This window comes from Hibiscus syriacus, unplaced genomic scaffold (genome assembly GCF_006381635.1).
Source record: "Hibiscus syriacus cultivar Baekdansim isolate YM2019G1 unplaced genomic scaffold, ASM638163v2 tig00110393_pilon, whole genome shotgun sequence".
NCBI lineage: Eukaryota > Viridiplantae > Streptophyta > Magnoliopsida > Malvales > Malvaceae > Hibiscus > Hibiscus syriacus.
This window is the reverse complement of record NW_024062721.1, coordinates 30,945-103,033: the sequence shown is the minus strand read 5'-3', so window position 1 is coordinate 103,033 and position 72,089 is coordinate 30,945. Positions and strand designations below refer to the sequence as shown.

Below are 72,089 nucleotides of genomic sequence, written 5' to 3'. Positions count from 1 at the left end.
AGGTATACTCGGTCAAAGTCAAAGGTCGTTTAATGCCCGGTCAAAGCCGGTCAAAGTTTTGGTCAATGTCAATCAACGATAAACGATCAACAGTCCACCATTTTACACAAATATCACCCTAACAGAAATTAATTACCAAATTAGCCACATTATGCAAATATTTACCAAACTAACACCTAAATTTTGCACAAATAGCACCCAAACAGAAATTAATTTCAAAATTAACACCCATGTGATGCTCACTCTCGGGGGTGGAGCGTGCAGCGCGTGAAAAGTAACTCGGTGTCAGAAAATTCCTGGAAAATTTCCTAAAAATCATTTTAAGCGATTTTGAGGCACTTAAAACGCTCGATTCACAATTTTGAACGGCGGAGAGCTCGATTCCGAAACGTCGAAAACTTTGACGGTCTTACCCCTCCACGGGCCGGCGACGACAGAGAAACGGATAACACCGGTAGACTCGAAACGATGCAAGGAACACGATGGTGCGGGAGGTGTCGTAAACGAATTGCCAGATCATCGTAAATCGATGAAAAACCAACTGAAATCGAGTTATTATCGACGATACTTCTGACTGAAATTAACAACGAACGATGATGATTCACGATGAAAGGTTTGAGGGGTTTTGTTCCTCAGTCGACAACGAACACGATGGTGGTTTCGGTTCGTCGATCGGAGGTTGAACGACGAGTAAATCGGAGTTGAAAGGAGGGTTGTTGGAGAAGGGAAAACTGGAAAATATGAGAACTTGCGCATGGGAGAATATATAAAAAATTGTTAAATCATGGGTTTAGTCACTGAACTTCCTGCACTTCTTAAAATGGTCTGCCAACTTTACGATTTTACAATTTAATCCTCAATTTTCTTCCAAAATACCAATTAAATCCAATACTTTATAATTCCTGAACTCAAATCTTGTTTACACATTATTATATTCTCAAAATTTTGAGAAATTACTAATCAATAAGATATGATCACTTTTATTTTTATTTAATTAAAATGTGGTCACTTTCGTTTTTATTTAATTAAGTTGTGGGCACGAACCAAGTGGCCTCCATGATTCCTTGAGGACCTGGGTTCGAGTACCATAAATGCTAGGGGTGTGAGCGTTCAATGTCGAAAGGTTTAGTGTTATCTTTGAATAAATATTGTCTTGTACTTACCCTAGATTAATAAAAAAAATTAAGATGTGGTCACCACGGGTTAACTACCATTAAAATTTAACAGATTAAGTGACGTGGTAGTTAATATTTTGGTATAATCACACATTTGATCCTTGTTATTTACAAATTCTTTCAATTTAGTCCTACTTTTAATAAATTAAAATAAATTTAATCCTCCAATTGAATGATGTCACGTGGAATATTTTATATATATTATCTTTAAGAAATATTTTTATATTAACTTATTAAATATATTTTAATTTAAAAATGTTTATTTTTTCTTATCTAAACTTTTCAAAACATATTTTATTATTTTTTAACTTTTCAAAGTATATATTTTATCTTAATTTACTATATATATTATATTATTACTTTAAATTATTATATATATTTTATTCTTATCTTAACTTCAAAATTTTAACATAAAATATGTTAAAAGTATGACTAAATTAAGAGAATATGTAAATAATAAGGATCAAATATGTAATTATACCAAAATATTTAACCGTCAAGTCACCTAATATGTTAACTTTTAATAGCAGTTAACCCGTGTTAACCACATCTTAATTAAATAAAAACGAAAGTGATCATATATTATATTTTCAAAAATCAATAAAAAAGAGTAGATAAAATACAAACATAAACGATCAATCATATAATTAACCCTATAATTTTTTTCTTAAGAGCAATGATAAAAATATTGAAATGACCATTTGTCTTGAATAAATCAACGGGTCCAAGAACCAATTTAGAGACCCTTAACGAACCAATTGAGGCCAACCAACAATCCACGTAGTCCCCCAATTTTCAAATCTTGAATGGACCCAATTTCGAAATAGGAGTTTTGGATAAGATATGTTCACTTACTTTTATCTTTCTCTAAGAAAAAAAGTGAGTGTGTTTAATTATTTTGTTTTATGGGCGAATTATTAGAATGGTCACTTTTGTTTTAATTTTATTCACTTTTAATCATTGATATTAAAAAATATATTTTAATCACATACATTATTGATTATATTCTATTCATTGAATTATTAAAGCTATTATAATAATAACGCGATATATTGATAGAAAATAATTTATAATTTAATCTTGTACTTTTGAGGCGTCCCTAGGATGGTTGATCCACGTTGTCCACCATGCAACCTTGTTCCTAAAACTGTTTCACACCTGTTTTTATTCTGCAGAGTGACTTGGTAACTATGGAATCAATTTCTTCAACATTGGAGGTGTAAACATTAATTTTTTCATTTCGTTTTATTATTATTATTATTATTATTATTATTATTATTAGTATTATTATTATTATTATTAAATAAAAAAATAATAATAATAAATAAATATTACAAGGCCCAAAATTGGGGCCGGTTACAATTACAATTGGCCCAGTAGAACCCAAACCCTTTAGGGTTTGTAACATTCAGCTAGGGTTTTCTAAACCCTAGCTTCCAGACGCCGCCGCCGCTCTAAGAGTTCCAGTGAGTTCCAGCCGCCCCACGCCTCCAACTACTTCCAGAAGCCCAAGCCAGATGTCTCGTCCAGCTGTTGCCGACGCTTCAGTACTGCCACGACGCCTCTGACGAACACTCCAGAAGCTCTACTTCCACGACTCCGATCGTCCACGTCGCAGCTATGGGGTGAGTCACCACCTAGTTCGGTGACTCACCAGAAAAACCCCTTTGAACTGGTCCGATGAGAGCCTCGTCAAGGCTTATAAAAGCCATGAAAAGCCTGCAAAACAGAGAGAGAGGGAGGAGGAAGCCACGAGAGAAGAGATAGACAGAGAACGAGAGACGAACAGAACGGGAAACAAGCAACAGAGACGAGCCACGAACTCACAACCAGCAGTAAACCAAAACAGAAACGAAGAGAAGAAGAGGAACTTACCCTTGAAGCTTCGCTCATTGCCGGAAATACCGAGGGTCACCGGAGTCTTATTTTCGAAGGTAAAAAAATTTAGATCTACATCGATCTAAAGAGATTTAGGGAAAAAGGATACTAGAACTGTCATTAGGGTGTTCAGATCTATCTTCTGGGGGGGGTTTTGTAAATTTCCGGCCACCATTAACGGTGGCCGGCGGCGACGATCGCCACCAGAGAACGGTGGCCCGTGGTCGCCGGGATTCTCTCCGTTGAGAGAGTCAGAGAGAATTTTTAATCTCATTTGTTGAGAGAAGAGAGAAAGAAGAGAGTGAGGAAAATGGCCGGCCATTCGGGGTATTTAAACCCCTCCCTGAACGACGTCGTTTTAGGGGAGGGGTGTGCGTGTAATTTCCATCATGGGTAAACCATTTTCGCAGTCACTATAGTTTGTAATCCTTACGATTTAGTCACTGAAATAAAACTTCAAATGTTTTAAATTAGTTTCTTAATTTTACTTTATTATAATTTAGTCCTTTACATAGAATAATATATATTAGGTAAAATAACAGATTTAGTCCTATAATTATAATTAGTTTTATTTTAATCCCGAATGCATGTTTTAATTTGGCATTCGAATTTAAGATAATTTTATTTTAGTCACTAAATTTATAATAGGCAAAATAACATGCTTAGCCCCTATAATATTACATAATTAATTGTGAATTAAATCATTTAATTTTAATATGCTATAATTTAGTCATTTATTTTAAATGTTTTCATTTATTTTACTGCTTTTAAATATATCGTTCTAAGTTGTATTTTTATTTTTACTTGTTTATATTTTTAAATATTTTTATTATTATGTATTCATAAATATATATAAATAATAATTTTTTTAATAAATTATTTAATATTTATTTTTCAATATCAATGAAAAGGACAGTCTTAATACAACTGGATGTCCTATTCTGGTATTTTAAAATTAATATTATAAAATTATTATTTAATTTTATTTAAATTAATATTTATTAATATCAAAGAAAAGAGCTGTCTTAAGACACCTAGAAGTCCTTTTCCGATATTTTTAAATAAATAAATATTTTATATAATTTTGAAATAATAAGATTATAAATTAAATATTTTGAATTTTTTAAATTTTAATAATAGAGACAATTTATAATTAAAAAGTACCAATTTTGGGCGTTGTAGGGGTGCTAATCCTTCCCTAAACGTAACCGACCATGAATCTCTTTTTATTATTAAAAAGAACGAATTTTTGGTTAAAACACAGATCAGTTTATCTTTTAATTGATGTTTTCTTAAAAACTCTTTTAAAAGATATTTTTTAGGTATTCGACCTACCTGACCCAAAAGGCCGATGGCGACTCCCAAATTATTTTCAAAACCATTTATTCACATCACTTTTCCCGTCAAGTAAATATTTCGTGCCCGGACGAAAACCGGTTACGACAGCTTGGCGACTCTGCTGGGGACCATAGGTCAAACTTTAAAATCAATTATAAATTGTCTCTATTAATTAAAAATTAAAAGTTCATATATTTAATTTTTAATTCTTTCTTTTCAAAATTTTTATATATATACTTATTATTTTCATAATATTTATATGTTATTTAATGCTTTATTTTCAAATATTAAATTTTACGATTTATTTGTTAGAGGTTTGAACATTTCTCCTCACACACAACACTTGCATTGCATAACGTAAAGCTCTATAATTGAGTTTGTCCCTTTTAAGTGGGAGTGAAAGCGATGTCTTCGTGAGAATTTATTCTCCGTGTCAGACCTAGCAAGTAACTTTCGGGGTTCATATGCTCTATGTCTTCGTGAGAATTTATTCTCCGTGACAGGTATAGAGAAATGTATCCCCTCGAATTGAACTTGATCCGCTTAAGTCTGTGATGGACTAGGATTGAGGGTTTGACAGCCCAAGGGGACATCAACAAGGACAGTTCGAGTACCTTTACTCCTAGAACTGAAAACCTGCATATAATAAACCCTAGAAAATCTCCCGATCTAAAACCATGCCGAAATTTTGTTAGTAGGTATGCACAAAGGAGAAATAAACTCTAGCTTTTAATTTATTATTTTTTCTCCCTGAATAAATGCATGCGAACTAGAAATCATGCGGTTAGGTTAATTTTTCCAAACAAAGCATGGAACTAGAAAGCATGAGGTTAGGATTTATTATATACCACATAATAAATTTTTTCTTTCAATTAGTTGGTATTAACCATTTTATTTTTTCTTTATTTTCCCATGTATGTTATTTTTGCTCTAATTTGTTTAAATTATTTTCTTTTGTTTGCATTGCATGATCATGACCAAAAGGTGTTAACTGAAAAGACTGTTTCATCAAATTAGAAAGAAATCATAAATGGACAAAAAGTTCTATGATCAAACAAAATATGATACGGCCAAGAAAAGACATCCTGAGGGAACTCTGAAGATAGAGAAGAGCTATGCACCCAAAGATTGTATGCCCATTGAAGAGCAAAAGGAGATACGAGAAATAAGAGAGCAGGTGTCCAAAATGATGGATAGAATATCTGTTTTGGCCAAAAGAGAAGAGATTCCTGCACAGAAAGAGAGAAAGCTTAATGAACATAATCATGCAATCTCAAATATGCAAGGGACTTCTGATCCTAATCAATTGGAGAAGTTACAGACAATCATCATCCATATTCACAAGTCATCTGGAGATACCAAAGAAATGATGACAATTGTAAAAGCTTCCAGAGAAGAGAAGAAATCATGTAACCTGAAATCATCGAAGTTTAGTAGGCTCCCGATATCTAAAACTCAGGTTCAATTCAAGACAAAAGGTGGTTCTCATCTTGATACTATCCCCATATCATATAAAGAGTTGTATGAGAAGCTACTTGAAGCACGAGAAGTGGATCCATATTATATAAAACCGTTCCAACCTCCGTATCCAAATTGGTATGACATCAACGTTCATTGTGAATATCATGCCGGAGCTCAAGGACATACCATCGAGAATTGTCTTGCCTTCAAATGCCGAGTCCAAAGTCTTTTGGATCATGGAACCTTACAATTTATGGTAAATAATCGACCTAGTTTGGTAACCGAGGGTCCTGATAGATTAATACCAAAAGTCTTCAAAGGTAAGAATATCAGTAGGGGCGCCCAGAGAGAAGAAGATTTGCTGAGGTTTGAAGCTCAAATACGTCATTTGAAGATTGAAAACGATAAATTGAGCACCAAAATGGAAACCATACATGAAGACTTCCAGAAGGTCAGTCAAGCCTTTCAAAATGCTGGTATAGGAAACACCCCAGAAGAGTGGATAGCAGGGGTCACCAAACTAAAAAAGAGTTGCAACATACATGAAGATCTTGTCCAAAAACTTTTTGAACACAAATGTTCTATCACAAAGGAAAAATGATCAACTCCAAGAATTGACATAGGAGATGAAAGAACACCAGAATGTAATGGAAGAAGCTGCAGTCCAGACAAGCAATATGGCCCATAAGCTGATAAACTAACTTGGTTTTAGAGAAGAAAATGGGAAAGTTATTCCCTATATGTAAAGTTTTGTTGAAGTTAGGACTGAAAGTTGTCCCCTATATGTAAAAGTTTTGTTTGATTTACTGAAGCTTTTGTGTTCAATGAAATCTGTTCTAAGATGATCACTCTTAAGTAACACCTTTTCATACAGGCATTCACATTTTGTATATGTGTATTTTCATTTTGTATTTTTACTTTTTATATCTTTGAATTGCACATTTTGCATTCTTATTTTTCCATTTATGCATTTTTCACATTTTTATTTAAGTATTGTTATGTACTTTAATTATAAAAACAGGTTAATAATTAATGAAAGGTTTTGTAACAGTAAAACCAAGGTCATTCATTCATTTTACTTTACCATCATCATTGAAAACAATGGAGCAATCTTATGAGGGACTACAAGACCAGTGGCCAAAACAATTAACAGGGTTACCTCGGGATACAAGGAAAGAAGCGTCAGATTCAGTACCAGATGAATCAGATCAAATTATTCAGGGAATGGAATCTGATAAAGAAAAGATAACTGCTAAAGAGAAATCGTGCTATCAGATTGAAGAGTCGAGACAGATAATATACCCTGGGGTATTCCACTTGAACCCAAAGAATAGCCTCATTAATTATTCACAATATGAGGAGAAAGTCAAGAGGACAGAGAAAGCAATCAGAAACATGAAAGATGTTAGTGCCTACCACAAAGAATTAGAAGCAAGAGAGCTTAGCTTGGTTCCAGATTTGATTATTCCCCATGAATTCAAAATGCATGATTTTGAGAAATATGATGGCACAAGTTGTCCCCTAATCCACTTAAGAATGTTTTGCAGAAAAATGGGAGGATATTTAAATTCTGATGACCTGTTAATTCACTCTTTCCATGATAGCCTTGTTAACCCAGCAGTAGTATGGTACAATCAGTTAACCCAAGAACAGATCAAGAAATGGGTAGATTTAGCTGATGCATTTTTGGGACAATATCGGTATGTTAAAGGCTTAGCTCCAACACGTATGGATCTTCGAAGAGTAAAAAGGAAAACCAATGAAAGATTTCAAGAATATGCCTTAAGATGGAGAGGAGTGGTAGCACAAGTTCAACCTCCCATGTTAGAAGAAGAGATATCACGTATGTTTTGTGATTCCCTTCCAGCGCCTTTCTTCGAGTTAATGCAGGCAAATCCAACAACTGAATTCGAGAATCTTGTGATAAGTGGAGATTTAATTGAGAATGTAATCAATAAAGAAAACTCAAAAGTCACATCCAGGAGCCCGACGGATCAAAAAGTAAAAGCTGATCATGTGAATGAATGTTGCATCCAGAGTCCTCGCAATTACAAAAGAAAAAGAGCAAGTAACTGTTCGGATCAATCAAAGAAAGTCATGCGATCAAGACAAACTTTGGAAGTATTCCAAACTTCCATTTCAGACTTGTATCCTCATTTGGTTAAAGGTCAATACATCACACCAAGAACAACTAAAGTGACATCAAACCCTTCTGCTCATAGCTATAATCAAGATAGTGTTTGTAATTTCCACTTGGGGGTAAAAGGGCATTCTACAGGCAATTGTAGGCCACTGTTGAAAGAAATAGAGATGCTTGTTGACAAAAGAGTCCTGACACAGGAAATGATCAAAAAATGGGGGGCAAATAAAGACAATGACCCTGGTCCAAGTATACACCCAACATTAGAGGAGGCATGATGTATAAACAAGTGGAAGTGTTATCTACCACTGTAGTACTTTCTATTTTCAGCATCTTGTTTGAACTTGTTTTTTGTTCCTTTCTCCGCTTTTTGTGCAATAAATAAATGTGTGTTGCTTATTAAGGTTATGAGCAAGGAATCAAATTTTAATCTTGAGATTATTGAGTATCAAGTAGATTAAATGTTCTTTTAATTTTTCAAGAGTTATAGATCTATTGGCAAGTGGTAAAATTATATCTTTAATATCCCATCCAATGCCAATTACTCAACCAAATCCTGACACTACAAATTCTGAAGAAATGTCTCCACCTGTTTTTACACCTACTCCAGATGTTTACCTTTTCGGGTATAGTTGATTGATGATACTACATTCCACCATATACATGACTTCAAAAGTCACACATTTGTCTTTTCGAACACAAAACCATCATAAACCAAAAGACCTCAAAAGAACCAAACTTTCAATTACCTATGAATCTTACTATAAGAAGAGACGAGATGAGGCATCATGGACCAACTCATTGATGATAATTTCGAGTGATTAGGGCATACTCAAAGAAGAAGGGGAAAGTGATTGATTGAAATAAATATATCATGCATTATTACATTTTTTCATGTAAATAAAGTTAATCTTGAATATTCATCCCCCTGTGGATACCTCTTTTTACAAAGGTTTCTGTGTATAAGATGATGAACGACATTGTTTTATTTATCCTTTAATATATATATATATATATATATCCTTTGTTGTCCCCATTTGAGCCTGAATAATTTTTCTTCTAATTCAACCCTAACCAAGGATCACCCTCTACATTGGGGGGCAAGGTAAAGGATATTGGCTCACAAGAATAAAGATTGTCAATACAGTTTTATTATGAAGACAAGTTTCCATGAAGTCATGAAAGTTTTGAACTACAAAGTATGTCAAATACAGAGTGCTTGAAGATCAATCCAATCAAGAATAATGGAAAACCTCTAAAATGCAAAAGGAAAAGGAGGTGCTCAAAGCAATTGAAGTATTATACTCATCCAGCAAAGAAAGAAGAAAAGAAAAAAAAGAAGAAAAAAAAGGAAAATTGAATCAAGATGGGTGATTTATTGAGCCTCAAGTTACAAGGTTGATCAAGTACAAACAAGAAGAGCAAGAAATGCTGGAGATATGAGAAAATGGAAATGAATCCAAAATTTGGCAGTCTTGAGGGATCCAGTTGATGGAAAATTCCCCAGCAAGGCAGATCCAAGTCAAACAAAACAAGATTGATGGCATCAGAATGAATTGATCCTTGGTTTGATGACCCTTAAACACTTATTTGGGCCTTACTATCCTTTTTTTTCATAACCATAAGCCATGGCCTACGTTACGTATCTGAAAAGTCCATTCTAATCATACATGGATTTCTAAGTAAAAGATGATATCTTTAGAATTCATTCCGCCTTCCAAGATTGATTTTTATTTGCAAAAATTGGTTTTTAAAATCTTTAATGCATGATATGAAAAATGATAAAGGTGGGTTCAAGATATAAATTTTTAAATAACATCTTAGAACCAAAGGAGGATTCGAGTTGAAAACCTGAAAAGGCGGCTCGAATAATGAATGATGCAACAATGACATAAGAGACGATCTTAATGAAACACCGCACATCCCAAAGACGTTTCTGACATTTTGGAAACGGGAAGCATCTCTACAAGATAAGCATAACAACCATTTCTTCAAGTTAGTGGAAGCCCGAAGTGACATACTGAACCAACTTGAAAGAACCTACTTTACCAAAATCAACCTACACCTCAAATCAGTCAATAATTTTGACACTTGCCATAGGGCTATCATTTTTGAATGATTTAAAATTGTAGTTGATTTATTTGATATTCATTAAATTCATTGTTTATGATTATATTGTGAACCTGAAAGGGATAATACTTTACAAAATTCTTTCATTCTTCAATAAAGAAAGGAGAAAAACATTTTCAAACAGGACAGTCTCAAATGAGGAAGGTCCTTGAAACAACTGTTGCTTATTCTACCTATGTTATAGAAAAAGAATGAACGAGGCCAGAATAATGAAGCACTTCACATTTTTAAAGGCAAGTGGTCCAAGAAGCCAGAAAGTATGGAGAATTGAACTTGTGACATTCTCCTATGACATTAGCAATTCATCAAGAAAGATTATCGTTTATCTCATGCTGAGGGCGATAAGCATCACCAGACAGATTATTTTCCCCAACCATCAATTTATGTTCTCTAGAAGATTACATCATAAAGCCATGAACAAGTCACTACCTGCACTCTGGTTATACTGTGATGCTGGCTCAAATCTTGATACGTTATTGCTACTTCTTCTATGCTGATCATTTTCTTTGTCAAGATGATATTCATTATGTCCTTCAGAAGATTGCTAAATTTGAATTTGAGGACTTATGGCACAGAATAAGACATTGGAACAGAATCTACCCTTATAGGCCTTTTATATAGGGTAACATTGGTTACAGGATTCCAAAAGTTGAAGATGACAAATTTTACTGTCCACTAAACCGTTCCATAATTCGAAAAGAGTGGGATATATTGAAGCAGCAGAAGAGAGTTTGTTGTAGCAATCATTGCAAGTAAATGCACCAATAAAAATCTTCAAGCCCCTCACAATGATGTTTATTTCTTCCAGTAAGGTTGTTACGCTGGATGCCACTTACAACAAGGTCGAATTCGACAAATCTACTCATCAATTGCTCCAACCGAACATCATTCAGTTCTTGCACATCTATTTTCAAAGGTATGCCAAGACAGTAGAAAGCAATCTCTGCATCACTGATTCCAGAGAAAAGAGACAGGACATTGATATCATTGGGGAACTTGTCTCTAGTAGATCCTCATGTATGGTTTTTAGGGAAACCTAGAAGCATTTCCACCTCATCAGGTTTAAGTGGAGTAACTTTATTCCTTCCAACCCATACCAGATTCCATTTTCAGCACTCATCAAGAACATACTTCTGGACACTCGAAGGTGGCTCATTGTCATAAGCTTCAAGAGCCTTATAGATCATTTCTGTCAATTTGGCACTTCCTGTACATGTTTATAAACAGTTCAACTTTGTTCTTGGATCAAAAGAAGGCCATCATTTCTTTGTCAATAGAAAGACATCAGCACATGGAGGAAGCAGAATAAGAGAAAATCTATTCTCAATTGGCAGAATTATGAATATAGCCCTTTTCAGTGTAATAGCATGAAAATGCTTCGAATCTACAAATTCTGGCTCTACATCGAATAAGTACTATGATATTCCAGTCCAAACATTAACTGGAACAAGTGCCATGTGCTCATAGTAGAAATAAGGAGACCCAATAGCATCTTCTGGAAGTGTTCTTTGAGTTATCTGATCTGGTTCGGTAGGAACCCCAGAACCAATCATTGGAATTGAAAGATGAACTGCATGATCATCTTCATTAAGAAGCTTCTTTTCAAGCTTCCTCTGCTTCTTCCTTTTACACAAATCATAGCCCAAGTTTCGCCTTTGCTTGTAATTGGGATCATTGCATAATGGCTTCCTATCTTCTACCATAAGAAGTGCGTCAGCAGCCTTAGCCATTTGATCAGCACATATAAAATCTGTCAATTCTGCAATTGATGAATCTGGACCACATCTCTCCATGGCTATTGAAGCCTCAGCCTCTTAGAATCCCATTTTTGTCAAGTATAACAGTTTATTCTCCTCATCAAAATCAGAATTCAGGATTTCCTCGATATCAGAAGAACTATCAATATCTGTGAAATCATCCTGAAAGATCACTTCATAATCAGATGAGTTGTTATCAGGATCAACATGTTGCATGGGTGCGGATTTTTGATGAGCTTATACCATTGTATATGTAGTCTTGCCATTGCATCAGATTTCTTTTTGCATAAATTGGTTTCTCTCCCACAGAAAAGTATATTTCAGAGATGGCCTTCACTGAAAGATGATAAGCCACTGTGTCAGCCTGGAACGGATTACCAAGCTATTTTTACTACTATGTCCGACTAAATCCCTCCAGATACAGAAAATGGTCACCCCATTCAGAAGACACATATCTCAGACGTTTCTATCAGAATGATTGAGTACTTCTTAAGTTTGTGACAATATCAACAGAGAATTTCTCCAGTTACTTGACAATATTATTGTTTAGTGACACCAGAATGAGAGTATTCAGGATAAACATATTTGGAGCACGAATAAAGCCACAAGTATCCACCACAGTGTATTGTCAAAATTGAACCTTGTAGGGATCATGATATTCAAGTCAAACAGACGTTGAGAGTAAACCAGAAATAGAAAATTGAGGCATCTAGAAAACCCAATTTAGACAGATCTAGAGGGACATATTGAAGGCCAATTTCAACCAGAAATAGAATATTGGGGCATTTTGAAGGCTCACAGCAATATGAATATTTGGGTATTTTTGGAGGCTCATCTCAACAAGAAGTAATGTTGAGCACACTTTTAACATCTGTATCAGCAAATGTTGGGGCATTTTAAAGGTTCCTTCAGACAGATCCATGTGGGCATTTTGAAGGCTCAGATTAACAAGAAGCAAATATCGGGGCATGCTGAAAGCCCATTTCAATCAGAATGAAGAATGTTGATGTATTTTGAACGTTCGTATCAACAATTGTTAGGGCATGCTGAAGGCCCACATCATCATGTGTCAAGATCATTGACTTGAACAAATATTTCCAATGAGATATAAAAATATGAAGAATGAAAATGGTGAAACAATAACAGTCAATCTGACTACACATAATTGCTTCGTTCATCAGGCAGTTGCATCAGAATCTTGTTGTTGAACAAATATATACTCATCAAGTATGGTTTCAAATACCCAATCTTCTTAAACCATATATCACATGACAGTGTGTTAAACTACATCATGAATAAAGATGGTCCCTTTGTAGACCATTCGATCCAAGGATCAGTTCCTCGAGACCTCGAAATCTGAATTTGGCCTTTTGTGTGTCGGTAATAATTGAAAACATTTCTTTGAGATTCCTGTCAGTTAGTTTCAACTATACTGTTGAGGTTACGAAGCTGTTTTTCACATCAGTTTTGTTTAATTGATAACGTTGAAGAGAGAAGCTCAAGTATATTGCTCTTTCCCGATTGTTACTGGGGTTATCATTGCCAGCTAGACTAAACTGAGTTTTCATCTATTTTGTTTATCATGTGCGTTTCATCCCCAGCATCAAGAATTCTACGGATATCGTTCTGTACATGGATCCTATAGCTGAAGTGTTTCTATTTTCTACCATGCTCATGACGGAAGAAAACGTGATCTGTATCACACTTTGCCTTTGCCCGAGATGATATCAAAATAAGTTGGTGTCTCTTATTTAATTCAGCACTAGCATATCTTGTGGATTTGACCAATTTTTTTGGTCATACCAACATTACACTTGAATCCCCATGGAGTTTTGTTCTCAAATGGTCTAGTGACATCATACAAAAGCTTTGAACACTAGACAATGAGTTTCAATGATTGAGAAAACCTTGGCAGAAGCCACATGAAATGATAAATGTGTTTTCAAATGTTTTACATCTGAGCAGAAACTACATGAGATGAAGAATGTGTTGTCAAATGTTTTACGAACCAGTAATTATGATGTTGAACCAATACTGTAGATCATATGGTTTTCCTTTATTGATACAAGATGAAGTTTGTCTTCTTCAACGTCAAGATCAGAAATGAGATATAATGAAAATTTCTTTCCACAGAAAGAGAGCTGAAAAATTTTGACAACAATAAACTAGTGGAGCCAACTAAGGTTGAACGACATGTTGTTGTTAAGCATCTCGACATGATATAGTCCAAGTTGCCTTATTCGAGATCTGATTATATGTGGAGACATGAAAGGAATTGGAATAAATATTCCTTATGATATGTTTCAAGAGTTAAATTGGAACAGACTCTATTCTCCTGATTAATCCCTGCTGAGTCAGGCATATCTACATCTGCACTTTTTAAAGATAATAGATTCTCACTTCAGAAATGATAAATTTTCTTTTGATAGATTCTCTTTTTAAAGATGAAAGCTTTATGGAATTTTTACACAAGTCCAAGCAAAGAAAATTGGTTTTATCCAAGACAAAATGGGACATCAAGGTCATAGTTCTGACTACAGCAAGAGTTCCACAAATGAAACATTTCTTCTGAGACCTTCATGAAGCAAAGAAGACAGCAAAGATACAAGTTGATCAGATGATTCTACAGAAATGCAAGCTTGATAGCATAAGTTGCTACATTGATATCCAGAGGTAACCCTGGCAATAAATGATGAACTAGAGGAAGACCAAGTTCACCACTTTGAAGTCAAATGAAGATTGCATCAACATTCATGCATTCATAAGAATATCATTTACACAATAGACAATGCATTACATTGATACATCTGAGTGCATTCAAACATGAAGTTTTACAGATCTTCGGAAGAACAAGAAGATTCATGGTAAAAAATACCTTACAAGAAGAAGGTATTCAAAACCAAAAATACAGGAAATCACGCAAACATCTGAAGAAGAGATGGACGTAATCCACAAGAATGAGCATTATCTTGAGATTGGGGCATGTTACCAAATCAACATGTTATTTCAAAAACATAATGAGAAAACGATTTCCATAATTTCTCATTTTATCTTTTCTAAAATGAAATTGTTGAAAAGTAAGAAAACGATTTCCTTAGTCTTTTTACTTAGTAAACTATTTCCCACATCTGTAAGTCCTTCAGTGCATGATGTTTCCAAAAAGCCTTCGGGAGCTTTTTGATGTTTTCAAAGCCTTCGGGTCATCTGTAAGTCCTTCAGTGCATGATGTTTCCAAAAAGCCTTCGGGAGCTTTTTGATGTTTTCAAAGCCTTAGGGTCATCTGTAAGTCCTTCAGTGCATGATGTTTCCAAAAAGCCTTCGGGAGCTTTTTGATGTTTCAAAGCCTTAGGGTCATCTGTAAGTCCTTCAGTGCATGATGTTTTCCAAAAAACCTTCGGGAGCTTTTTGATGTTTTCAAGCCTTAGGGTCATCTGTAAGTCCTTCAGTGCATGATGTTTTCCAAAAAGCCTTCGGGAGCTTTTGATGTTTTCAAAGCCTTAGGGTCATCTGTAAGTCCTTCAGTGCATGATGTTTCCAAAAAGCCTTCGGGAGCTTTTGATGTTTTCAAAGCCTTATGGTCATCTGTAAGTCCTTCAGTGCATGATGTTCCAAAAAGCCTTCGGGAGCTTTTTGATGTTTTCAAAGCCTTAGGGTCATCTGTAAGTCCTTCAGTGCATGATGTTTTCCAAAAAGCCTTCGGGAGCTTTTTGATGTTTTCAAAGCCTTAGGGTCATCTGTAAGTCCTTCAGTGCATGATGTTTTCCAAAAAGCCTTCGGGAGCTTTTTGATGTTTTCAAAGCCTTAGGGTCATCTGTAAGTCCTTCAGTGCATGATGTTTCCAAAAAGCCTTCGGGAGCTTTTTGATGTTTTCAAAGCCTTAGGGTCATCTGTAAGTCCTTCAGTGCATGATGTTTCCAAAAAGCCTTCGGGAGCTTTTTGATGTTTTCAAAGCCTTCGGGTCATATGTAAGCCCTTCAGTGCATGATGTTTTCAAACATTTCCATCCTGCTCAAAAGAAGCCAAATGAAAAAATTATTGTCTTTTTCGTCTTTGCTCTATTCTTGTTAACACAAGGATGAGCAAAGAGGGGCAGCTGTAAACATTAATTTTTTCATTTCGTTTTATTATTATTATTATTATTATTATTATTATTATTATTATTAAATAAAAAAATAATAATAATAAATAAATATTACAAGGCCCAAAATTGGGGGCCGGTTACAATTACAATTGGCCCAGTAGAACCCAAACCCTTTAGGGTTTGTAACATTCAGCTAGGGTTTTCTAAACCCTAGCTTCCAGACGCCGCCGCCGCTCTAAGAGTTCCAGTGAGTTCCAGCCGCCCCACGCCTCCAACTACTTCCAGAAGCCCAAGCCAGATGTCTCGTCCAACCGTTGCCGATGCTTCAGTACTGCCACGACGCCTCTGACGAACACTCCAGAAGCTCTACTTCCACGACTCCGATCGTCCACGTCGCAGCTATGGGGTGAGTCACCACCTAGTTCGGTGACTCACCAGAAAAACCCCTTTGAACTGGTCCGATGAGAGCCTCGTCAAGGCTTATAAAAGCCATGAAAAGCCTGCAAAACAGAGAGAGAGGGAGGAGGAAGCCACGAGAGAAGAGATAGACAGAGAACGAGAGACGAACAGAACGGGAAACAAGCAACAGAGACGAGCCACGAACTCACAACCAGCAGTAAACCAAAACAGAAACGAAGAGAAGAAGAGGAACTTACCCTTGAAGCTTCGCTCATTGCCAGAAATACCGAGGGTCACCGGAGTCTTATTTTTCGAAGGTAAAAAAATTTAGATCTACATCGATCTAAAGAGATTTAGGGAAAAAGGATACTAGAACTGTCATTAGGGTGTTCAGATCTATCTTCTGGGGGGGGTTTTGTAAATTTCCGGCCACCATTAACGGTGGCCGGCGGCGGCGATCGCCACCAGAGAACGGTGGCCCGTAGTCGCCGGGATTCTCTCCGTTGAGAGAGTCAGAGAGAATTTTTAATTCTCTCATTTGTTGAGAGAAGAGAGAAAGAAGAGAGTGAGGAAAATGGCCGGCCATTCGGGGTATTTAAACCCCTCCCCGAACGACGTCGTTTTAGGGGAGGGGTGTGCGTGTAATTTCTATCATGGGTAAACCATTTCCGCAGTCACTATAGTTTGTAATCCTTACGATTTAGTCACTGAAATAAAACTTCAAATATTTTAAATTAGTTTCTTAATTTTACTTTATTATAATTTAGTCCTTTACATAGAATAATATATTAGGTAAAATAACAGATTTAGTCCTATAATTATAATTAGTTTTATTTAATCCGAATGCATGTTTTAATTTGGCATTCGAATTTAAGATAATTTTATTTTAGTCACTAAATTTATAATAGGCAAAATAACATGCTTAGCCCCTATAATATTACATAATTAATTGTGAATTAAATCATTTAATTTTAATATGCTATAATTTAGTCATTTATTTTAAATGTTTTCATTTATTTTACTGCTTTTAAATATATCGTTCTAAGTTGTATTTTTATTTTTACTTGTTTATATTTTTAAATATTTTTATTATTATGTATTCATAAATATATATAATAAATAATAATTTTTTTTAATAAATTATTTTAATATTTATTTTTCAATATCAATGAAAAGGACAGTCTTAATACAACTGGATGTCCTATTCTGGTATTTTAAAATTAAATATTATAAAAATTATTATTTAATTTTATTTAAATTAATATTTATTAATATCAAAGAAAAGAGCTGTCTTAAGACACCTAGAAGTCATTTTCCGATATTTTTAAATAAATAAATATTTTTATATAATTTTGAAATAATAAGATTATAAATTAAATATATTTTGAATTTTTTAAATTTTAATAATAGAGACAATTTATAATTAAAAAGTATCAATTTTGGGCGTTGTAGGGGTGCTAATCCTTCCCTAAACGTAACCGACCACGAATCCCTTTTTATTATTAAAAAGAACGAATTTTTGGTTAAAACGCAGATCAGTTTATCTTTTAATTGATGTTTTCTTAAAAACTCTTTTAAAAGATATTTTTTAGGTATTCGACCTACCTGACCCAAAAGGCCGATGGCGACTCCCAAATTATTTTCAAAACCATTTATTCACATCACTTTTCCCGTCAAGTAAATATTTCGTGCCCGGACGAAAACCGGTTACGACAGGAGGATTTCCACTGCACTCTCTTCTGACATAACAACCCTTCTAGTAGTTTGAGAGGATTTTGTACCTTATATTCTTTTTGGATGTTTATCCTTGGTGTTGTACTACTGCCAATCTGAAAGTTTAAGAATTATATTGTCTTCGAAAATAGAACTGTAGACACCACACTTTTATTCTTTATAAATAGGTTCAGACAAGCAACGTGGTACTCCGTACTCGATTAAGAACCCTCACTTTTCGATGTCTTTAGACCTCCTTATTGGAGACCCCTCCCTAGCAGACCCTTGTAATACCATCAGAAAGAAAAAGTCTCCTCCTGCGAGTCGGAACCCTTCTCCCGAGGGATTTTTTAAGTTAAATGTTGATGGAGCGATGAATAGGGATTAGAAAACATGTGGTATATATGGCTTACTAAGGGACTCTTCTAGTAGTATATTTAGGTTCTTTTTTGGAACCTACTGGACTGGGTCCTCATGCCTTGGCTGAATTGAAGGCAATCCGAGTTGGGATGTGTTTCTTTTTATTGTCAAAATGGGGATCAAAGGATCGTTTGATTCTGAAAAGCGATTGCAAGAATGCTTTGGAGTGAATTAAGAACCCTGCTTCGTGTTCATCTTATTTTGAGTCGATTATTAAGTAAATCGAGTTTGTTGTAAGCAGGGTTTTAAAAAATGGTCTGCGACCACGATTTCGGCCGCGATATAGCGGTTTCGCCGCCGTCTGAGTTATCCGCGACGGCCGCAACAGCGTCCGCGACAGCTACAATAGCACCCGCGACAACCGCAATCACGGTAAATCCGAAATAACCGAAAACGCGACCGCGATTTGAAACCCTGATTATAAGGTTTCATGAGGTGTTAATTTGTCTTATCCAGAGAAGTGTTAATTGGAAGGCAAATGAGTTAGCAAATGAAGTGATTAGCTAATGTTAGGAATATTGTGGTCTAGTCTAGATGGTTTGATTCTTGTAATGGTGTGTCTTGTTTGTATCTTTGAGGTTGATTTAAACCCTTTTTTCTAATAATACTTGAGATATTCTTTTTTTCCTTTCGCTTTTTGTCGGTCTACCTTTATGGTATATCGATAATTATGAAGAGTTTTTTTATGAGATATTCAAATTTTATCAAAAATAAATAAATCATTAACCAAAATGATGAAAATATACTTTTTTATATAATTAATGATCAAAAGTGAATAAAATCAAAATATAAATGACCGATCTTATAGTTTACCCTTATTCAATTCAATTTTTAGAGTCATTTGTATTGTCCGTAGCGCAATCCTAGGTGTCTGAAAATAAGTAGTAAACACTGTGCTGCCAGGCTCCGCGGAATGTCGTAGTTGGGTTTATCTGTTCATTGCGGTGGTTAAAACGATCCTAAACCGCTTTTCTAGGGCATCTCTCAACTTTCTGGGTTCACCCTGCTTTTGTTTCGCTTCAATCCAGGTTCGTTCTTTCCTCCTCTCTTCTAACCCATAATTTCTTTTTTATGTTTAGGCTTTTGATTGCAGTTTGAATATTGAAAATTTGACTTATTTTTTGGGTTGATTTTGCCTTTTGATTTACTTTCTTACTGTGAATATCTGTTTCCGATTGTTTTGATGGTGGATCTTCTTTATTTAAGCTGAGATATATCCTTGTTTTTTAATTACAACTTCTAAGAATAATCAAAGTAACTTGAATCCATGATTTTCAGGACCGGTATCGGACCGGTCAACGAACCGGCCGTGTTACTGGTTCACTGGTTCAACCGGTCGTAAGAATCGAACAACGTCATAATTAATTAATTATTTAAAAAATTAAATAAAAATATAAAAAATATTTAATAAAAAACAGTTTTTATATCATAAGTCATATTTAAAGCAAGTTATAACATATATATAAGTTAAAAATCATAAAATCAAGTGAAACAAAATGATTCAAATTAATTACAACAATAATATTTAAGGTAAAACATATGAAATAATAAATATAATTATATAACTATAATCAAAAAATAATTTTGGGTTAAAAAAATCATAACAAACGATGTCGTTTAGTTTAATTTTTTTTAAAAAAAAATCTCACATTGCTAAGAAACATAGAAAAGTATCACAAAAGTCTAAAGAATAAAAATATGAAAACAAAACAATCCACATGACTAAGAAACATAGGAAAGCATCACAACTGCCTTCTATAAATAATAGAGGTAATTTGACATTCAAAATCATGGAGCCTTTTGGTGAGCACAGAGCGAACTATTCTTTCGCTTCAATCGAGCTCGAATTTCAGGCTTCAATCGAGCTTTTAAAATATTTTGAGTTCGAACCTTTTTGAGTTCAAGTTTCAATATTATATTTCAAGTTCGAGTTGAACTTGATAATTTTTAGCTCGTGAGTTTTTGAGTCGAGTTGAGCTTACGTTTAAAGTTTTCGAGTTCGACTCGGCTCGTTTAACAAACGACGTTGTTTGATTTAATTTTTTTTAGAAAAAAAAACAGAACCGGTTTTCAATCAGTTCACGGTCCGGTCTGATTCAACGGTTCACAGCCGGTTCAACGGTTCCTTCCGGTTCACTAGTAGCGGTTTAACCGGTGTAGAATGAACCGGACCAAGCAGCGGTTCCCAGTTGAACCGGTCGGTCCGGTCCGGTTTTCAAAACACTGCTTGAATCTCCTTAACTCTTTGGGCTGAAATTCAAGGAATCTTATTGCTAGAATAGTAGAATGGATGTTTTTTCTTTTCTTTTCTTTTTGCAACTTTCTAGCATGCAAGATGTTGTATCAAGTTATGTGCTGTCGTTTGAATTGTTTCCATTGATGAGGCGATTTGAATGATGATTGTTATGTGACATCTGCAACTGCAACAATTTCTCTTCTTGATTTTTAACTGATCAGTTGTAATAGGTAGAATGCAACGGGCAGTTCAAGCTTTTACGGTTCATGGAAATACTGTGAAAAATGCGGTCTTGCATCGCATTCGGGTTGCCAATCCAGTTATGCGTCCTGTTACGGTTTCCAGATCATTTTCGTCTGCTACTATGGAAGAACATGGCTTTGAGAGCACGACTATTTCTGACGTTTTGAAAGCCAAAGGTAAAGGTGCAGATGGCTCCTGGCTTTGGTGCACTACAGATGACACTGTGTATGATGCTGTGAAGTCGGTACGTGTCTTTATGATTTTCGTAGATTGTCAGCTTTTTCATAGAATACTTGATTTGCATGCTTATTGAGCTCAATCTTTCTCAGATGACCCAACACAATGTCGGTGCCTTGGTGGTTGTAAAACCTGGAGAGCAGAAATCAATTGCCGGTATCATCACAGAGAGAGGTAGTTAGCAACTACACCTTGATAAAATCAATTGGCACCAATATTTTATATTTTGAATGAATGATGTATTAGTATTTTCCATGATCTACAGGCATTCGCTAGTATACTTATTTATGTCGTACCAACTTAATATTTTTTTTGAAACACTTGTGTCTAGAAGACATGTTCAACAGATATTCAAATATGGGTATGGAGATATAATCCTCCAAATCATGAACAAAACTTCAGACAAATTGAATGTATGCCTATGTGAGTTTGAGTAACATAACTACCTATGCTAGGAGTTTTGTGTTATTTGTTGCGAATTAGATGGTCTGAATCAGACAAATTAAGGTCTGTATGATTAAAGTGGATTTTATAATGTACGAGCTAAATCACGTTGATAGTTGGCTAGTCCCATCCCAATGTCACCCTTCATCTTTGCCATTAAATTCCTTCTGCACTAAATCACGTTTATAGTTTGCTTCATTTTGCATTTCTCAACTATTGAGAATAGATTTTGAAGGATTCTATGGTCTGGTACAGTTTTGATTCTTAGTATATTTCTGCTATTTGGTGTTATACTTGCAGATTATCTTAGGAAGATAATAGTACATGGAAGATCATCCAAGTCAACTAAAGTTGGGGATATCATGACTGAAGAGGTATTGTTTTTCCTTTAGCTTTTATTCGAGTAAATTTATAGCTTTACTTCCATCACATATGTTTGATCATCAGATGTACAGATATTCCATTGCCCGTTTTTGCAATTCTAAGATCGTATTATATGGTGGTTGTAGAACAAGCTCATCACAGTCACACCTGAGACCAAAGTTCTGCAAGCAATGCAACTGATGACAGGTACTATTATCTGCACCCATCTACGATATCTGCTCTTGGTGTCCATTGGGATGTTCCTTGTCGAGCTAGGACTAACCCTGGGTATTTTTGCAGATAACCGTATTAGACACATTCCGGTGATCAATGAGAAGGAAATGATCGGCATGGTTTCCATCGGAGATGTTGTTCGTGCTGTGGTGAGTGAGCATCGTGCAGAGCTGGACCGCTTGAACGCTTTCATACAGGGAGGATATTAGATGATGATGATGAAATATTTTATGTTTAACCCGTTGGACTTAAGCAAGCAAGCGGAGAGCTTGCGAATGTGCTGTGTTTTTGAGATTTTTCTCTTAAGTTCTGTGAATATGCAAGTGATGTTGGAATAATTCCCGTGTGGACCAAGTGTTCAATAATAAACATTCTCATGTTGCTTCTTCCTATTTGTCTAGGCAAATGGCAAAGGCAAAATAAATAGAATATTCGACAAAATAAATTAAATTATCCCCTTTTATAATAATCGTGAAAAATAATTAATTATTTTTACAGAATCCTTTTAGCCGCCCCCAGCATATTACCAAAAAAAGCATTACCAACGAAAGCGTTCTGTTGCGAAAGATGATTCCCCACAAGTTTAAACCTTTTCCGACAAAAAATGAAAAATCGTCGGAAATAATCATAAACAATAAAAAGGTTTCTGAAGAAGATAACTGCCGATCGGATGATAATCATATCCATCACGTCACATGACGGTGCACCTCCCTCCGTTCCTGAAGAGGAAAACATGAATGGCTATGACAATAGCAAAGTAAATTGTTAAAGCATATAATAAATTGTACATATACCTTTCTCACATTATACATTGTCAAAGCTTGCTCGAATTTATCCCATTGTGGACTTTTCGCTTCAAGATTTACATTTTCCGGTCCGGAAACATAAGCCTGAACGGTAAATTGCAGATTCCTTTCTCTGTTTTGCAATCCCAGGAAAATGCCACAACTTTTTAAGGCCATGGAATAAAGCATACAGGCTACATTAAGATTCATTACAGGAGAACAAACCTACCTCCCTTCATACATCGATAACCAAGCGAAATACGCCGCACCGAAATAAATGGACACAAATGGTTTGGTCAGATCTTCTACGTAATCAACAGGATAATCCCTGAACCCCAACTCTCTTCACATGAAAATTACAAGTTTCAGACATTTGATCATTGCTATAAATTGATGGTTAGAAGTTTCATTTAGGTTCTCACTTACGTATAAAGCCGAAAAGCTGTGGAGTAGTCAATTCCCATTAGTCCAGTTCGTCCTTCAATCCCGTCTACACAGCGCATGCTAACAATCTCGGCCAGAGCGCAAAGTACTGACTGTACAAAATGCAAGTGTCAGAACAAAAGTTGAACAAAGCAAAAATACAAAATATAGATGAAGTTAAGTGCATAAAACATAAAAGTTCAGTTGCTGTATATGTATTCAAGATAAGTAAACGTCAACCCCAAACTCCTCAAGAGTCAACGACACAACCAATTCCATCATTCAATCTGATCTAAAATCTACCTATATTGCTCAAATAGTACACCGATCAGCGATCGATGCCAGTTCTTTTCACTACATCAGTTCATGTAAACTTTAGTCGTCTCTGATTTGTTTTTTCCTATTTGTTTTCATGCTCTTGTATGTGAAGGTGTATGTTGTTCATGTTCAAACATCATAGGAGAATACAGCTTGATTAAACAGCTTCATATTCCGTATCATTTCTTTCTCTCCTACTGGGAGCAATATACTAAATAACAGTTTTCAGACAAAAAGCAAATTGTGGACATCAGACTTTTTGCTGGTAAAAACATACCCGATCGCCCATATTATAGCACTATGAACTTATATAGCAAGTTGTTCTTACTTTCATTTAAATTTTTGGAGGCATCAAGAGCATGTGTAGACAGGCTAATCAGAAATTCTAGTGCTAAATTGTCTATGAACTACTCGTCTTTGTCTCTAATTTAATAGGCTGGTAGAACAGATGAGCTATGGCAAACAACGTCAAAAACTTTCAGTACAACAGTCGTTATAAAATGGGGGGGGGGGGAAGAACATGAAACAAATATTAGGAGCTGGGTAAAATTCAATTTTTTTAATTATGAAAGCCTTCAGTAACCAACTCCATACTTACTGGTTTTATTCCCTTTGTACTGAAGTACCGGGAAACAATCGTTTCTGCAACTGTCTGCAACAGGACATCCATGTCAATGGTTCCAAAAAAAAGAACGTTTATGATAAAGATGAAATGCAAAATGAAAGAACACTCCTGGAAAAATTAAAAGGCAACAATATCTATTTACATGCATATGACCAGTTAATGAATAATCATAAACTACTTAACGTAATAATATAGTTGCATGTCAAGTCATTTTTTCCATTTTTATATTTATTTACGTTCAAATTATTAGATCATCATATGCATTTTCTAAAAAGGGAAATTTTAGGAACAGATAGCATTGGCAAAACCCTACAATCCTTTCCCTAAACAAAGCCTTGAAGCCAAGTAATATTAGCAGTATACTCAGTTTCAGTTCCCAAATTATTGTCATATTTTTACTCAGTTTTGAACCTTATCCTACAACATTTGCATTTTGGCACAAGAAAATAATAACTTACGCGTTGTAACAATTGAAAAAGTAATGATAATTATTTGCACTATTGATAAAATGTCAAAAATGAGGGAAAATGCACTTATTCTGAAACGGTGATGAAAGTGTTATATTGACAGCACGGTTATCTTTTTTCGGATTCATACCTTCAGTTCGAGTCGAGTAAGATATGGTTTCTTCTCATTGTCAAGGGTAAAGAGCACTTTTCCCCTTTTTGATCAGCTTTATTCCACTCGTTGCAGATTTCAGGACAATTCCACATCTGTTTCATATCTTCAGGGGAAACTCTGGAGTCCCAATATAGGCAGCCATCCTCTGCAACTCCCCAAAACGAAAAACAGGCATATAATATAGAGATCCAAAACAAAAATGTAGAAGGCAGTGTTCCTAAAGGATAGAGATAAATTCCCCTGGATTTATGTGCTCCATTTTCAACAAATCAAATGTTGAATTTAAAAGATTATGTATAGATTTTGTTCTTGCAAAATTTTAAAGTTTTCCAGATCTTTACTATTTCACTGCTTGATTTCTTTAGGATCAACTTTTACTTCATGAAACTCAAAACGGTAATATTTCTTTCTTAACAAGAGTAGCACAACTAAATTGGTAAAGCCTTTGATACGTTACCACTAATATTTTTCCTGCTACTCTAGTTGATGAAAGTAAATTTTCTTTTCTGAGATAAAATGATAATATATGCAACTAAAATTATATTAAATAGCCTTGGTAAATGAGAGGGGTAACCACCTGAGTCTAATGAAACTGGTGCAGCAGTTGAATTTAGTGCTTGAGTAATTGGAGGAGCATCAGAATGTTTTCTGTACCTAATGAAAAATGAAAACCAATCCCAATAATGATGCATTAGTTCTATTAACATAGCCTTTCGCTTTTCAATTTTCACTGGTTGAAATCTGCTTCACAAGCTAGCAAAGATCCAAGGGAAAGTTTTTGTGCTCTTCAGAAGCTAAACAAGATATGCTAAATTGAAGTGGAAACTCAAATTTCAGGCAAAAAAATACTTGTCTAGATATTAACCTTACTGAAAGAGAAAATATATATGATCTAAACTTGCCACCAACAGTTCAAGTTCAGTTTAGACAATGATGCTCGGCTATCTTATTTTAAGCACAATTTTCATAAGCAAAACATGGGAAAGATATAATGGATGACAATGATTATCTAGTAAACAGTATCTTCAACTAATGCAGTACAAGACATTTTAATTCAAGAAGTAATTGGTAAATTTTGATATTGGAACAAAATATTTCATGAGGGAGTAAAACCTGGGTGTAAAAGTTTCTTTCACAGAAAGATAACGCTTCCAATACGGTAGGGTTGATTTATGAGTTGCTTTCTTTGTACCACCCTTATAAGCCCGGATGATAAACTCTTCGGTTCGAACTCTGCAAACTCAGAACCAACAAGAGAAATTATACAAAATCATTTACCTCATAAAATATTCAGATGGATCCAAGTTCTTCCCTGCAAACTCACTTGTTTTCAAAGTTTGATAACCATTTAAGGTACATTGCTCCAAAATATACATTTACAAAAGGCCTATATAGAATATCCAGATCCTCTTCAACTTTGTATAATGAAACATGACATTCCCTGCAAGAATTTTCAAACTATAACTTCATAAATCCAAAGCAGGGTTAGCTTAGTTCCAGTGAAGCCACGCTAGAAAATATAGAACTGTACCTGACCAACCACTCTGCAGTTGTTGGGCAAATCTGCATGATTCCTACTGTAGTGACCTTGGCTTTTTTATCGTATTGCATGGCAAGAGGTTGTCTGTTACTTTCAAGTTCTGCAATAGCAGAAATCATCTCCTGAAGAACAGAGAGAACCCCAAACTTCAATAATTGGAAATAATAATAACTTCAATTCATCTGTCAAGTGTCATGTTCTTGTATTTTGTGGTGTCATGATCGTGTTCAAGGTATTTTATATAATTGTTGATACGTTAATTTGTATTATGTAAATTCCGAGACTTCGTATGTTCATGTCATCAGAAAAGTCATACCCTGTGGATTGGTAATTCGAAACTAAAATCAAGAACTTTGGATAGTTCTATCTTAAAAACAGCATCAGAAATTAGAATGAGGCAAGAAATACTTCATCATAAGTACAGTTTAGATGTTTCGGTGATAGGTGACATACCGGTTCTATATGCGTATCAAAATGTCTGCTAGTTACAATTTCCGCAACAGCCTGAAACAGCAGCATAAGCTACATTAAAAGTAAAACTTTGTACTGAATCGTCCTAATGTTTTGTAACAAAGAACATGATCAAATCTGACCACCAAAACAAAATTGCTTATGGAAGATAAAATGTTATAAAAGAAATTCTAACTTCTTATCCACTAGAACTTTATCAAAAACTACTTACTAAGGTTAAACTTGTCAAAATTTCAAATGCAGCAAAGTATTGATGGTATGTTAATCAAGTTGCCTACCCTCATCTCTGTTTGTGTCAAATAAGGCTGCCCGTCAGGATCCCTTGATAGGTGAACTTTTTGTCCTTGAGTCTCCCCGACATCAGTCCACTCTTTTCTCACTGCAGGTCGATTCCACATTGCTTCCAAATCCTCAGGATCAACACACTCATCCCAATATTTGAAGCTGACCATCGTGGCAGGGCTGCTCGACAGCATTGGGTTTGATTAAAACTCCGGTATCAATATAAACATCACACAGTATGCCAGGAAATGGAACTATGAAAAATTTATTTCCTTTAAAGACCGGCCTTTGAGACCACGATGGATTACAATGTCATAAATTTATAGCTTATGATCCATATGTAGCCCTACCACAAGACAAAAGGATCAAAGTTATCCGGTCAAAAGCAGGAAAACCCATTGTTTTTTTTTTCTCCAAACAAATTCAAGATGCCCAAGATTCTAAACAAAATATCTAAATCCAACAGCAAAAACAGAAACATTGATATCAACAAATTACAATGAAACAAAATAATATAGAAGAAGGGAAAGGAAACAAAAACATACATGATAAAATTCAAAAGTTGATGTTAAAATGCAGAAAAACAAAAGGGTGAAATGACAAAAAAAAATAATAAATAAAACACATACGTTTAAATACATGCAAGGAAATATAGAGAAAGAAGCAATACCAGCTTAGTATAAGGAAATATGAAATAATAATAATAATAGTACCATAAACCGAAGAGAAGAAAATGAAAGAAGAATTAAAATGGAGAAATGGGTAAGTAGAGATATTAGAGAAGAAGCAAAGATGGAGGAAATGCCATTATTTTCGAGACTGGTTAAATTTTTTTGTTTTGGTTTATGAGGGTATTGAAATAGAAGAAAGTTGTGTTATACAAATGGATTCATTTGCAAAACACGACACTTGGCATTTGCAAAGCTCTCTTCACAGATCAGCTTCTTTTCTTCCTTTAACAGATACACAATGTTGAAGGCGTCAGGTTATCCGTTTATTTCGTTGCCTTCTGTTTTTTTGGATCCTATTTGAATAAGCATTCTTTTTCTTTTTTAACTGGTTTTCTCATTTGTTTTTTTATTAATTAAAACTAATTTATATTTAATTATTAATTATGTAAATAATAATTTATATTCATGTTTTTTAAAGTCTGGGACTGAGATTTTTTTACTTTATTTTATAGCTTTTTACATTATTTAGTAAAATTCATTATTTATAAACATTTAAAAAACATTTTCAAACAAATAAAACTAAATCAACAATTATTATACAATATTTTAAGATTATTTTTAATTATAAAAATAAAAATAATTATAAATTAAATTAAAAAAATATAATTCATTTTGACCAAAGAAATCACAATTTATAGTTGTGACTTTAAAATTTTTTTTAATGACATGGATGGCTACAAGATAATATTTATTTAAAAAAATTAATTAATTGACAATGTATACACGTCATAAAGGTGCAATTATTTAAACTTAAATTCTCTAAAGAGAGTAAAATTTTCTTTTCTACATTAAGATTACTCAATACGTTCAAGAGTTATGTTTTCCTTTAATATATATTTAATAAACTTTTATTATTTATCATTTAGAGTGAGTGTCCAAATTTCTATTAAAATATTAATTATTTAGGGTTAGATTTGTTTATAATTAGATGTTTGTTTATCTAATTTGGTTGTAGATAAATATTTTTAATTCTTTAGTTATTTATAAAATTGTCACTAAGATAATTATGAATCAACTAGAACTGTTTCTTTTGAGATGAGTTTCTAAGTTCTAGACTAGTTTTGTCCCCAGTCGATCAATTACGACTTTCTCAAAGAATTCAAATTGAAGTTAATAATCATCGATGACAACTTTTTCGGGTCTCGAAGCAGAGCCTGGCAATCTCTCACTTGTTTTTTTTGCAGATGATATGATCTTGTTTGCAGAAGCTTCTATTGATCAACTAAAGGTGGTTCAGGAAATTCTTGATATTTTTGTAAGGTGTCAGGACTAAAAGTGAGTATGGCGAAGACAATAAAGTACTTTTCTATGAAAGTTTCTGTGTATGTTCGCACTCACATTAGCTCATCCTTTGGCTTCTCCGACATTTCAGATCTTGGGAAATACTTGGGTGTCCCTATTCTTCATTCACGGGTAACAAATGAGTCCTATGAGAATTTATTGCAAATGGTGCAAAAACGATTGAGTGGTTGGAATATGAAAATTTTATCGTTTGCTAGAAAAATTACCCTTGCAAAAACTGTCTTATCAGCAATCCTGTCTTATATGATGCAAACAGTTGTTTTGCCTAAAAAATTGTATTGAGCTGGAGCACCTAATTCGACGTTTCATTTGGGGAATAACACAGGATAATAAAGGTGTCCATTTGGTTTGTTGGGAGGTTGTTTGTAATCCAACCTTGCAATGAAGGCTTGGATTTCGCTCGATGAGTACCCAAAATGAAGTTTTTTTTAATGAAGTTGGCGTTCAATTTGTTGCGGAAGACGGCTATCGGATAGAGCAAAATCGCAACTGTTAATTTGAGAAAATAAAAAAATGAAGATAAAAGAGACACAAAATTTACGTGAAAACCACGGGCAACGGTAGAAGAATTTCACTATAAGAAAATAGGAATTACAACTTCTCTCGATCTACCAATGAGAAAATAATGAAAATTCTCTCTTGATAAAAAGGAGAAAATAACTCTCAAGAAACTCTCTAAATTCTCTAGTATTAGAAGAAAGCTAGAATGCTTTGGGATAATTTTGAAGCTAAATGGGTTAGGGTATTTATAGTTAAAGCTTAATGACTAATCTTGAAAATACCCTAAAGTACAATGACTAAATGTGAGATTGTACCATTTCCAAAATTCAACTAAAATTTATGTGCATTAATTATAGGCACTTTCGGTGCTTATGTTGCTGACTTTTCAACAATAATCTCCCACTTGAAGATTTGATTGGAACAATCATATCTTCACACCATTCTTTCTACCTTGTACCATCATGTTCCTTATATATCTTATAGGCCACAAGAGGATCGACACCGAGTAAATGTATCAGCATCTACTACATTTGTCATGAAATCTGTTATGTTGTCTTTGGTATGGATCTTCTGTATATCTACCGCCTCTTCTTCCACCTTTTCACGAATGAAATGGTATTGAACTCGTATGTGCTTTGTCCTTGAATGAAATGTTGGATTCCTTGCTAGATGCAAGGCGCTTTGACTGTCACAAAACAAAGAGACATACTCTTAATTGTGCCCAAGCTCCTCTAATAGCATCTTTAACCAAATTGCTTCTTTACTGGCTTGTGTAGCTGCTACATATTCTGCCTCTATTTTGGATGTAACCACAACTGACTGCAATTTTGAAACCCAACTTACAGCTCCACCAGCAACTTTGAACACATATCCTGTAGTAGATTTGCTTTTATCCAAATCCCTTGCATAGTCAGAATTGACATACCCATTGATAAGTAAGTTTGATCCTCCATAACATAATGCAACATTTGAGGTCCCTTTGATGTATCTCAGGATCCTCTTTACTTTATTTCAATGCTCTTTTCCTGGATTTTCCATGTACCGACTAACCACTCACACTGCTTGTGCAATGTATGGTCTTATGCATATCATAGCGAGCATTAAACTCCCCACTGTCAATGCATACGGTACTCGAGACATCTTCATCCTCTCTTCTTCATTGCTAGGACTCATACTAGAGGATAATTTAAAGTTAATAGGAAGAGGGGTAGAAATTGGCTTACAATCTTGCATGCTAAATTGTGATAAGATCTTCTTCAAGTAATTCTTTTGTGAAAGTCAAATCTTCATATTACTTTTATCTCGGTGAATTTGCATCCCTAGAATCTTGTTTACTGATCCCAAGTCCTTCATCTCAAGTTCCCTAACCAGTTGTGCCTTCAATTCTTCAATGTGATCTTTGTTGGGTCCTGCAACCAACATGTCATCCACATACAACAATAATATAACAAAATCGTTATTACCAGACCTCTTGAAATAAGCACAAGGGTCTGCATTAAGTATGTTGTATCCAAGGCATATAATGAAGGAATCAAATATCTTATACCAACACCTCGACGCCTGCTTTAGACCGTACAGAGATTTGTTCAACTTGCAAACCAAGTTCTTCTTTTCTTTTTCTTCAAAACCATCAGGCTGGAGCATGTAAATCTCTTCTTCAAGATTTCCATGAAGAAAAGATGTTTTAACATCTAGCTGCTCTAGATGTAAATTCAATGTAGAACACATTTCCAAGACTACTCGAACTGTTATTAGTCGAACCACAGGAGAAAATATTTCATTGAAATCAATACATTCTTTTTGGGCATAACCTTTGACCACCAATCTTGCACGATACCTCTAAACTTGATCATCACTATTCGCTTGATTTTGAAGACCCATTTGTTACCAATTGACTTCATTTCTTGTGGCAGTGGCATAAGGTCCCATATATTATTTTTATGAAGGGCTTCAATTTCTTCTTGCATCGCCATCATCCACAGTGAAACATCTGAGCAGTTTATTGCCTCCTGGTATGTTGATGGCTCTCCATCCTCTGTTGAAAGGCAATATGCAATATTTCATTCTATAACATAATCTGAGTGCTAATTGGGACATCTTCTCACACGATCTAATTGATGAGTTGTTGGAGCTTCAAAACTCTCTGGTTCTTGTTCATCATGTGCTGGTTCTGCTTCAGAAGAATCTCCTTGTTCAAGCTCATTTTTCACATGTATCTGTGTAGTCTCTGACTTTTCAGCGCTATCATCGTCTTGTTTTCTTTGTAGTTTATCTTCTACAAATATAACATCCCAGCTAATGATCACTTTTCGGGCAGTGGGATCCCACAAGAGATACCCCTTTAAACCATCAGCATACCCCAAGAATTGTATTTCCTGGATTTGGATTGAGCTTTGAAATTTCTTGGGAGTTGTACACGTACAATACTTCCAAATATATGTAGGTTTGAATAATCACTGGTTTACCAGTCCACATCTCCATTGATGTCTTCAGCTCTATTGCAGTTGATGGAGCTCGATTCACCGAATAACAGGTGATATTGACTGCTTCTGCCCAGAATGATTTTTCTAGGCCTGCATCCCTTAATATTGCTCTTGTTCTTTCTAACAAGGTTATGTTCATCCACTCTGCTACTCCATTTTGTTGAGGAGTGTTCGCCAATATGAACTGTCTTTTGATGCCTTCTTTCCTGTAAAAGTCATCAAATTATTCACTTGTGTATTCTCCTCCATTATATGTTCTGAAACACTTGATCTTATTTCCAGAATCAAGTTTCACCCGCACTTTGAAGTTTTTGAAAGTTGAAAACATATATGACTTCTTCTTAATAAGGTATACCCAACATCTCCTGGATTAGTCATTAATAAATGAGATAAAATATTTTACTCTGCCTAGGGATGTAACTGGTTCTTGCCATACATCAGAGTGAACCAATTCTAGAACACTTTTGCCTCTAGAATTTGATGTGTTGAATTTCAAACCGGTTCTGCTTACTTGTTATGCAATGCTCACACAAAGGAAATGATACATTTCTTAAGTCTGGAAGTAGCTTTTTCTCTATAAGTACTTTCATTCCTTGTTCTGACATGTGTCCAAGTTTCTGATGCCATAGCATTGTAGAATTTGAACTACACGAGGCAACAGATGCTTCTGCTTCTAGCAAAGTCTCTCCCTTCAGTATGTACAAGTTTGCTGCTATCTTTTCACCTTTCAGCACCACAAGCGCTCCACGGAACACCTTCATAATTCCTTTCTGCGTTTCAATCTTGCTTGCATTATTATCCAACAATCCGTAGGATAATAAATTTTTCTTCAGGCCTTTCACGTGCCGCACATCTCGAACAACTTAATTATTCATCATACATCTTCAATTTGATGGTTCTCACGCCAATGATCTCTAAGGCATGATCATTGCAACTATACACAGATTCTCCTGAGACAGGTTCATAATGATGAAACCATTCTCTTCTTGAGGTCATGTGATATGTTGCTCCCGAATCAATGAGCCATATATTTGCTCTTTCTACCTTCCACGGTGGTTGACGCTTCACAGCATAGAGCATCATCATCATCTGAAGTGTTTACGGTATTGCCTTATGGATTGGAGTTTTTATTTAGACTCAACAATCCTTCTTCAAGTAACCCTTCTTTCCACAGTTGTAGCACTTTAAATTCTTGCTTCTCGACTTTGATCTACCATGTTTTTTACTGCTACTTTGGTCACGTTCTGTTGGTCTCCCTCTCATCGTTGTCAATGCTTCTGCTTGTTGCAGATTTACTTATATGTCTTCCTTGTTCTTGCACCAATTTTCTTCTTGTAGAACAGCAGCTGCAACGTCATCAGAGACTAGACTGGTGACATTACTGTTTGTCAAGTTGATGATGAGTTGATCATACGAATCAAATAGACTTTGAAGTAGAAGTTCAACACGTTCTTGTTCTCCTATTGTATATCTTAAGGATGTAAGCTGAGAAAATAAAGTGTTCAATGTGTTTAAGTGCACTGTCACTGAAGTAGATTCTGGCATACGGAGAGTGTAGAATTTCCTCTTAAGGAAAATTTTATTGTGCAACGATGTGGCCTCGTACAATTTGGTGAGATGATCTCATATCTCCTTAGTTATCTTCTTCTCCTTGATGCTTGAAAATACTTCATCTGCTAATGCTAGATGAAAGTTTGCCATAACATTCTCGTCCATTTTGATACATTTGTTGTCATCTGTGAAATCTACCGGTCTTTCACTGATAGCTGCTAGACAACCGTCTTTCCTCAAGATAACCTTCATCTTCAATTTCTACAATGAGAAATTTATCCCATTGAATTTTTCAATATCAAATTTCGTTGCCAGAGCTTCTATTATGGATAGCTCCAACTATTTCACTATCGTGAATAGTTCTCTAGAACCTTCAAAGAATGGGTAATACATTCTTACTTTCTTATATTAGAGGATCCACCTTTTGGTGGCAACCACAAAGACAATAAGTAGATATTACACACTTTAATCTGGCTCTGATACCAATTGTTGCGGAAGACGGCTATCGGATAGAGTAAAATCGCAACTGATAATTTGATAAAATAAAAAAATGAAAATAAAAGAGGCACAAAATTTACGTGAAAAACCCCTAAATAATATATGGTAAAAACCACGGGCAACGGTAGAAGAATTTCACTATGAGAAAATAGGAATTACAACTTCTCTCGATCTACCAAGGAGAAAATAATGATAATTATGTCTTGATAAAAATGAGAAAATAACTCTCAAGAAACTCTTTAAATTCTCTAGTATTGAAAGAAAGCTAGAATGCTTTGGGATAATTTTGAAGCTAAATGGATTAGGGTATTTATAGTTAAATATTAAGATCTAATCTTGAAAATACCTTAAAGTACAATGACTAAATGTGAGATTGTACCATTTCCAAAATTCAACTAAAACTTCGGTGCATTAATTATAGGCACTTTCGGTGCCTATTTTGTTGACTTTTCAACACAATTTAGTAGCTAAGAAAGATGCACTTTGGGTTCGTTTATTACGCACTAAATATAAATGTCAGGATGGTATTTTGATTGCTTCACGTAGCGGTAGTTGTTCGAGACTATGGAGAGGCCTAAGCGTCGTTTGATGTTCATAATAACATATACTGGAGTATTGGCAATGGAAAGAATGTAGATTTTTAGCACGATAATTGGGTCCCAATAATTGGTCCTCTTTTTATCATTTAATGCCTCGCAATGTGATTAATATGGGTAATGTTCGTATAGTAGACATGCTGGACCAACACGGTGACTGTCGTTGGGAGCTTTTCCAAAACATGTTTTCACATACTCATTTCTTCTTCGAATAACTGCTATCAAAGTGCCAAAGTCTAATCTTGTAGGTGACTCAGTAGGGTGTTGGGACGTGAAGATCGTAATTTCTCAGTGAAATTTGCTTATGAGATCCGAAGAGGAGTATTGGCGACAGTAAATCAACCTTGGAAACATATTAATCAATATTGGGGATTGGAACAAATAATTTTTTTTATGTGGTTGGTGTTTTGTGGCAAACTGATGACCAATGATGAGAAATGTGGCATCATTTTACTACGGATAGCTTTTGCCCGGTCTTTAATGCTAAGGTAGAGGATATTAACCATGTTGTTCGTTACGCCATGGTACAAAATCCATTTAGTCATTGCTAATTAAAGAAGACAAACTAGCATAATTCTTAGCATTGATTTCGAGAATGAATCAGTATTACATCAAACAATGAATTACTTTACAATCGAGTCAAAGGAGTGGACTTATTCTTGAGTTGTTTTATGGATTCTTTGGCTTTACAAGAATGCTTTGGTGTTTAGTTCACAGGTTGTATGTGGTTAATCAATTCTTGAACGAAGTAGGAAGCTGGTTGCTACAATGCAGAGGGATATTTCGGATGTTGGGGAAAACGGGTTATTTCCCACACGAACGTAGTTTTAAAATTGACCTAAAATGTCAAGATTAAAACCAAAGGTTGCACAACGGTTCGACGAGAATATCTTCTACTCCTCGGGCACTACACCGGATGATAACTTCACTATATCGCCAATATTACAACAAATGGAATTCTTTGGAATTCCCAAAGTGGGAGAATGAAGAATACAAGAGAAGAGAACTTGTTTTTGGGATGATTCTAATGGAAATACTTAGGCCTATTTATAGTTGAGTTTCAAGAACAATATGTTCAAAGTTTGGCCACCTACCAAAGAATTTTCCAATGTGTATAAGTTAGCCACCAAATATGAAATTCACATGTTCAAGTTTGGCCACCAACCAAGATGAAATTTCCAATAAGTTGGCCACCACCCAGATGAAATTTCCAACTTGTCAACTTAATTTCTAGACAAATCTAACAAATCTCCACCTTGGCTTGAAATTACCAAGCCTACTCAACTTCTTCAACTCCCCAAATTTGTAGTGCCTCTAATTGCGCTCACAAGTGCCACATACCCGAAGGTGTTCATACTTTCAGGATGTTAATCAAGTTCAAACAATGATTGAACTTGATTACTGTTACCACCTTGGTCATCATATCTGCAGGATTTTCTGATGTCGCAATTTTCTGAAGTAGAATCTTTCCTTCTTCAAAGATCTCCCGCACAAAGTGACCTCACGTCGATATGCTTAGTCCTTGAATGGTAGACTTGATTTTTCGCTAAGAATAGCGCTCTGACTGTCACAATAGAGAATAATGTGACTTTGAACAACTCCCAAGTCTTCCATCAACCCGTTAAGCCAAATTGCTTCCTTTACAGCCTCTGAAACTGCCATGTATTCTGCCTCTGTAGTAGACAAGGCCACCGTAGATTGCAATGTAGACTTCCAACTTACTGGGGCTTTAGCAAGAGTAAACAAATACCAGTAGTTGATCGACGCTTATCCAATCACCAGCATAATCGGAATCAACATATCCAACCATACACTGACCAAGTGCTTCATCCTGTTCAAAAACTAAACCAACATCCACGGTTTGTTGGAGATACCGTAGAATCCATTTCACAACTTGCCAATGTCCTTCTCCAGGATCATGCATGTACCTGCTCACAACTCCAACTGCTTGTGAAATGTCAGGACGCGTACACACATTGCATACATCAAGCTCCCAACTGCATTAGCATATGGAACTTTTACCATATACACTCGTTGTTCGTTAGTTTTAGGAGATAATTGAGAACTAAGTTTCAAATGAGAAGCCAATGGGATACTTACATGTTTGGTATTTTCATTCATGCTAAAACATTGTAATACCTTTCTCATACTGCTTCTGTGTTAAACAAAACTTCCCTCTCTGTCTATCTCTGCTTATCTCCATACCAAGAATCTTCTTGGCCTCACCTATCTTTCATCTCAAACTCTTGATTCAACTGAGCCTTTAATTTGTCTTTCTCCTTAAACTCTTGATTCAACTGAGCCTTTAATTTGTCTATCTCCTTTTGACTCTTTGAAGCGATCAACATATCGTCAACGTACATGAGATAAAATGAAAGATCCATCTTTGAGCTTTTGCAAATACACACAATGATCATTTGCTTCAAGTATCTTTTGCCTCCTCATAAAGCTATCAAATATACCACTGCCAGATATAGCGATTTGTTCAGCTTACAAACCCATTTGTCACAACCACCATCTTTGTATCCTTCTGTGTCATATAGATCTCCTCTCTAAATCACCGTGCAAGAAAGTCGTCTTTACATCAAGTTGAGCTAGCTCCAAATTCAACTGTGCTACCAAGGCCAACAATATTCTAATGGAGGAATGCTTCACAACAGGGGAAAATACTTCATTGTAGTCGATTCCCTTCTTTTGAGCGTAGCCTTTAGCTACTAACTGTGCCTTGTAGCGAACATCTTTCTTGTATAGATCCATCTTTCTTTACAAATACCCACTTGCATCCAAGGCTCTTTTACCTTTCGGTAATTGTGCCAGTTTCCAAGTGTCGTTCTTTTGGAGAGATTGCATTTCTTCATCCATGGCACTTTTCCACTTATCACTTTCCAAGCTTTGTATTGCTTCTTGGTAAGTGATAGGGATATCATCTAAGCCACCATATCAACAAATCGAGCAGGTCTACGAATTTCTCTCCTCTTGGCCTTGTAACTGCAAGTGTTTTGGTGTCTCCAATGGTTTTTTGGGTTTGAACCTCTTCATCTTCTGATTCTTCTATTGAGTTGAAGAATCAGCTGCATCAACTTCTGGGATCATCTGCTGAAACTCCACTATTTTGGAGTATGCTCCACCTGCGAAGTACTACTGTTTTGGACAGCTTCACTTGTCCCTTTTTTACTAGGGTAGATTCATCAAAGGTAACATCTCTGCTACAAATTACCTTTTTGGTGTCTAAACACCAAAGGCGGAATCCCTTCACTCCATGGGTGATTCCTATAAAGAGAGCCTCTTTGCTCTCGGATCAAGCTTGGATCCTTCACAATGATAATAAGCAGTGTATCCAAATACTGTAAGGAATCATAATCAGTAGCAGGTTTTCCAGACCATACCTCCAATGGTGTTTTTCCTCCATCGCTGATGACGGTAGATGATTAATGAGATGGCCAGCATATGTCCAAGCCTCAGCCCAAAATGCCTTGCCAAACCCAGCATTAGACATTACATCAACTTTCTCCAATAGTGTTCGATTCATACGCTCTGCCACCCCATTCTGTTATGTGTATGTCAACATGAAGTGTCGAACAATACCATACTCATGGGAACGTCAAAGAATGGGTCACTTTTATATTCCTATCCATTGTCCGTCCTAAGACGTTTGATCTTTCTACCAGTCTGGTTTTCGATATATTTTTCATTTCAGGAAATTTGAAGCACTTCATCTTTAGACTTCATCGGATACACCCAACTCTTCTGGAAAAGTCATCTACAAAAGTTACAAAATAATGGTTTCCTCCCAAAGACGATGTCATTGAAGGACCCCATACATCTGAGTGAATATAATCTACAATACCTTGTATTATGTATAGTGGTGCCAAACTTCACTCTCTTCTGCTTTCCTAGAACACAATGCTCGCAAAAGTTCAATTTGCAAGCCTTTGCACCTTTCAACAATCCTTTCTTTGCCAGAATTTGCATGATTTCTCTCTAGTATGTCCCAACCCGCATATGCCAAACTGGGTTGCGTCCAAATCATCACCTCCGAAGTTTACTGCAACTACTCAATAATTGTATACCTTGGTAGTAATACAAATTATTTTTCCTGATGCCCTTCATCATCACAAGTGCGCCATGTGACTTTTAAAACTCCATCTCTCATAGTGACTACTGAGCCTTTGGATTCTAGGGCTCCCAACGATGAGATTTTTCTTCAAACTGGGCACGTATCGGACATCCGTCAGAACTCTGGTTGATCCATCTTGATTATTCAATCGAATTGAACCTATCCCAACAGTTTTACAGGCATTTTCATTGCCCATATAAACAACTCCTGCATTTAGTTCCACTAAATCGGAGAACCACTCCCGATTAGGGGACATATGATAGGTGCAACCCGAATCTAATATCCACTCATCGGAATAGAATGTTGTTGATGAAGCAACCAATGATATGTCAGAGTCATGTGCATCATGCTCTGCAACACATGCATCTGGAGCAGCTTTTCCTTTCTTCTTCAGCTTCAGACAATCTTTCTTCCAATGGCCTTTCTCATGACAAAGGCACATTCATTTTCCCAGTCTGGACTTCGACTTTGATCTCCCTCTCCACTTTGGCTTTTGACTTTTCGAGCGACCTCTTGCCACCATGGCCTCTACTGCTTCGTACTTGCTCTCCTTCTTGGTTTTCTTCCTGAGTTCATAACTATACAGCAGTTACATCTTTAAGGGTAACATTATCCTTACCATGAAGTAACGTTGTCTCAAGGTGCTCAAATTCATCTGGAAGAGATGACAACAACATTAAAGCCAAATCTTCATCTTTGAAGGTTTCATCCATGCCCAATAAGTCTTCCATTATTGAATGCTCATGTGTTCATTCATTGGTGCCTGGTTGATAATCAAATCTGAACAATCTTTTCTTCATGTGGAGACGATTCTGAGAGCTTTTCTTCTGGAATTTTTCCTCCAAAGCTTTCCACATCTTACTTGCAGAAGTCTTATTCTTGTAGCCATACTTCTGCTCCCTGGAAAGACAAGATCGAATAGTGTTGCACGGCAAATGATTGATTGTTCCCCATTCTTTCTCCTCCATATTCGGGTTTTTCTTCCTCAATGGCGATGAGACCTTGTGGAATAAAGCGTCTACCTCCCTTGCCACATGCCAAAATGATCGGATCCATCGAACAACTCCACCGAAATTTGCATTTGACATCACCCTCCTCACCGGTCCAGATGAAGAGCTTGATGTCTCAACTGATCCGTATTTTGGCATTTTAATTCTAACGAACAATATTCAATATCACGAACTGTATCTTTTCAGCAACGGAACCACGCACGGCAAACGATTGATTGTTCCCCATTCTTTCTCCTCCTATTTGGGTTTTTCTTCCTCAATGGTGATGTCTAGACCTTGTGGAATAAAGCGTCCCTCTCCTTGCCACATGCCAAAATGATCGGATCCATCGAACAACTCCACCGAGAAATTTGCATTTGACATCACCCTCCATCACCGGTCCAGATGAAGAGCTTGATGTCTCAACTGATCCGTATTTTGGCATTTTAATTCTAACGAACAATATTCAATATCACGAACTGTATCTTTTCAGCAACGGAACCACCATGATAACCTCAACCGAAGCTGATGCCAATTGTTGGGGAAAACGGGTTATTTCCCACACGAACGTAGTTTAAAATTGACCTAAAATATCAAAATTAAACCACCAAAGGTTGCACAGCGGATAAACCTGTCAAACTATTGAATATTGAAACACAATGGAAAAGAACCGAATAAAAAACAATAAAGGAGAGAACACACCAAATTTACGAGGTTCGACGAGAATATCGTCTACTCCTCGGGCACCACACCGGATGATAACTTCACTATATCGCCAATATTACAACAAATGGAATTCTTTGGAATTCCCAAAGTGGGAGAATGAAGAATACAAGAGGAAGGGAGAACTTGTTTTTGGGATGATTTCTAATGGAAATACTTAGGCCTATTTATAGTTGAGTTTCAAGAACAATAGTTCAAAGTTTGGCCACCTACCAAAGAATTTTCCAATGTGTACAAGTTAGCCTCCAAATATAATTCACATGTTCAAAGTTTGGCCACCCCAAGATGAAATTCCAACTTGTCAACTTAATTTCTAGACAAATCTAACATCGGAAACTAGTCCCTTATTGTGCAGGTTCTTCGAGAGGTAACAACCCCGATTTTTGGTCTCCCACCGGGATGGATAAAAGTCAATATCGATGGCGCTAGATCTGATACGAATGGTCGAGCATCATGTAGAAGAGTGATCCGTTATGGTACATGCAGTTGGCAAGTTTGTTTTCCAAAATTCATGGGACTATGTTTGATTATGGAAGTAGAGTTATGGGGATCTATCTTGGTATTCAACAGTCACGGGAGCTTGGTTTTAGATGAGTCCTATTGAGTCCAACTTACCACGAAGGGGAAGTTTGGCAAGGTTTCCATACCATTCTTCTTTACATTCGTGTGCAAGAAGAATTGGTCCATTAAGTTTCATCATGGATGATAATAAGGTTACAGAACAAATGGCTTAGTTTACACGTGTCTTTTCATGTAATCCAATGCACGTCACCGGATGTTGCAGAGTTGTTGAGGAGTGATAATTGTAATTCTCATCCTTTTACTAACAAAAAATTAAAAGAATTTATTTCAATTTAAAATAAATTATAAAACATATAATATATATCAAATTATTGTTTTTACTATTTTATTTTATTTTTTATAATGAATAATTTGGATGGGTTGAAACAGTCCGAACTTAGAATTTAGAATCAGATTTGGATCTAGCCCGACCATAACACCTCAAGAATGAAATAAAGGAGAAAAGAAAAAAAGGGAAGGTTATATAGGTAATTTAGTGAACAAAGACGGAAGGGAAACATCAAACCCTAATTCGCTATCTATATAAAGTGGTTTTCCTTTTACTGGTCTGCCGGAAACACGTATCGCAAGCTGCAAAAGGAGTGATCGTTGCAGCGGTAGATATCATAAAAAAGAGTGAAAATGGAGGTAGCCAGAACTGTTAAGGACGTTTCCCCCCCGAATTTGTCAAAGCTTACGCCGCCCATCTCAAGCGCTCCGGCAAGGTACTTATTTTTCCTGCAAATCCTTTCTATTTTTGGTTAGTAGACATGGAATTTAGGGCATTCCTTAATTTCTTAATTTATGTTGGAATCTGTATACTTAACACTGTCTACAAATACATTAAATTTAAATGTTCTTTTAACGTGGTTCGTTCTCTCTTCAAAACGAGAAAAACCCCAGATTGAACTTCCCCCATGGACTGATATTGTGAAGACTGGTAAACTAAAGGAGCTTCCTCCTTATGACCCTGATTGGTACTATGTCAGGGCTGGTATGTGCATTCATTTTCCATATTAATTAAGACTAATTAATGATTGTATACTTTTATTGTGAGCGATAAATTTTGTTATTTTGTAGCTTCCATGGCTAGGAAAATATACTTGAGGGGAGGTCTTGGTGTTGGTGCCTTTAGGAGGATTTATGGAGGGGCTAAGAGAAATGGAAGTCGTCCACGCCATTTCTGCAAGAGCAGTGGTTCTGTTGCTCGACACATTCTCCAGCAGTTGGAGAATGTCAACATCATTAACATTGATCCTAAAGGGTGAGTTTTCTATTCTGTTATTTGTTTTAAATTTTATGACTCCTGGGGTGTAATGGCAATTGTGAAGATGGTTGTTTCCACTAGGCGAAAGAACATTGCTAACAGATATTTATTTGCAAGTAATAATTCTTCAATTTAATTACTGTTCTTTTTAAGAATTCAGCTGTTTTTTGTACCCTAATCTATCAATTTTTAAGGATCTGATCAAGATGTTAGAATATGATTTGAATGTTAGATTTCAGGTATAATATCATGCTCTAGAAAATTAGATAACAAAACCAAAACGAAATAGTGTTAAGAAAGTTGACTTTGAGACTGGTGTAAACCATTTAAGGTTTTAATATGCCTGCAAGATACAATTGAGCTGACAACATAATAAGTAGAACCAGTGATTATATATAGATAACGAACTGACATTTTTAATAAGATATACTGTTGCAAGAGTTATGTTGTTTTATTGGAAATGACTTTTTGCAATACTTTGCGTCTTTACTAGTGAATTACAACTCGGTTGCTTTATGTGCATTTCAAGCTTGATTTTCTAGACAATGTCAGGTAGATAGTTTTCCTACACTATAAACTACCAACATTGTTACATATATTTAGACATGAGTACAAGGGTATTTGGTACCCTTGGAATATGAGTAATGGATTAAATAAGTAGACTTATGTCATGGTCGGGGGAGAAGGACGAGAAGACGATCGGGGAAACGAAGAAGGAATTGGGGAAAATGCAATTCAAGGGTTAGGGATTGCTGATGGAATTGGGGATTATTACCTGAGGAAGTAAATACCACGTGAGGAGCACGGGTTCATTAACCCATCAGCCATTTGAAGATCCAGCAGAGAAGCCCAATGGAGAAGCCCAATGGACAAGCTCAATTTAATATGCAGTAACAGAAAACAATTAGAATATATGCCAGCTGGCTTGTTAGATTTCATAGTACAATTGTAAAAAAAATAAATGTACCTGAAAATGATGATTATGCATGATTTACTGAATGAATTTCTGAATTTCTTCATCAAGAAATCTACTTACTCCTTGGAATCCAGGATGGCCACTAATCAAGGGTATGTGAGGAATTATTGAAGATTCTAACTGGTAGAAATGGGGAGCAGAACCAATCTGATAATGATCAGGTACAGTCCCTTAACGCTTCTAAAACAGATGGAAAACAACCTGTAAAGGTCACAGTGCTTAATGATAAGACCAGGTTTACTTATAAACCTGATGAACCTGGAATTCTAAGATCCAAACCAGGGGATTTACCTAGTTTTAAAAATGATATCCAAGTAGAAGAGAACAATGCAGTTAGAAACAATATAGTCAGTTTGGAAGAGGATATAAGAGGCATTGGAGGTTCTTCTAATACTACAGGGTTAATCTGGCATAGACCCAAGATTGAGCTACCCTTTTTTGAAAGGAATAATCCTAGAGGGTGGATACAAAAATGCCTTAAGTAGTTTTCTTTATGTAATATTGCAGAGGAGCAAAGGGTGGAGATGGCTACAATGTATTTAGTGGGGAAGGAAGAAATCTGGTTCGACGGTTATATCATGTAGAAGCATCATGTGACATGGCATGAGTTTGAGGCAGATCTTTGCCATAGATTCTGTGATAGGTCCTTTGCTGACATAGTTGAGGAATTTACAAAGTGCAGAAAGGATCAGTGGAGGAGTACCAGGACAGGTTTGAGGAATTACAGCCTCATATGCTGTTACAAAATCCTACTATGGGTGAAGAGTTTTTTGTCTCTCTTTTTATTAGTGGGCTAAGAGAAGATATCAAGCATAGAGTTGAGGCTTTAGAGCAAAAGCACTCTCTGAAGCTGCAAACAAGCTAAATTGTATGAGCTTTCTGTGGAATATGAGAACAAAAGAGGGAGAGCATTTTTTAGAAACCCACTCTACCCAAACCCATTACCTACTTCTAAACCTAATTTTCCACCCCCACAACAAAAAGGTTCAGCTAGTATGCCTCCAAAACAGAATCTTCTGGACTACAGGAGACATAACAACCAATGTTTTAAGTGGTGAGAAATTCTCTCCAGGACATCAATGTAAGACAAAGCAATTGAATATGATGATTAAAGAGGAACTTGTTCTATCCTCAGAGACTTTACCAAATGAGACAGATCAACAAGTGTTACAAGAGGATGAGAGCCTAGAAATTTCTATGAATGCTATCACTGGGTGTATTGGTCATAATACATTAAGAAGTCAAGGCACTATTATAGGCAGACCACTGAACATATTAATTGATAGTGGTAGCACCCACGGTTTCTTAACACCTCAGTGGGCTGATGCAGGATTCAAGTGACTACACCATAGCCTTTAGCTATTACATTGGCTATAATGGACAACATCTTTATAGTGCAGTCAGGTGTAATAAGGTGGAATGGCAAATACAGGGATATTCTTTTATTCATGATTTTAGACTTCTTCAATTGGGGGGAATTGATATGGTCCTAGGTGTTGATTGAATAAAGTTATTCAGTCCTATCTTGATGGACTTTAACAAACTGACACTCAGTTTTGTACATCAAGATGAACAGATTGTTATACATGGCCAACAACCCTCAAATTTTTTGCAACAGATTTAGGAGCTACACTATTGAAGATGACAGTTTCAAATTCTGCTATACTGGGGCATGTTGTTTTGATGACTATGGCAGAAAGTTCGAGGCCTATTCTACAACTATTCAACCATTATTGGAGAAATACAATTCTATTTTTGCTGAGCCTACATATCTTTCACCTACAAGAACCCATGATCATGTTATTCCCTTAAAGCCTGATTCTATGCCTGTTAATTTAAGGCCTTACGAATTTCCTCATAACCAAAAAGCTGAAGTGGAAAAACATATTGCTATTATGTTATCCTCTTCTATTATTCAACCTAGCAAAAGTCTATTTGCTTCTCCATTCCTTCTCATTAAAAAGAAGGATGGTAAATGGAGGTTCTGTGTTGATTATGGACAGTTGAACAGTATGACAATTAAGGATAAATTTCCTATTCTTGTTGTTGAGGATTTATTAGATGAGCTACATGGGGCTGTCTACTTTTCAAAGATTGATCTAAGGTCAGGTTACTGGCAGATCAGAATAAAAAATGAAGACATTTATAAAACAACATTCAGAACTCATCATGGCCATTATGAATTTAAGGTAATGCCCTTTGGTCTAACTAATGCTCCTGCAATATTTCAGGCTTTGATGAATGAATTATTTAGTTCATTCCTTAGGAAGTTTGTTTTGGTGTTTTTTGATGACATATTAGTTTACAGCAGCTCTATGACATACCATATTCTGCATTTACAATTGGTTTTGGATATTTGCAAAATTGTCTAAGTGTTTCTTTGGCCAGACCCAAGTAGAGTACTTGGGACATATTATTTCAGCTGTTGGTGTTGCCACTGATCCTAGTAAGGTAGAAGCAATGAGAAATTGGCCTTTGCCTAAATCCTTAAAATCATTGAGAGGATTTTTTGGGTTTGACAGACTATTATAGAAGATTTATCAAAGATTATGGTACTATTAGTAAACCCTTGACTCAGATGCTGAAAAGGGATTGTTTTAAGTGGAGCAGTGCAGCTTTTACTGCTTTTGAAGAGCTTAAGAGAACTATGTGTCTTGCACCTGTTTTAGCTCTACCAGACTTTACTAAAAAAATTTAATTGGAAACTGATGCCAGCTCTGAAGGCATAGGGGTTGTTTTATCTCAAGATGGCAGACCTATAGCATTTTTAAGTAAAGCTCTCAGTCCTAGACATGCTGCTTTATCTATTTATGAGAGAGAATACATTGTTATTCTATTAGCAGTCTCTAAGAAAAAATTTAATTGGAAATTGATGCACTCTGAAGGCATAGGGGTTGTTTTATCTCAAGATGGCAGACCTATAGCATTTTTAAGTAAAGCTCTCAGTCCTAAACATGTTGCTTTATCTATTTATGAGAGAGAATACATTGCTATTCTATTAGCAGCCTCTAAGTGGAGACATTATTTAGAGAGCAAGCCTTTTATCATTAAAACAGATCATGAACCTCTAAAATACCTATTGGAGCAGGAATTAACTACTGCTATTCAGAAAAGGGGACTGACAAAATTATTGGGATTGGATTATACTATCCAATACAAAAAAGACAAATCAAATATTGTGGCAGATGCCTTATTTAGATAATGGGAAGATCATGGTCAGTGTCTTGCTATGGGAACTACCCTAATCATTCCTACTTGGGTTCAAAGTGGATGAGAGTTACAAGGAGAATTTATTGGCTACTGAATGGATTTCCATTTTAACTGTGAATCCTACTGTTGATTCTAAATGGAAATATTCCAAAGGAATTCTCAGATTTCAAGACAAGGTTTACATTAGTACTAAGGGCTCTCTTAGACTATAGGTTCTTTAAACCCTATATGACTCACCTCATGGGGGTCATTCAGGAACTCAAGCCATTATCAAAGAATTAGAGCTTATTTTTATTGGCCTAAACTTAAGGTTATGGTGGCCACTTATGTAAGGCTTGTGCAGTATGTCAGCAAATTAAAGTGGAGCATATTGTTAAACCTGGTTTACTTCAGCCACTACCTATTCCTCAACAGGCCTGGGAGGTTATTACTATGGATTTATAGAGGGTTTACTTCTTTGAAGAAGCACTGTATCTTGGTGGTGGTTGACAAGTTCACCTAGTACAGTCATTTTGTGGCACTATCCCATCCTTACACTGTTGCTGAAGTAGCTAAACTATATTTGGACAACATTTATAAGCTTCATGGCCAGCCTAAAATGGCCATTTCAACAGAGATAAAACCTTCACTAGTCTTTTTTGGAGAGAACTAATGAAGCAGCTGGGTACTAAGACTTATTTAGTACTGCTTATCACCCAGAGACTGATGGACAAACTGAAAGGGTGAATCAATGTCTTGAGCAATATCTGAGGGGTTTGTGTTTCTTTCAACCAAAGTAGTGGGCTAAATGGTTGTCTCATGAAGAGTGGTGGTATAATACCACCTATCATATAACCCTAAAACTAACACCATTTCAAGCCCTATATGGCTATGCACCCCCTACAATGGTGTGGCAAACAAACTCACCAGTGCAATCTGTCAGTGACCTATTGCAGACTAGAGAGGACATTCGAAGGCTAGTAAAATTACAACTAGAAAATGCAGCCAATCGCATGAAACAGAAAGCTGATAAGAAAAGATCTGAGAGAACCTTTGTAGTGGGAGAAGAAGTGTACTTGAAATTACAGTCCTATCGCCAAACTTCTTTGGCTCTACGAAAAATCTAAAATTAGCAGCTCGCTACTATGGCCCTTGCAAAAATTACAGAAAAGATTGGTGAGGTTGCTTACAATTTGGATTTACCTGAGACATCGCGGTTACATCCGGTATTTCACGTGAGTCTTTTGAAGAAGCACATTGGAGAATCAACAGCTTCTTCTACGGATCCTCCTGAAATGAATGAGGAAGGCCAAATTAAAATTGAGCCTTCTCAAATCATGGGAAGACGAATCGTAAACAAAACTACAAACTTGTTACTCAATTGCTAGTGCGATGGACGAATCGTGTGATACTTGGGAAGACTATACTATTCTTCAGGGACAGTTTCCCAACTTTGATCCTTGGGGACAAGGATCTGCTCCAGTCGCGGGTATTGTCATGGTCGGGGGAGAAGGACAAGAAGACGATCGGGGAAACAAATAAGGAATTGGGGAAAATGCAAGTCAAGGGTTAGGGATTGCTGAAGGAATTGGGGATTATTACCTGAGGAAGTAAATACCATGAGAGGAGCACGGGTTCATTAACCCATCAACCATTTGAAGATCCAGCAGTAGAGAAGCCCAATGGAGAAGCCCAATGTTAATATGCAGTAACAGAAAACAATTAGAATATATGTCAGCTGGCTTGTTAGATTTCATAGTACAATTGTATAAAAATAAATGTACCTGAAAAGGATGATTATGCATGATTTACTGAATGAATTTCTGAATTTCTTCAATCCTTTATGCTTCTCTTCTGAAATCTCCCTTTTCTCTACTTCATCATCTCGCATTCATCACAACTTATGAGTAGAATTGCACATTACTAACCTCTGTCATTGCTAATATCAACTAAATTTTATCCTTTATGTTTCAGTGGTAGGAGAATCACATCAAATGGCCAGCGGGATCTGGACCAAGTAGCAGGAAGGATTGCGGTTTCCATCTGAGATTGTATGCAACGTTTTTCATATTGCTGAAATGTAGTCGTTTGAAAAGAGGGCTTTCCTAGGAGACTGTTTTAATTATTTATCTTTTTGGTATATTGAGATTTGAATTTTTATTTTATAAATTTAAAGAACAATCTGTTGAAAATGACCATTAGTTTTCATTTAAATTGGGAACTGCTATTTCCTACCTGCTGGATGTTTGGCCTTCATTCTCACCTCGTTGCCCCAGCACTTCTTTCTTTCCTTTTTGATGTTTTTCATTGCCCCCAACGAACATAGGTTTGGGGTAGCTATTTTTCCAATTCTAATGCATTTTCGCTGTAGAAAATTGGATACTTTTTTGTACTCTTCATCATAGGCTTTAGGGTTACTAGTTTCTTTTGTGTTGGATCTCAATTGTTGGGCCTTTTATTGCCAGGATTAAGCCTATGTTGTTATGCAAGCCTTTATCCATTTATGTTTGGGGTAGCTATTTTTCCAATTCTAATGCATTTTCGCTGTAGAAAATTGGATACTTTTTTGTACTCTTCATCATAGGCTTTAGGGTTACTAGTTTCTTTTGTGTTGGATCTCAATTGTTGGGCCTTTTATTGCCAGGATTAAGCCTATGTTGTTATGCAAGCCTTTATCCATTTATGTAAGCCTTTTAGATGGTTTCTTGGGAGAAATGAAATCAACATTAATTACCATCAAACTTGACCGTTAACATTTAAAAAATAATAAAACCAGTGCCATATAGACAACTAGTATCTTATACTTGCACATATCTCAGTAATACCAATGTTTTTAAAATCGGACCGGATATTGAATCGGTGAAGGTACTGGTTCAATCGAGTTTAATTGCGGTTGAATCGGATTTTATATAAAATAATTTTTTTTTTAATTTTACATAATATTCAAATCAATATTAATATATATGTAACACTTTTTTTAAGTTTATAATATTAAAAGATATAAAAATATCGCAAGTCATAACATATATAAATTTAAAACCATAAAATCAAGTGAAACACAATGATTCAAATTAACTACAACATAATATTTAAGGTAAAACATATTAAATAATAAATATAATTATATAACTATAATCAAAAAAATAAAATTGGGACTTAAAAAATCATAACAAATGATGTCATTTGGTTTAATTTTTTTTTAAAACAATATCACATGGCTAAGAAACATAAAAGAGCATCCCAAAAGTTTAAAAAGAAAATATGATAACAAAACAATCCCACATGGCTAAAAAACATAGAAGAGCATCCCAACTTACTTCTATAAATAATAGAGATAATTTGACATTTAAAATCATGGAATCCTTTGGTGAGCACAGAGCGAACTATTCTTTTGCTTCAATTGAGCTCAAATTTTAGGTTTCAATCGAACTTCTAAGTTTTTTTTTGAGTTCGAGCCTTTTCGAGTTCAAGTTTTAATATTATATTTCGAGTTCGAGTTGAATTTGATAATTTTTAGCTCGTGTGTTTTTTAGTAGAGTTAAGCTTACTTTTAAAGTTTTCGAGTTCGAGTCGAGCTCAGCAATACTCGAATTTGACTTGGCTCGTTGAACAAACAACATCGTTTGGTTTAATCTTTTTTAAAGAAAAAAAGTGAACCGGCGATTCAAATCGGTTTTGCTGGTTTTCAGCCGGTTCACCCCGAATTTATCGATTCTATCGATTTTCAGCAGGTTCATTGCCAGACCGGTTTTGTGATGTAACTCGACCAGATAGGCCACCGGTTCACGGTTCAACCGGTTGAACCGACCGATCCGATCCGATTTTGATAACCATGAGTAATACACATGGATAGTACCTACAGGTCCATAAAAGAAACCATATTCCAGAACATGGATTCTTTTCATACTTGAAATTTCCAATTTGCCACAAGGTGATGATACTTGGCGACGTCGTCAACTTTATACACAATTTAATATCATTAAAGAAAATAAAAATAAGAATATGACTAAGCAACGTGTTAGAAAAAGGATCAAAACAACATTCTTCATGCTCTCCTCGATTGATTTATATATTAAGCTCTTTGTGCTTTACGGTAAGTGGGGGAAGTTGAATTTGCAATTAGCTTTGATATCCCTACAACCGTCTGCAAATTTTGTCCTTATAAGAGTGATACTTGTTCCTTTCCTTCCAAGAAATCAGTTGTTGGAGTAAAATTCATGAACAACCTTCGAACAGATTCATCGGACTACCGAGCAGAACTTCTGTCACCAACTCCGGTCGGGGAGAATCATGTAATAATCAGGGTTTCAAATCGCGGTCGCAGTCGCGTTTTTGGTTATTTCGGATTTACCGTGATTGCGGGGCGCTATTGCGGCCATCGCGGACACTATTGCGGCCATCGCGGGTAACTCGGACGGCGGCGAAACTGCTATATCGCGGCCGAAATCGTGGTCGCGGACCGTTTTTTAAAACCCGGGTAACAATGGTAAGCGAACAATCATGGCGACTCAACATGGATAAGTTCAATCTTCCAGAGAGACGTACGGAGTCTTCGTGTTTTAGCCTTGGATATTATATCAAGGCCTTCAGTAAGCAAATCCAGTCTCGTCTATTCCAGATTCCCAGACTGCAGTTTCCATGCTTTTGCTTAGTACTCAATATTTTGCAATAAACTTACATTTTTTTCAGGGAGACAGCGGAGACTTTCGAAGTATTACAAGAGACAGGAAGTGCTTCTCAAAGGATTCAATGAAATGGACACATTTAATGAATTGGGGGTTTTGCCGGGGAGTTTGTCTGAGGTTTGTATTCCTTGAAGTTTGATTAAGGTGAATGAGGTTCTCAAATGCATAAGCTTATAGATGTGTTTGTTCCTGCAGGAAGAAGAGAAGCAGCTGGCAAGGAATGAGAGAGTGGTGATAATAGGCATCGAATGTGGCGAATTTGGTGCTTTTCCTGGCAAAAGTTTATGCTTCTGTTATGAGTAGATCACTGGCAGTGATAACATCAACCTTGGATTCTTAACTGGATCTCTTATCAGGCTTCATTTTGTGGTTTACTACTTATGCTATGAGACAACCCAACCACTATCGCTATCCTATTGGCAAAAACAGGATGCAACCAGTTGTAAGTCTTTGTTTTCCTAAAAAAAAACCTTCAATTAGGTTTTTTTTACCCATATGTCACTGAAACAAAAAATTAATTATGAAAATGATATTTACCTCTTGTACTTATACTAGTGCTTGTGCTCATGCAATTACATGCATTGTGTATATATTTTTTATGGACCAAATTGTCGTTATGTAAGTAAAAGACGATGGCACACTTTCAATTTCACGTAATGTGGTTGTCTTACATATATGTTAATTTTATCTTTAGTCATTCAATAAATATGTTTAAAAAGCTAATTTAAACACTTGAAAAAACTTGTACATTAAAAATGTGAGATTTGCTTTGGTCTTGAACTTCTCAAATATGAGGTTTTTCAAGTGTTTAAATATAACATTTAAAATTATATTTATTAAGTAATTGAAGATAAGATTGATATATGTGCGATATCATTATTTGGTGTGTGTGCGTATTTTTTTTGGGGAAAATTCGTATAATGTAATGTATAATCTTTTGAATATAATGTAATGTATTACCAATAATCTTTTGAATGAATGACAATTAAAAAACATGTGGCTGCGATGAGGGTGATATGAGTTCAAATAAAAGATTCCATTCCAACAGAATTTGGCAAGAGATTGAATAGAGGTTGAAGTGGCATTCTCTGGAGAGTGGATATTTGGTATTTTGTGAGTTACTTTCTCCAAATTTCCTGAGACAACATGTACCTAATCAAACCCTTATTCTCCGGGTTAACTATTAGGGTTTTTAGCTGATTATGCCTTTGCATTTGGTAATTTGTGGATCTGCCATCTAAAAATAAAAAGGTATATCTGTACACACGTCTAGGAAAATGAGTTGTGTTGAATCTTAACTTGATTAATATGGTTACATTATAACATCTAAACGAATATAAATAGAAATACGTTTTAATGTGCATGATGCTTCCATTTATTAAGGTATATTCGAAGACAATATATGTCTGTAATGGGACAGTGGCCTTCATTCTCTTCACACGGGATGATTGTACATCTACTCAGACTGGACCATCGCCCATTCGACTTATTCCGGATTGGTCCTCATTAAGCCCCCACCAAGATCTCCTCTTTTCTAAGGTAATGTCGTTTTCATATCATACGCTACTCTTATGATAATATGGTTGCTTTATATAAAAAAATCCAACCTCGAACTGTTGTGGTTGTAGATCAATTAATTAATTTTACCAGAAGCAAAATGTGGTTCTAGCTATAGCAAAAATGATGCCCCAAATCCAAATGCCGCAAAATAATCGGCTGCCGCGTTACCCTCTCCATAAACATGTTGTACCCGAACCTCTCAAGTAAAGATTTAAATAGTTCAAAGAGATTGTCTTCTGTGCTAAAATGAGAGCTTTGGTATGATGTAAGGTGTTAAAGGATTTCAATTTTCTTGATAAGAAACAGTGGTGGAATAGCCCGGGAGTTTGCGTCGATTCGTGCGAATCACATTGTAAATTGGATGTAGTTTGGCAGCCGCCTAACTCGGGTGGCTTGAAATTTAATGTGGACAGAACAGCTTCAAGAGGGGCAGCGGGGTGCGGAGGCATGTTGAGAACATAAGCTGGGCACGTGGTAGTGATGATCGTTGGCCCTGTATTGTGTGTAGATTCCGATTTTGCTGAACTGACAGCTATTAAAACGACCATAGAAATTTTTTGTGATTGCTTCTGAAAAGGGAAGTTGATTTGGTTGTCGAATCGAATTCAAAAGTAGCGCTGTACTAGATCCATACTCCACTCGCTCGCCCATGGAGGTGGGGGGGGGGGAGTTGTTTGAAGATATCAATAGAATGTTACTGTCAGTAGGAAAGTTTCAATTTGCTAGGTCTCAAGAGACTGTAATAACATGGCCGATTATCTCGCGAAGGTCCGTATAAGTAGACAAGGAATGCTTAAAGCTTGCTGGCAAGATGAATTAATGGTCAATTCGCCTTTCCTTGGTAAGTTATCAGCAGCAGGTCTTTAACATTTGCATCATAAAGGTTCAGCTGGCTTCTTTAGATTGTATTGCTGGGTCCCGTATGTTTCGCTACATGGAATAGCTGGTTGGCAGCTCTGTCAAGAGAGTTGCAGGGTCTTTGCTTCTTCCAGAGTGATTGCACATGTTACTTCTTGGTGTTTCATTGTTCGCCTTTGGGTGGTATTCTAATTTTCTTTTACGTAGAATTGTGTTGTGGGATGCCTTTATAATCTGCATTTTGTAGGGCTTATTGCTTATGTAAGAATGAGTTAGCGGTTTGGATGTAGAGTGTTTCGGCTTTTGTGAAGTTCTTAAGATGCGAATTTGATATAAGAGTTTCTGCTGGGTGTGGTTGTGCGGATGTAATGTCGTTTTTCAGCGGTAGTTGGGACAATAGTTTGTGACGGTGTTGTTTGCTTCCCTAGTTAAGTGTATCTTTTCTTTTGTATAGATATAGAGAGATTTTTAACGCGACTTTTAACCTTAAGTTTTAATAAATAAATTCTTGTTATCGAATAAAAAATAGAGATTTACGATCGTAAAAATACCTGTTATATAATATAACGGTTTTAGAATTATAATTATATGAACACAATATTTACAATCACTACTTTCACAATATTCGCAATCATAATAAACACATATAGAATGAAAACATTGCTTTCCCTAGTTTGAGGTGACATTGGTGCTGATTCCACACCTTCACCTTATCTTTGCCGGATATACCTTGCTTAAGCCGCCGTTGCCAGCAAGAGAGAAGAATGAGGGGTAGTCAGCCAATAACCCTGTTTGTCCAAAACTTACCGCCTAAATTTCATTGGAGTGGCCTGAGGCAGCTGTTCGGAAGATATGGAGATGTGATTGACTCATACATAGCTAGGAAGAAGGATATGGCTGGGAAACGTTTTGGCTTTGTTAGGTTATCTAACAAAGAGGACGCCAATAGGGCAATGCAAAGACTGAACGGATTCTTCACTTATGGCTTTCGCATAGTAGTTAAGGAGGCTAAATATACAGAAAGGTCTCAATCGTGGAAGGCGAATACAACCTTTTATTCTCAGGCGACGATGAGGAATGAAGAGCATAAAGGTTTTCAGGCCATGAATCTTAGTGAAGGAAGGTCGAAGGATAAGGGAGCGGTAACTGGAAACAACAATGGAAGGGTGTTCGGTAGTGAAGGCTTCGAAGAACAAGATACGAGGAGACCGAAAACTGTGCAGGGCCATGTTGATGAAGAAACATTACGTAAGTTAGAAAATCGTTTGGTAGGTACGATGGCGACGGTGTGCAATTCAGAACATGTAGGGGAAAGGCTTCGAGCAGGAGGACTTGGCGAGATAAAAACAAAGTATCTGAGAGTGCGTGACTTTCTGCTGGAAATCGAAGACCCGGAGTTATATAGTCTCATGAAAGAACATAAATGGTCATATCTCAAGGAGGTTTTTCTGGAGGTTCAACCTTGGATAGAAGTTTATCGTTCGACGGAGAGAGTCATCTGGATTCAATTGACAGATGCCCCACTTCATTGTTGGAATCACCAGACTTTCAAAAAAATTACAAAAACGTGGGGGGAGTTCTTAGCAATGGGGGAGAATGCTCTTCAATCTAGAGATGGAGAAAAAGTTACAATCCTTTTAGCAATGAATCAGGTTGAGATAATTGAAGAAATAATCGAATTGGAGGTAGGAAGAGACCTCTTTCTGGTTCAAGTTAAAGAATTGAACACAAATATTAATGTCCCCAAGCTTCAAAATCAAAAGGAGATTAAGTTTTCAAAAAGGGAGGATTTGATCAGTTCCGCATCACCCTTGTCATAATCCAACTGGAGCAAAGGTTCATCGTCCAAAGCAGAACCGAATCGTTCCTTAGACGAAGGTGAATTAACTCTTCGTTGCATGGGGAATTTACTTAGTGGCGGCTCCTTGTCGGTTGGTATAGATGAGAAGAGACAAATAGGAGAGATAGCTATCACGGGGCTCAAAAGAAATGATGTGGGGTTCAAAAGTAATGATGTGATGCCCATGCGTGTTTCCAAGCAGTACGAGTCTTGTGTAGAATCTGTCGCTGATCAGAACTTGGGTCAAATATTGAATTTAGAATATGTTGTTGTAGATTCTGATCCGTTGAGTAAGCCCAATTGATTAGTGGTCATTCAAAGCCCGGTCCTATGTGTAGGGATCTTGAAGATATACAGCATTTGGCCTTCAATATTAAAGAATGTAATCAAAGGCCTGTTAGAGAGGAAGGCTCTGACGGTGATATTTTGTTGGGACAGATTACGGTGGAGCCTATCAGGGAAGAAACTTGGGAGGATATGGCTGACAGAGTTAACAAATGGCCATCTGAAGATAATTCTCATTCTGCTTTTAATGAAGTGGCTCTTAAAAGTAGATTTCTTCCACCAAGAACACGAGGAAAGAGTAAAAAGTATGGGTCACTCGAGGAAATTCAAGACAAAGCGTTGTCAAACCTATTGAAAAATAGAAAGACTCGGGCAAACAAGAAGAAGAAAAAAATTAATCGAGGGGAAGAATCTTCGGAGTTGGAAGGGAGGTCACTCTCAGACTCAGACCTTAAAGCAAGGCGGCTGATTCAGATGAGGGAAGTAAAGAAAATGATGAAACTAGGTCAAGAGTTGGGGATTGTTTTCAGAGGTCCTGAAGATGCTATATTGAGGGAGTTATCATTGGTAGAAGCTTCCGATGACGAATCGTTGGCTTTTTAGATCAGTAAAGAGGTGATGCGGCTAAGATTGATAGTTCTTTCCTGAAATATCTGAGGTATGGTTCCGTAGTTTAATTTTAAGCTTTTCTCAAGATTACTACAGTATAAAGTAGAAGTAGATTTTTTAAGAAATGAAAAATATAGAGTTTGAAGAATAAGAAATTTGGTTTAGTGGTTTGATGATATTTTTAGTTTAGTATCTCTGAAGCAAATGGCAGAGTAGGGGTTTTCTCCTTTTAGGATAATATGTTGTGAGTAAGAGGTGCCTTGGAATAAGTTAGAGGTGTTGTAACATACAATTGGCGGTAAGCGGGTTGTGGCTGGAGATTTTATTTTAATTTACAGCCGAATCGAAAGATAGTGGTAATTTACATGGTTTGATTTGGGTTCCAAGAGGAGTCGACCAAACAGGTTGTTTGCGGATGAAGAATGGATTCAAGAATACGCTGATGGTACTTTATGGCGGATACCAAGATCGGTTTGGTCTTTACTCCGGTAGAAGGTGGTCTGGGGTCATAGTCTGTTAAGGTTTATAATTTTAGGTTAATCCAAGTGTGAAGTTTAGAGATAATTTAGGTGGCGTTTGTGGATGTTGGTTTGATTGGGCTCGTTTTTGTCTGTAAAGCGGCGATGAGTTGAAGGAGCACTGTAAATGTAGAACAGAGTGGATGATAGGATTCTAGTTATTGAAGTGCAGGTGGAGTCAAGGTTATTTGAGCTTCAAGTGTAAAGAGGTAATTGTTAGTTGGATCGTCTGGTGAGTGAGGTTATAGCAAAAGAAACGAAAAAGCTTTGGGATTTGTGGAAAACAGAGAATGTTGAAGGGCGCCAATTATCCAGAAAAATCTGGTTGTAAATTGGGGTAGAGATCTCGGCTATTTACAGTAGACCAATCTAATATTATATTCTCTGCTATTAATTCTGTCCGAGAGGGTTGGTCAGAAGCAAGACTTGTTCGGGTGATTTCTTGTTTTGCGTTTTTTGCATGCTGCTATTTGTTCTTTGTCATCAGATGGATTCTCCTCTCACAGGGTGGTTGTTAGTTTGTTATTTTTGGTGACTTCTTAGCCTTGTTTCTTTGTTCGGTTTCATTGTGATTTTTGATACTGGGATTGTTGTGGAGGGCCAGTGCTCGCATTTTGGAGATTACTTAGCCTTGTATTTTGTACCTTATTTTGTACCTTGTTAAGAGCACTCTTTTTCTCCATCTATGTTTAGGGAGGTTTTTAACGAGACTCTTAATGTAGGTTTATTTTAATTAATAATAATTATCTTGCCGAGCAAAAAAAAAAGTCGTCGCTGCCACCCCTTTAGTGTTCTTTTTAAGCTTAACATGACAGCGATTTTCCCCAAAAATAACCGGTGATCGGTATATATACCTATCTAACACTGGTCATATTATATTTCCCGATCTAACACCTGTAGCAGTAAAGCGCGCCCCTTGAACCGTGCTATATGATGATTTGGCGCCACATAGAGTATAGCGCGCCCCCTGTTGACTGGGTTACACGTGGGGTATAGCGCCTCCTACTTCGCGCTATATGCCACGTAGGGGTATAGCACGGATCAGGGGTCGCGTTATATGCCGTACCAAAATTATATTTAACGCGGTTGTCCAAGATGACAATCGCAATATTCTTCCAGTTGCTTTTGCTCTTGTCGAAGGAGAAGATACATATTCTTGGGCTTTTTTCCTCTGAATTTTACGTGCACATGTTATCACGAGGGAAAAAATCTGTGTCATTTCAGATCGCGGAGCTGGGATCAAAGCAACAATTGAGTCTTTGGGTCCAATGTGGCAATCATCCTTTGTCCAACATAGGTATTGTCTCCGACATATTGCTGCGAACTATCATGGAAGGTACAAGAAGAATGATGATGGTCAATTAATTGTGCGCATGAGTAAATGAAAACAAGTTAGTAAGTTATATATTTTTTGATCATTTTAATTTTGCAAAGAAAGCAAGTTAGTAAGTTATACATTTTTTGATGAGGTTACGAACTACTTCCTCGAACGTTTGAATCAATGCTTCAAGATTTACGAGCGAAGAACGAGGAAGGATACGATTACATCAGCCTCATCGATAAAGAAATGTGGACGAACACATATGATGGTGTATATCTATATGGACACATGACGACCAACTTGGCTGAGGCAATCAATTCAATCTTAAAGGGTGCACGTCACTTACCTGTAGTGGCTTTGGTAAAAACTACATATTTTCGTTTGGGGGCGCTTTTTGCGAAGCTCGGGGGACAAGCTCAAACCTGGATGCAAGGCGTCATGTTTATCACCCTAAATTAGTTGCAGATCTACAGAAAAAAATTGTTGCATCAAATGAATGTCTGTAACAAGCTTCTCTAGAAGGCATGAAATGTTTCGTGTCACAGAGTTACCGCGACCTCTTCAAGGGATTGAAGTTGTGTCGTTAAGAGTAAATCTAAGGGACAGAACGTGCGACTGCGGGTTTTTTCAAGCTCTGAAGTATCCATGCTCTCATGTGATAGCAGCTTGCTCGCATACACGTCAAGACTATAATTATTTTTTTGGATCCCGTATACCTACTATCTGAAGTTTTTAAGGTATACGAATTTGAGTTTCCCCCCATAAGTAATGATAAAGAACCTGATGAGGTTCAAGATTGGCTTCCGATTATACCAAATCCGAGTTTATTGGGAGAGTGGTCGTCCAAAATCCAATCGAATTCATTGCGATATGGATATTCGAGAAAGATCTAGATAAGACAAAAATGTGGTCATTGTAGAAACCCAGGACACACTAGAAAAATATGTTCACTTCTGTTGTCATTAAGTAACAATTGATGAGGAAATGATGTATTTGTTTATCAAATAATAATTCTTGTATTTTAATTTACATTTACTTCAAGTTAATGTCATTCGATAATCGCTGATGAAGATTAAAAAAACGAACACAATCATTAAATTTTATCAAACTAATAACAATTTGGTATTTAAATACAACAAACTTATAATAAGAATTAAATGGTAAATGATAATCAAATTACAATAACTGATATTAAATGGTAATAAATAAAATTAACTGAAATATATTAAAAAAATCTAACAAATTTAACAAAATAAAGTAAGTATTAAATGAGAAATAATAAAAAATTACAATTAAACAAAATAAAGTAAATACAAATATAATAAAAAAATCTATCGATGCCTGCATCGCGAATGTGTTCCGCAGGGAGGTGGTTGTCAGCCTCGAGGAGGATTTCTTCGTATCACTGGTTCTGACTCCTCGCTGTCATCGTCGTCGTCGTCATCGTCGTCGTCGTCATCCTGAGAAGGTACATTAGGTTGATGAAGAGCTGATGACGATGAAGCACCTCCATAGAATAAGGACCCTGAAGGTGTATGACTGACTATCCCACCGGCTGCGAAAACTGGGAAAACTAGGAAAACCAGACATCGCTGAGTGTGAAAACTGTACAGGAGGTGTTTGTGCTGCGGCCATGGGTGATGAGGCTGAACCCGCCAAATATCCAGTATATGAACCCTAAGTTGGATCTACAAACATAGACCCATAATAGCCTCCAGGAGGGGTCATCTGTGACGGTGGCAGGGTCATAAAACTAGGTGAAGACGGCGGCGGCGGCATCTGGTAATGGAAAGGCGATGGCGGCATCATATATGGCTACGGTGGCTGCTGGGAAGGTCCTGCTGGTGCAGCTGAGGATGAACCGGAAGCACCTGCTCTCCGTCCACAAGTCGGGGGACGATGGTGCTGTGTCGGTGAACGTCTCTGTCGACGTCGTGGAAAGGTCTGCCCTCGTGCATCTTCGGAAGTAGAAACAGTTTCCCGTTACTGTTGAACCACTCATAATAATCCTCAACATACATCAAGAGGTCATCAAAAATGGGCTCTCTACGTGGAAGGCGCCGATGTTGATCCTCCCACAACACGACCCACCCATGATGCCTCACCAGCCAATCTGTATCTGTCTTGCCACGACTATCTAAGCTATGCAACTCGTCCATATTGCGAGGTGCTTCAGGAATTGGTTGAAAACAACAAAATTGCCGGAGCACGCGATCAGTGGAGTGCCACTCGACGGTCGCATAACAGATCAGAAGGACCATCGCCATCCAAACATCTGATGGACCCCTCAACTCAGTTGGGATCACCGCCCTCACATCATCAGTAGAATATGGCACCCATTCAAACTAAAACAAATAATATATAATTTTTATCAAAATAATAATCTAATTATATAACTATAATCTAAAATCGGTTTTTAAACATTAAAATTCATACTTATGTGCCAGCCTTCTGATCGATTAGCACCCTAATTTTTTCTAAATCATCATTCCTATCAGTAGACCACCTATTCAAGGAAAAAAATTGTTATACACTGTATAAAATTATTAATATACAAAATCAGTTTTATAATTACTTCAGAAGTAGTGGAAATACGAATGAGTTCTTCACACAGACATAAAAAGGGCAATCGATACCATGCCCAAGACTGTAACAACAGAGACATCCACCGATAGCATTACGTCTGTAGTCAGTGGCTCCACACATTTCCCTGTACAGCAAAGCCAAAACTACCGAGCCCCAACTAAATGATCCGCCGAGACGAAAATCGCTAAGATGTCGCAACCACATGCATTGAACTAGGTTGCGCGATTTGTCCGGTATCAACAACCCTCCTATCAGTTGCAGTATGCATGCCGTGCATACATCTTAACCTCATCCTCAGAGGCGTCTGCGCTCAACTCCCGAAAATTGGCATCTAACCAATTTAACGGTATCCTACCTCTGATAAAATTTTCGGGACACGTCCTAGACTATCCCGACACAAAGTAGTCCAAGAACCGAAGCTATCTCTGATATCACATATCCATCCACCAGAAGCCCCAGGTGCATAGAAACATCCTCAAGCGTGATCGTGCACTCTCCGCACGAAAGAAGGAATGTGTGGGTCTCCGGCCTCCACCGCTCTACTAAGACAGAAATCAGGTCTGGCTCTATCTTACAGTGACTCTGATATCTACCTATGTAACCGAATCCAGCCTCTACTAAATACGACAAGACACGACTGAGTATCACTAACTTAAGATTCCTAATAAAAGGATCTAATACACGGTCCTTCTCCTAAAAATAAATAATTACAAAAATTAATTCTTAATCTAATAATCATGCATTAAATAAATCAACTAATTATTACTAATAATTTAAATTAAATTAAAACGTTAAAATGTTACCGTATTAGCAAAGTGTCGAGATGTTTAATTCTTAATCTAATAATCATGCATTAAATAAATCAACTAAATATTACTAATAATTTAAATTAAATTAAAACGTTAAAATGTTACCGTATCAGCAAAGTATAGAGATATATGATTTTCATCCGAGCGAAGTAGACTGCCTTCCATTATATATCTGTAAAAGAATTATATTAGTAAAATATTAAATAAAGTAAATACATAATAGTAAAAATATTATAAAATATACCTTAAAAAGATAGAGTATTTGAGAGAAATTGAGAGAATTTGGTGTGATAAAAGTGATTGAAGATTGGGGTATTTATAGGGAGGATGGGGACGTGTAGGGTTGGGTATTTAGGGGTATAGCGCGCGCCCTATACCGCGCTATACCCCACGTGTCAGATACCCAGGTATAGCGCGGATCAGGGGGCGTGCTATTCCCACGTGGCGCCAGATCACCATATATCGCGGGGCAGGGGGCGAGCTATACCCACGTGGCGCCAAATCAGCGTATAGCGCGATTCAGGGCGCGCGCTTTACTGCTACGGGTGTTAGATCAGGAAATATAATCTGACCGATGTTAGATCGGTAAATATACCGATCACCGATGATTTATTGAAAAAATTGCCTAACATGACTCCAATTTTTTTATTCAAAATCATCATTTCAAACTATAGATTTCGCGTGAGATCAAAGCAAAACCTTAAGAACAGCCCAACAAAAACGTGTCTTATTTCAACTAGAAATATGTGGTTCATAAAATATTATATTGTTGATACATCATTTATTATTTTTATCAGATTTATATTTGATATACGTCTTTTTTTTAGCTGTCCTCTCGATTTTGAATGCGTTGTCTGAATTAATCCGAACTGATCCGAGTCGTACACTTGATTTTGGTAGTGAGTCCCTCAACAGAATTTTTTGCATTCACAAAAATTCAAATTTGAGTACTACTTAAACTATAACATCTTTTAATATATATTTGATACTTCAGCGATGAATAATTAAATATAAAATTTATTAATTAAATGGTGATAAGTTTTGAAAAATTAAAATTAGTATTTTTATCATAAAATCTATTAAAAATATAAAATAAGGATTCATACATAAAGATTGTAGACAACTCTCCTGCAATTAAATAAAAAATATATATAATTTAACTTATATCTAATGATAGATTGATTCACTGAGTTATATAAATTTATAAATAATCAATACATCAATTATTAATCATTTTATTTATTAACTAATGAGGATTAAGTGTAAACAAATATAAGAAAAATCTATGAGGAGGGGGAGGTACTTGTGTTCTCCGCCATCTGACCCTTGCTTGCATTAGTGACGATTTCTAAAAGCGTCCCTAGTGTAAACATTATACGCACTTACTGTGTCAAAAACTTCAGGTCAATAATTCAATCTTATCATTTCCTTATTAGAAGATAAATAAATCTTTTACGCAGTTGCTAGAGTTATATTATTTTTTAATGATTTAAACAAAATTTTTATTAAATATAATTGATTTTCAAGAGTTGTACAAAAGGGACGGCATTAAAAGTACTTTAACAAGCAATAATTGGCAAGTTGCCAATGATTAGGCCATTGGATTCACACAGCTTATGCCAACGTTGGAATTGCGGCGGCCGCCTTCTCATTCTGTTTTTGCTCTTCTTCATCCATTGTGTCACAGATTGTGCCGCCTCTCGTCTCCGGTAATCCGATCAATGGCAGCCCACAAATCCCGATCGCCATCCCGAAACACAAGCGCTTGCCTCACCATTGAGATGGCCGAGTTCCTCACGCATGTGGGGAACAGCTCTAATGTGTATATCAGAGACATGTTGAACGCCGCACAAGCGCTGAAGAATGATATCAGCTCCATTGCTATCTGTAAACTTGGCCACACTGGCCCATCACCACACACATTACACTGCATACACCGCTTAAGATTGTGAAACCCAACAATGACTCTTTCCTGTTGATTTTCCCTATAAGAAAGAATGTAATCAAAGATGCCGGGAGCTCGGATAAAGCGTTTAATATGACTCCCAAATAGAGGTTGACGGATAGATTTCCGAGGCCTAACGGCATGCCGTAGTACACCATACCAATCCCGAAACTTGTAACCATTACGGCGGCTAGCCTTTGAGCAGCCCACCGCTTGTTGAAAAGTATCCTGATTGAAGAGTAAATATCTACATTGTCATACTCATCCCCTGATTCTTGCTCGATTAAGACATTGGAGAAACTCATTGTCAAGGCACTAGCAGTCTGAGCCATGCTCTTGAGCGTCGTAACTGCTTCCTCTTTCCGTCCTTTAACGAAAAGCCATCTTGGGGACTCACGAACTAAGAAATGAACTAATATACAATACAAAATTGTCGGCACCGAACTCCATAGGTACAGATTTCTCCAGGAGGAACCTCTATTTACATATGCCATTACTGGTAATGACAGGAACCCTAAAGTAAAACAAAAGAACCCGATAACACCGACCTGGCCGCGCCACCGTTTTCCCACAAGCTCGGTTGATAACACCAGGGCACAAGTTCCAATTGTTGCGCGGCCAAACCCATTGATGAATCTCAGGGCTGAATAGATCCAAATATTGGACGAAAAAACGGTGAAGATGGAAGATAAAGACATCATTAGACACGAGAATAAAAGCATATTTTTACGGCCAAGAATTGAGTCGGCGAGCGTGGCGAGCACGAGTCCACCCACTAGGCATCCCATGAAGAAAGAAGAGGCGGGCAACCCTGTGATGAAAGAGGCGGAACACTCATGGCCCCATTCCGATATAATCGATGTGTGCGTTGGCCAATCCCAAGACCATGAATCCTTGGGGAGTTGGCAAACGTTGGAGAAACTGCCGCAAACCGATTCATCGGTGCAGTGCCACGAAGGCTCGGCATCGGTGAATACACTGATGAAAGCCTGCTGAGCGTCAAAGACCCAGGCAAACGAGACGAGTATTGCTTGAAAGATTTGGAGCCACCCAATCCTCCTATACAGCGTTCGATGGTTTCATCGAGTGATCGAGGAGGCAGTTTGGTTTCCGGCGGCTTATCAGAATCGGAAAGAAGCGGTGTTGAGTCGGCCATACACGGTTCTATGGAATGAATGTGTATTGTTTTGTGATGAGAAGGCTTGTGATCCTTCGTTGATATTTGCGAATTTAAATAGAGGCGTTTCAGGACAAACAATTTCTAATAAAATGCCAAATGACAGCTAATACAATGGGGACGATGACTGTATGACACGTAAAGCCATGTCAGCTTTTATTTAGATTAGGGCACATGTTTGTAATAATTATTTGTGTACCGCTGCTAGTATAAATGCCTCTTTCTTATGAGATTAATTTGTAATAATATCACAGTTTTATGATAAAAATAAGAACAATAATATTTACAATGAAATCAATTAAGAAATCTTGCTTGGTAATATTATATAAATAAGTTTAACTCATTAAATTATACATTTTAACAACCATTTCGAAATATGTCATCCATGCAGAATATTTTTGTATTTATTTTAGTAAACATATTTTGAAAATACGATATCCTTTAATTATTTTTTAAATAAATAATCGCATCAAAACCAAAAGCACACTTTTTATTCTCTCAATTAAAAAAAGGCTTTTTTGGTAAGTAATTAATAATAATTGTAGCAGTTGGAATTGTGAGTCATTATTTTCAAATAACATTATCATTACAATGTATAATTCCACCGGCGTAGTGGAGGTTAGAAAGCATAAGGAAGATTGAATATAATGTTAATCGGATATGATCGAATTCTGAATATAAGGTTAATTATATATGTATCAATTAAGTGAATTTAATGATAAAAGAATAATTATTTTTTTAAATTTTATATCTAAATATAATATATATAAAGATTGAATATTTATTATTAAAAGGTTGAAAATTTTTAAACATTATCTTATATTTACATTCTAAGATAACGACTAACATATGTTAAAATATTGTTATATTAATTTAACTTTTAAATAAAGTTCGGTTTTTATTGCGTCGCAATAACTAATTAGACTTGAACAATATCCCCATACATATAGTGACGCTTTCTTGTGTCCCTAAAATTTCCCCAAATCTGTTTTTAGTTACGCCTCATAGACATTTTGACTTGAAAAAAAAATCAAAAACTCTAATATTAACATTTAGTTAGAAGACAATATATTATTAGAAAGAACAATCTTGAATTCTTAAAATTTAATCTTTGTAAACCGAGAAATAAATAAGGAAAATAAGAAGCATGATATAATAATATTTATCGTAAACATTTAATTTCATTCGATTCCCGAAAACTCTTATCATATTTTGTAATAAATTTAGATTCTATACGCATTGAGGTGATGAAACAAATAACAAGTTGCATATAATAAATTGGGAACAGCTGTGATTTCAACAAATAGGGTTTGGGTGAAGATTAGATAAAGATGAGTGGGTGGGCAGTAAGTAGTATATCATAGTTCATACCAGAGAGCTGCCGATTTCGACTGCAATTATTTATATATTTTCAAAATAATGTCATTATCATGCATACATATTGATGATGATGATAATAATAATAACAACAACAAAATAAGTCGTCTGTATGTTGCTCCCTCTCCCCTCTCAAATCACCAAATTGTTTTGATATTTTCGCAGTGATTTGAGTTTTTCTGTTTTATATTAATTACTGCTATTACATATGTGTTGTTTTTTTTAATATGGATAAATAGTACAAGGTAATATTTGTTTAAAAATAATTATCAATTATTTGACATTAAACGTTCACACCCTTAACATTTTTTATGCTTAAATTTGGAACCTCAAGTTTTCTTGAGTGATTTAAAAAAAAACATTTTTAACATAAGTTTTCTCTCAATATTTTTATATCACCTACCTTTTTTTATTTAGTCGGCAGTGATATTAATATTAATTTTGGTTGTCGATCGTTGGTAATTATTAGTTCTCTTTTTTATACTATGTCCTTTTATTTTCATTTTTCTTCAGTTTTTTACAATTTTAAATAAGAATATATGTCCATACGACACTCTTTTCTCAGCTCTTGTGACACATGTTTTCTTTGTTCTTGTGGCAAGTTACTTGTAATTTTTTGTACGATTTTCACATGTCTTTTTTGTTACTTTGGTGCTCGCACAAAAATTATCACGACATTTATTTTCTTATCAAATTGTCGATAGTTATGTATGTTGGTAATGCGTAAAAACAATATCCCACATTGAGTGGGAAATACCACTGGACTTGGGTATTTATAGTGCTCATTCTTCTTTCCTTTGTTGAGTGATAGAGAACAAGGGGCAATCTTGCACGCCGCCGCCTGTCTCGGCTCGTGACAAGTGCCAATATGTGTCTTTGACACGTCCGCACAGATCCTATCTTTTTGGAGAAAATTCGTTAGGATTATGCTCATTTAAGAGGGTAACAACTTATTAATTAGTTGTTAATTTGATTTCTGAAAATTTTAAATTTAAACTGTTAGTTTCTAAATTATGTATGTGAAACATTGGATGTATCTGGACAATTTTTCAGCTCTGTTCAGAGTGTTTATTGTGCCAGTTATAGAGTAATTACAAGAGTTACAAAGTGTAATTACATGAGTAACGACTGGAAATTAAAGGACGAATTTGGACTGCTTTGAGGTCAAATTCATTTGTTTATAACAACAGTTTCAGACAGAGTTTAAATTCAAAAATTAATCACATTTATATATAATTTCTTTGTGGACAATTTTACCCCTTAACTAAGCCTATAAATAGAGAGGCTTTCCAAGCTTCTCAACTCACTCCCATTCTCACATATCCTCTCAACCTAAAGCATTTCAAAGCTTTTTTTCTCTGTTTCTATCAAAAGAGCAGTATCACCAGCAATCCACTCCAGTTTCGAGTGTACGAATTCTCAGAGCAACCAAGATAGCATCGGTGGACAATCCACTTATTGCAGTGATTACACACAACGGGACAAATTTGTTTATAAAACAGTGGTTTTTACCATGACACGATTTCAGTTGTTCATTTTTCAATATTTTTATATTGTCTTGTCAGTGTTAACGTCTCATTTTGCAGTCTATATGTAACATCCTCAATACCGGGTTAGTGACCAAATTGTAATATTTAAGGATTTGGTGATTAAAATGGAATAGTTGAAAAGTTCAATGATTTATTTGGAAATATTACCTTAAAGATGCTAGTAATTATAAAAGGTATTAAAGGGCAAAAGGGTCATTTGACTAAGAAATGAATTAAAAAAATGGGATATGGTAAGGATATATACACGTGGGAATGAGAGATTTCTCCAGAGCTTTCTTCTTTCTTCTTCTTCTTCATACGTGAAAGAGAGCCAAGCAAAGGTAAGCTTTCTGATATGTTAATTATTTGTTAATTTAAGGTTTGAGTTTTGATCGTTAGATGATAGCTAAGCTTAAGGAAAGCTTAAGTTATCTTAAAATCTAAAGATGAAAGAGTTAGGGAAGATTAAAGATTTGGAGTTCTTGAATGAAATTTTGATATAGAGTTGATAATTAGAATTGGAAGTTGGATTTGACTTGTCATCAATCTAGTTAAGACATATGAAGTGTTAGAAGTGGAATTAAATCATGTTGCAAAGTTGGTATAATTCTTGAATCTCATAAGGAGGATATGATTTTGGGGTTTAAGATGAAATAAATGAGTATAGATTAGTTTAAATAGGTGTATAAGAGTTAAGAATAGAAAAAGGGATGAAATATGAAGAGCTGAGAGAATAACGAAGGGATTTTCGTGCTCAAAGTATTATTTATGGGTTGTGTGCATCGATTCATCTTCAATGTGCATCGATGCACTCTCAAATAAATGAACATCGAATGCAATTAGTGCATCGATGCATAAGGAGTGCATCGATGCATAAGGAGTGCATCGATGCACCTACATGTAATGCAAACATCGAATATGATTTATACACTGATGCATGGATAGCGCATCGATGCACCTTTCCAGGGATGCATCGATACATGGTGTAGTGCATCGATGCATGCCTTCATTAAAAATTAAAAATGATTTTCTTCTAGCCTATGAAGTGATAGCTTAGAATATATCAATTAGTATATTGATATTTATCAATGTGTTATTATTATGTAGATATAGAATGAAAGCTTATTCTGGAACAATTGAAGAATTAGAATTAAATCAAAGCAAGCAAGGCTAAGGTGAGTGCAATTTTATTGTACTTATGTTATCAAATAAGCATTGGCTTGCGATGAGCCAGTGACAGAGTTACTATGGTAATAAGTAACTCGTCAAATGTTATTTGATTTGTGAATTCTATGTATGCATGAGTATATGTGACATGATTTATATGATTCATATGATATATGATACTGAACTACATGAATATATGAGAATATTGTATCAGTGGAATAATAGGTTTGACATGTTATTTTATGTGATACGTGTTTAAATGATCACAAGACATGAGTTATATGAAAGAGAAAGTATATATGATACGTGAAAGTGAATCATATGTTTACAAGAAAAGTGACATGAAAGTAAACCATGTGACTATATGCACATGTGATATGTGACAGAAGAAAAGTAATATGTGATCATAAGAGAAATGAAAGTGTATAAATGAAAAAAAAAATGTCCATGTTATGTGTATTGAGAGCTAGAGGTATAGTTGGCATGCCAAGAGTCGAGGGTTTACCTATGTTCTAAGGAACATATGAACAGTTTACCGAGGATCTTTATGATCTCTGGATAGTTACCGAGGATCTTTATGACCTCTGGATAGTACCGAGGATCTTTATGACCTCTGGATAGGTCATTCGAGACATTTATACGAGCTGTGGTGACAGCATAGTGGTGCACAACCTCAATAGACTCACGTATCTACAGTTCTCACAGGTGTACCATGGGCTAATAAAGAGATAATATTAATAAACTGGATATGATGATATGTTTGTTTCCTTGTGAAATGTTATGTGTAATATATGATGGTACAAATGGTAATTATAAGATTATATGATAAAAGGAATCAATGATAGTGATAGGAATGAAGATGATGATAGAGTTGCTTGTGTGTATGTGATGTACGATAGGATCTATGTTTTACATAACATGATATCTATATATGTTATATGGTATACGTGAGTACATGTTAAGGTATATATGAATGAGTATAATTGATTGACATAATGATATAATAACAAATCTATAAGATATATGATATGGATCTAAAAGATCATAGGAATAGGAGATAAGAGATATGAATGATAATGACATATATGTATGTATGTACTTGTTATATGTAAAAGTATGTGAGTTATGTGAAATGATGGTAGTAATTGTTTATGTATGATTACTAGTTAAAGTTACATTATATGTTTATTGCCTCACTAAGTCTGTGACTTAGCGTGTAAGTGATTTACACGTAGGTACCAAGAATTGGGAAGAACCGAAATAGGAGCGGCAAGAATAACAACACTGCTAGAAGATCAGATCAGAAGTAACGGAGAAAATATGTCTTTTGTCGTGTATAGTGTTGGCATGTAAGAAAAGTGTTAGTTACAAATGCTCTGATCAGTTTTGTCTTATTTTGGTTAACTCGTGTACAGTAAAAATGTTATTTTAATAAAAGTTTTAAATTTCCTTGGTTTTTATCAAAAGTTAAAGTTTGAAAAGTCAATGTGACACCTCAGACTTGTATCTGGGTCGGATATGGGTTGAGGGTGTCACACTATATTTTCTACAATTTAGAAACAAATTCTTACTGTAAATTATCGACAACATTAACCAAGCTATTTCCTGATCTCTTAAAGTTTGATGCATTAGATGGCTCAAATTATCGAAGGTGGTCCCAATGCATTCCAATCTTCTTCGAGAAGCTTTATTTGGATTACGTGCTACTAAAGCCACCTCTACCTCCTACTTCAGTGACAAGATCAGTTCCATCTGATACTACCTCTACTGGTGATGAGGTTGTACCTGATTCTATCGCTATTTTTGTCATTACTGTTGCTACCGTCATTGCTACTGAAAAGTATGAGAAAGATAACAAGAATGTGTGAGGACATCTTTTGAGCCACGTGTCGAACAAGCTCTTCGACATGTTCCTCAAATAAGAAGTGCAAAGACAATTTGGGACACACTCGAGAATAAGTATGGCGTTGATGATGGGGGCATCAAGAAGTGCGTCGTTGGCGATTTGTTGAGATTCCATATAACCGGTGAAAAGCCAATTATATATCAAGTTCTTGATTATGAAAAGTTGGTATCCAACACCCTTGCTGAAGGAATAAAAATGTACGAGGTGCTATAAGCCAAAGTCCAAACCGAGAAGCTGCTAAAGTCCTGGTCCAATTATAGCAACTCTCTCAAACACAAAAAGAGAGACATTTCGCTTGAGGAGTTGGTGGGCAATATGAAGATAGATAATGTTAACTGTTTGAAAGATAAGGTTACTAACTCTATTGGTCAAATGTCTTTTGAATATAACTTGGTTGATTTTGGTGTTGCCTTAAGGTCTAAATTCAAAAACACAGTGAAAAGAGAAAATCAAAACAATATGACAAACCTCATATGTGAACCAACTTCAAGAATCCAGGGAAGCCTAAAATTGAAAGAAAATCCGTTAAGTGTTATGTGTATGGTCGAGTTGGCCACAAAGCTTACCGGTGCTAACATCGCTCAGACCGTCAGAATGAGAACAAACCACAGTTGAACATTGTGGAGAACAATGTTGATAATATCATTACAGCGGTGGTTTCGTAGGTTAATTTGGTGGAGAACGGTGCTGAATGGGTCGTGAACACCGATACTTTTAGATATTTTTGCACAAGAAATGAGTTTTTTTTATTGAGTTTGAGGATATGGACAAAGGTGAACGTGTATATATGGGGAACTCTAGCAGCTCTGAAGTGGTAGGCATAGGCAAGGTTTTGCTCAAGCTCACTTCCGATAAAACTTTAGCCCTAAACAATGTTCTATATGTACATGCCCTTGTAAAAATTTAATAAGTGGCAGACTTATGAATAAGGCAAACATTAATTTAGTTTTTGAGGAAAATAAAATGATTGAGGAAAATAAACTTGTACTTTCCCGAAACGATGATTATGTTGGGAAATGTTTTCTAAATGGGGGTTTATTTCTTATAGAAACTCAACTTAATGAGAATAAAGCTACCACTTCTGTTTACACTGTTGAAACTATTTATATGTGTCATGCT

The 72,089-nt window shown here is 36.0% G+C and overlaps 2 protein-coding genes, 2 long non-coding RNA genes and 3 pseudogenes across 5 annotated transcripts; 3 read left to right on the top strand and 4 right to left on the bottom strand.

Annotated features, from left to right (window-relative positions):
- The first annotated feature begins 19,414 nt into the window (after positions 1-19,414).
- Positions 19,415-22,633, top strand: LOC120123456 (CBS domain-containing protein CBSX3, mitochondrial-like). 2 transcript variants are annotated; one of them, XM_039142346.1, is made up of 6 exons: positions 19,415-19,520; positions 20,959-21,215; positions 21,301-21,382; positions 21,953-22,026; positions 22,162-22,222; positions 22,316-22,633. In XM_039142346.1, the coding sequence occupies exons 2-6, from the start codon at positions 20,964-20,966 to the stop codon at positions 22,456-22,458; spliced, it is 612 nt and encodes a 203-aa protein (XP_038998277.1). In that variant the 5' UTR covers positions 19,415-19,520; positions 20,959-20,963; the 3' UTR covers positions 22,459-22,633. The 2 variants fall into 2 exon arrangements, with proteins under 2 accessions (XP_038998277.1, XP_038998278.1); XM_039142347.1 differs by having other exon boundaries at positions 19,417-19,520; positions 20,963-21,215.
- A 108-nt stretch (positions 22,634-22,741) lies between these two features.
- LOC120123498 lies at positions 22,742-25,713 on the bottom strand (annotated as a pseudogene).
- Positions 25,714-26,132: 419 nt separating this feature from the next.
- Positions 26,133-26,441, bottom strand: LOC120123473. Its single transcript, XR_005516196.1, has 2 exons — positions 26,346-26,441; positions 26,133-26,254 (listed from the first exon to the last, which is right to left on the bottom strand). It is a non-coding gene; the product is annotated as an uncharacterized LOC120123473 (long non-coding RNA).
- Positions 26,442-27,027: 586 nt separating this feature from the next.
- Positions 27,028-28,044, bottom strand: LOC120123472. Its single transcript, XR_005516195.1, has 3 exons — positions 27,985-28,044; positions 27,311-27,494; positions 27,028-27,065 (listed from the first exon to the last, which is right to left on the bottom strand). It is a non-coding gene; the product is annotated as an uncharacterized LOC120123472 (long non-coding RNA).
- A 13,883-nt stretch (positions 28,045-41,927) lies between these two features.
- LOC120123445 lies at positions 41,928-48,939 on the top strand (annotated as a pseudogene).
- A 2,076-nt stretch (positions 48,940-51,015) lies between these two features.
- LOC120123497 lies at positions 51,016-54,308 on the top strand (annotated as a pseudogene).
- Positions 54,309-63,404: 9,096 nt separating this feature from the next.
- Positions 63,405-65,013, bottom strand: LOC120123486 (organic cation/carnitine transporter 3-like). Its single transcript, XM_039142369.1, is given in 4 exon segments — positions 63,405-63,625; positions 63,627-63,763; positions 63,766-64,871; positions 64,874-65,013. Coding segments are annotated over 4 exon segments (1,482 nt in total). The 5' UTR covers positions 64,971-65,013; the 3' UTR covers positions 63,405-63,483.
- Positions 65,014-72,089: the final 7,076 nt, after the last annotated feature.

Coding starts and splice junctions, on each gene's coding strand:
- LOC120123456 (XM_039142346.1), top strand. CDS start 20,964: ATGCAACGGGCAGTTCAAGCTTTTACGGTTCATGGAAATACTGTGAAA. Junction 21,383..21,952: donor CGGTATCATCACAGAGAGAG/GTAGTTAGCAAC, acceptor TTATACTTGCAG/ATTATCTTAGGAAGATAATA. Junction 22,223..22,315: donor AGCAATGCAACTGATGACAG/GTACTATTATCT, acceptor GTATTTTTGCAG/ATAACCGTATTAGACACATT.